This window comes from Lolium perenne, chromosome 3 (genome assembly GCF_019359855.2).
Source record: "Lolium perenne isolate Kyuss_39 chromosome 3, Kyuss_2.0, whole genome shotgun sequence".
NCBI classification, from domain to species: Eukaryota; Viridiplantae; Streptophyta; class Magnoliopsida; order Poales; family Poaceae; genus Lolium; species Lolium perenne.
The window spans coordinates 92,700,409-92,772,497 of NC_067246.2; the positions used below are offsets into that span (position 1 = coordinate 92,700,409).

General features: G+C 42.7%; 2 protein-coding genes across 5 annotated transcripts; both read right to left on the reverse strand.

The window, feature by feature from the left end:
- Window positions 1–28,816: 28,816 nt before the first annotated feature.
- On the reverse strand, window positions 28,817–32,937 carry LOC127341924 (uncharacterized). Of its 4 annotated transcripts, none has more exons than XM_051367863.2 (8): window positions 32,785–32,937; window positions 31,352–31,502; window positions 30,918–31,224; window positions 30,527–30,724; window positions 30,051–30,155; window positions 29,790–29,897; window positions 29,436–29,635; window positions 28,817–29,174 (listed from the first exon to the last, which is right to left on the reverse strand). In XM_051367863.2, exons 2-8 carry the CDS (start codon window positions 31,460–31,462, stop codon window positions 29,016–29,018), a joined length of 1,188 nt encoding a protein of 395 aa, XP_051223823.1. In that variant the 5' UTR covers window positions 31,463–31,502; window positions 32,785–32,937; the 3' UTR covers window positions 28,817–29,015. The 4 variants fall into 4 exon arrangements, with proteins under 4 accessions (XP_051223823.1, XP_051223824.1, XP_051223825.1 ...); XM_051367864.2 differs by having other exon boundaries at window positions 29,436–29,533; window positions 32,785–32,934; XM_051367865.2 differs by having other exon boundaries at window positions 29,436–29,518; window positions 32,785–32,933.
- Window positions 32,938–33,737: 800 nt separating this feature from the next.
- LOC127341923 (protein transport protein SEC13 homolog A) lies at window positions 33,738–34,949 on the reverse strand. The gene has a single exon (XM_051367861.2). The coding sequence runs from the start codon at window positions 34,867–34,869 to the stop codon at window positions 33,952–33,954; it is 918 nt and encodes a 305-aa protein (XP_051223821.1). The 5' UTR covers window positions 34,870–34,949; the 3' UTR covers window positions 33,738–33,951.
- Window positions 34,950–72,089: the final 37,140 nt, after the last annotated feature.

A 72,089-nucleotide genomic window follows, 5' to 3' on the forward strand; every position in this document is an offset into this window, starting at 1 on the left:
TGACGAGTGGTTGGACTCATCGCTAATGTTGTCATGGGTCAGGGGGTGAAGGGAGAGGGTGCGGTGACCCAGCATACCACTGCATGTTGTAGTATACAAGTCGTTGATATGATCTTTGTGAAGGGACTTCTTCACAAATTGCCATATCCCTCAGAGTGGTACAACAGAAACATTGCATGTCATAACACTCCATACATTATTACAAACATTGTCTTAACAAGTTGGTATTCTCACAGGTCCTATGAGAACACCCTAAGATACTACTTAAGTACGATTACAACTCATAACCAAATATAAAGAGAGCTCAACAACTTATTTAGGTAAGTTCTACGTTGCTCGGCTCTATGATGCTAGGGTAAGTCACTACTCCTCCACCTCCGTGTCATCTGGTCCGTAGACTATCCCATAGTCTACTCCTTCCACTCCGCCGGTAAGATCAGGTTCTTCGTAGACCAGCTCGTAACTTCCTTCTGGTGCTCCATCGTTGATGGCCTCCACTTCCGGATCACAGTCTAGCAAGGGTGTCGAAAGAAAGTGAGTACAGGGGTACTCAGCAAGTTCTAAAAGAGTAAAAAGGTGTTTGATGCACTAGCTACGACCATTGATCAGGAAATCTTAGGTCAATGCATGTTTTGAAATCATTTCTTCAAAAGGTTGCTTTTATTATGAAAACTATGCCCGTCAGTCTTCACAGGTTGACTAGAACTTCGTGGGGTACCTTTCCTGCCGCGTTCGCAGTTCCCTTCCCGGAACAAGGAGTGACAGCCACAATTTGATACACTCTTCAGAGGTGCTTTACTTTTCCCACAAGAGATCTCACCCTTTTTGCCATCCGCAGGGACTTGCCCCCATTCACACTTCCTTTGGTGTGAGGCCAGGTATAAAGATCCAAGCCCACACCGCCTTCTCCGCGACTGCAAACCCACCCTTTTGTCCAACCGTACACCCCCAGTAGACTTCCCCCGATAATACGGCTTTACTCACGGTGTACTCCGGACAATCCTTCATAGATCGTAGAGCCATCATCACTAATGGATGGGGATTTAAAAGGCTATCCCAACCTACGGCAGTGCCTCCAACACCCCGCCGGCTCTACCAATCCATTGGCGTGCAGAAGGGAAAAGATACGGCTGGCTTCCCCAGAGCCATTATAGATCTCATGGTCAACGCGGTTTGTATGGCGCTAGAATCACTGGACGGCATTGGTAATTAATCCTAGGGTGATATAACCCATGCAATGGAACCTCCACCATATCAACACATACCATGGTTCCATTGCTAACCACATAGTCATATTCATAGTTGGAAAGTAATATTTCATTTGCGATGCAGGAATGATAAGTATATAGCTTTGCATTAAAGTAGTAGAAAATAATCAAGTTGACATGAGCAAGGGTGAACTTGCCTGTGGACTGCGAGATAGTGCAGTTCAATGCAGTTGATGGAACCTGGACCTCGGGTTCTGTAAGAAGCATCATTGTCCGGTAAGGACAATGTTATAAAATCCAAATAATGCAATTATGGATGTATTATTTTATGTTGAATCCCTTTACCCCGTTGAGTTATAACAATTTTAGGGTTGAGTTTAAGATTTATGTCTTTGACGGTAATTTGCAATTGATTTAAAAGTATAAACCTTTTTAATTCACATAAAGTACATACTTCAAAGTAAAACTACTTTACTTGGTGATTCCCTTAATTATTCCAAAAATAATTTGAAATCATAGAGTTACCTCTATAGTTTTTAGAATAAAAGGAATATAGTATTTTTCTTGGAAAAATACCCTTTTTAATAGAAATGACTTGGAATAGTAGAATTTCATTTTGAAATGTTTGAAAATAAGTATTTGAACTTATTTGAGATTTTTCCTTGAATTTTAAATACAAGGAATTAATAGTTTAAAATTCCAAGTTATTATTTAAATTCTTAAAATTCATAATTTTGAATTTGTTTCATAAATTCAATTTTATATTTTATTCTTGTTAAGATTTATTTTTCATTCATTAATCCAATTTTTAATGGATTTTTAGAGTTGTATTTTATTTACTAAAAATTGGTAAAGTTATGGCCATTTCTTAATTGTTAAAAGACCAAAATGCCCCCCTGGCCCCTATTGGGCCAGCCCATTTACCTAAAGCCCAGAGACAGCCCATTAAGGCTTATCCCTCATGGGTCGGTGGCGCCGAACGTCCCACCTCACTCACTCACTCGGCCCTCTCTCACTCGTTCGTCTCTAACCCTAATCCTTCCGCGACGCCCGTGGCGATGGCGTCGCCGCCATGGCCGCCGCCGCGCTCCGGCCAGCTCCGTGCTCCCCCGCCGTAGCCACCTACCAAATCGGAACCGCCGCGTGCAGATCTATCGATCTGTCCGCGTGGTTTTCCCCTTCTCTTCCTCTCCTGGCGAATCGCCTCCGCTCTGGATCTCGTGGAGAATCGCCTCTGGCGATTGATGAACTCCGGCGAGCCCTTGTCCTCGCCGACGATATGTGCGCCTCTGAGGTTGACCTGGCGCGAGTGCTGCTCGCAGTACTCGTGCCGTCGCCTCAGGTGCTCTGCTATGGTGGTGTTCGTGTTTGCCGGCGTAACGTCGGCGCCTACCCTGGACTTGCAGCTGCTATGGCCGCGCGAGCACTTCCTCGCCATGCCCTAGCTTCTGCTTCCAGGCGCGTGTAAGTTGCTTCACTTCCTCCTCCTCTTCTCCATGTCTGTGCGCCTCCCTTGCTACTGTTCTTCTTCCTCCTCATGCTCTGTTGCTCTCTGGTGATCCTGTGATCACACAGAGCTATGCCATAGTTGCCTAATCTTCCAGTGCTTCTATCTACTGCAAGCTTATGGCCAAATCACCAGTTTCTGGTACTAGCCAATGTTGCTTTGCTTGCGATTCATGCTTTGCTTGCTTATCTGTTGCTCCTAGCATGCTCTGTTCTTGCTATGCTCTGTTGTGCTTGCTTAAGAGCTTGCTATCCCATGCTGTATTTGCTTATGGCTTGCTTGTGCTTACTGGCATGTCATACTTGCTTGTCTAGGTGTACTTCTGTGCATCAGTGACACTTGTGTGCGCCTGTGGTGCTTGTGAAATGCTTATGTGCTTCCTATGCAAGCTAATGATCCATTGGATTATCCATTGCTTGTTGGCTAGCTTCCCTGTGTAGCTTGACTTGATTCAATTGATCCATTTGATCAATTAAATGTCAGTGATGGCTTACTGATTAATTCTGTGGCTAAATGATCCACTTTCCTTGTTGATGCTAATGCTCAAGCATCACTATGCTGCTGCTTACTTGTGTTGTTGCTCATTCAAGCTATCTGGACTTGCTCCAGTGGCTATGATCTAGTGATTGGTGCTGTGTTGCTTAATAGTATGCTACTGTCAGTACTAAGCATGGATCTGTGATAAATTCATGCTTGAAGTAATTAAGTTATGATGAACTGCTTATGCAGTAATGATTTAAATGACTTGCTTGCAAATGATTTGGTTATTCATGATTGTTTAGCAAGCAAATGAATCTGAATCCATTCCTGGATAATGATGTCCTATATTTGGCTTTCTTTTAAATGGTGCTAAGTGTGATGTGACCTCAGTAGCCTTGCTACTGATTGGTTGCTCACCTATTTAGTTGGATCTTGTGGCTACTCAACCTTTGCTTGCATATTTGGGGATCATACTAGATATGAATGCCAATATGCTTGCCTGATGAAATCTAGGGTTTACTGATGGTTCATAGCTTAGGATTTACTGTGTAGTCTTTATTAGCTGCTAATCCTTGCAATTCATCTACTGGTGCTATCTTTGCATATGATCTGGCTAGTGTGTGCATCTGTGCATGTTTGCTAGCTTCTGTGTACAAGATCTGTATCTAGATGCTTTTCATATTTAGTGGCTTTTAGACTGGCAGTAATCCTTGGTGAAAACCAAGTGATGATCTACCCACTTGAGCATCTGCTCAATCCCATGATTATATCATGCATATTGTATGGATCAGATCCATTGGATCTGTCCAGGAACTTGGTATACCTTGTTCCAGCTCCTAGATTGAAATATTTGGTTGTTGCAGACTTGGGGTTTTTGTGCACAGCCCTTCACCTCCAGATTCTGGTTGAGCTTCTCAGGTCACCATGATTCCTGGGGCTAAGTGGTTGTGTGTTGGTTTCTGTTCTTGAGTATGAACTGGATGAACTTGGGTTAATTCTAGCTTCACCCTTACCTGGTGAATTCTCTATCTGGTCGACTTTCATGGTTCTAGGGTTTGTGTGCTATTTATATGGTCTCTACTTCTACCCTGGCCATGACACACAAGCCTGTTACTTTATGACTCACCCCTTGCATTGCCTTTCTGTTGCTTGGTTAGCAACAGCCCTCATATGCTGAAACTTGAGCCCCTGTGGCTTGTTCAGTTCTGGTCTGCCTATGCCTATCTTGTGCTGCCCAAGAATTTGGACAAGCACAAGTGTGCTGTGACAGTGTGCACTGTCCAAACTGAATCTCTGTGTTATTTTGCTAACTGTCCAAACTGAATTTCTAACACTTACATTCTGGCTAGTTCTTTGCTATTTGTTTTGCAGGTTTGAAGTGGAATATGACTAGAAGATCATCCTCAAGCCACTTAGTATAGATTTTAGTTTAGACAACTTGTAATTTTCCTTTTCTTTTATTTCTGATCATTAAGTCTCAATTCTTGTATCAAGAATATTGTAAAGACTTTGTAATTTGTGTTGTAAATCAATAAAGCTCAAGTTTTGGTTTATGAGCTTTTGTATGATGTAATGTTTATATTCTTGATTAAATATTGTATTTGATATTCACTTTGAAATTCAAAGTGATTTGAATTTATATCTTGTGTTTGAATTATGAATTCATTGTTTATATTGTGTGATGTTTATAGTTAAATGTTTAACACTTATCAAATGCAATCATTCCCCAAAGTAACAAGATACAAAAGAGATCATGTCGAAATTTCCCTAACTCACATTGCCTAACCCTAAGTGCAAAATGAGAGAGAACCTCGATCCCTCTTAGGTTTAGTTGCAATAAGGCGCGGAAATTTCCCCCGTTTTGCGATGAAATGCACATCCCATTTCTAAATCTACCCTTCGTTGTTCCTATGTTCTGGGTTATTACAGCCTCTCCCACTTAACAGAAACTTCATCCCGAAGTTAAGATTGGTACCTGAACATCTTGGGGTAAGACTTCCTTAATTCTTCTTCCGTCTCCCAAGTTGCTTCTCGCTCAGGATGATGTTGCCATTGAACTTTGCAGTATTTGATTGCTCTGTTTCTTAACTTCTTCCACTGTACTTCTAAGATCTTTTCCGGTCTTTCCACATAAGTTAGGTCAGATTGCAATTCTATTTCTTCATATGTGATAGGATCATCCGGTGCCTTCAAACACTTTCTGAGTTGTGAAACATGAAACACATTGTGAACTTGACTTAGTTGTGCTGGTAACTCCAACTCAAAAGTTGTTCCTCAATTCTGACTGAGTATCTTAAATGGTCCTATATATCGAGGACTTAACTTTCCTTTCACTCCGAACCTCTTAAGTCCTTTCATTGGGCTAACCTTTAAATAAACCATGTCTCCCACTTTCGGTTCCCAATCTCTTCTCTTCAGGTTGGCATAACTCTTCTGACGGCTCTGAGCTATTTTGAGTCTATCCCGAATCACCTCGATGACTTCTTGTCTCTCCTTGATGTAGTCCGGTGTAAACTCCTTGTTTTCTCCGGTTTCAAACCAACAAATTGGTGATCGACACTTCCTTCCATACAATGCTTCGTACGGTGCCATCTGGATGCTACTCTGATAACTATTGTTATATGAGAATTCCGCTAAAGGTAAATGGTCCTCCCATGAGCCTCCAAAGTTCAGAGCACAAGCTCTAAGCATGTCCTCTAGTATCTGATTGGTTCTTTCGGTTTGTCCTCCGGTTTGTGGATGATAAGCGGTACTGAAATCCAACTTGGATCCCAAAGCTTCTTGGAGTTGTTTCCAAAATGCTGATGTGAAAATTGAACCTCTATCTGAGACTATTTTCTTTGGTACTCCATGCTTACTCACAATCTCCTTCACGTATATATCCACAAGCTTTTCTGCAGTATCCTTTGTATTTACGGCTATGAAATGAGCACTCTTGGTAAGCCTGTCCACTATTACCCATATCATATCCTTCTTCTTACTAGTCATTGGTAGACCAGTAACAAAATCCATTCCGATTTCATCCCATTTCCACTCTGGTATCTCTAGTGGTTTGAGTAATCCCGCAGGACTCTGATGTTCTGCCTTCACTCGTTGACATGTATGACATTCCGAGACATATTGTGCTACCTCTCTTTTCATGTTGTTCCACCAGAACATCTCCTTCAAATCCATATACATCTTAGTACTTCCCGGATGTATTGAATAAGGGGTTTCATGTGCTTCCTTTAATATGATTGACTTCATACGGATCATCCGGTACACATATCCTTTTCTGGAAGTATAATGAATCAAAATCCCCTAGATGGAATTCCGATGGTCTTCCTTCTCCAATCCTCTTGATTTCTTCTTGGATGAACAAATCATCCGCTTGTTTTCGGATAATCTCATACTTCAAGTCTGAGTACATCTCATCCATCATCCTCATAGTTGCTATACTTCCCTTAACATCACCTTGAATAAATAAAATCTGAGCCTCCTCTAGCTCTTTCCGAAGTTCCTTTGGAATCTCCCATTCCGTAGGTTGATTCTCCGTACTCTTCCTACTTAAGGCATCTGCTACTACATTAGCCTTGCCTGGTGTATAGTTGATTGTAAGGTCATAATCCTTAATCAACTCTAACCATCTCTTCTGTCTCATATTTAATTCCTTCTGGGTGAAGAAATATTTCAAACTTTTGTGATCGGTGTATAACTCACACTTGGATCCATATAGAAATTGTCTCCAACTCTTCAAAGCATACACAACTGCCGCTAACTCTAAATCATGTACTGGGTAGTTGTGTTCATGTGGTTTCAACTGCCTTGATCCATAAGCTATTACCTTCCGATCTTGCATAAGAACACATCCAAGTCCATTCTTGGAAGCATCACAATACACCGTGTAATCCTTTCGAGAGTTCGAGAACTGCTAACACCGGTGCTGTGGTTAACTTATCTTTGAGTGTTTGGAAGCTGGCTTCACACTCATCAGTCCACTCAAATGGAGTATTCTTCTTGAGTAACTTGGTCATGGGTCCTGCAATCTTCGAGAATCCCTCTATGAATCTCCGATAATAGCCTACCATACCAAGAAATCCTCGTATCTCCTTAGCATTTTTAGGTGATTTCCATTCCAATACGGACTGAACCTTGCTTGAATTCACCGCTATGCCTTCTTTGGTTATGACATGTCCAAGAAATTCAACACTATCTAACCAAAATTTGCACTTGCTGAACTTTGCATATAGCTGATGTTCTCTCAAAATTTGTAGAACTATCTTCAAATGCTTGGCATGTTCTTCTTTATCTTTGGAATAGATTAGAATATCATCTATGAACACTATCACAAACTTGTCCAAGTACCTCATGAATATCTTGTTCATCAAATTCATCAAAATTGCTGGTGCATTTGTTAGTCCAAATGGTACAACCAAATATTCATGGTGTCCATACCTTGATACGAACGTTGTTTTTGGTACATCCTCCTTCTTGATCTTGATTTGATGGTATCCTGACCTTATATCTATCTTCGAGAAGACTCCAGCTCCTTGAACTTGATCAAAAAGGTCTTGGATTCTAGGTAAAGGATACTTGTTCTTGATAGTTACATTGTTCAAATTTCTGTAATCTCCACACATTCTCTTTCCTCCATCTCTTTTATCCACGAAAATAACTGGTGTACCCCATGGTGACACACTTTCTTGAATGAATCCCTTCTGTTCTAACTCATCAATCTGAGCTTTTAGTTCCACTAATTCCTTTGGCCCCATCTTATATGGTGGTTGAGCTATTGGTGCAGTGCCTGGAATCAGATCGATTGTGAATTCAATCTCCCTATCGGGTGGCATCCCCGGTAGTTCCTTAGGAATTACATCCTGAAACTCATTCACTACAGGAATATCTTCAATTCTCACCTCTTTCAGACTATTGAGTTCCAATCCGATCTCCAACTCACTGTACTTATCTCCTTGGAACACTATTCGACCTCCGATGGAGTTGCGAAGTGATACTGTTTTGTCTCCACAGTTAATCACCGCTCCATTCTTTGTCAACCAATCCATCCCTAGGATGACAGATATGTCCTTCATGGGTATGATGAATAGGTCCGCGAAATACACACAGTCACATAAGGTTAGGACTTGTGCTTCTTTCACGTGGGTTACTAAGATCGTTCCCCCCGCGGATAGAACAGTTATAGGAGTTTCTAACTTGGAACATCTAAGCCCGAATTTTTCCACAAACTCCAATGCAAGAAATGATGTGGTTGCTCCAGTATCAAATAATACTTTGCTAGGATGAGTAAGAATGCTTAGCGTACCTAAGACTATTTGATCCGACTCTTCCGCTTGTTCCAAAGATGTGCAATTCAGCTTTCCATAAGGCTTTCCCCTCTTGTTGTTGTTGTTGTAGTTGCGGTTGTTGTTGTTGTTGTTGCGGTTGTTGTTGTTGTTTCCACCTCGTCCTCCAGAGCTCTGTCCGCTCCAAGACGCCTTGTTTGGACAATCCGGCTTGATGTGTCCTTCCTTCCCACAACCATACCAGATGATTCTGGGTTTCTGACAATCCTTCTGCAAATGACCCTTTAGGCCACAATTGTTGCAGATGATTTGACTGATTGGATTCTGACTCTGACCTCCCCGGTTGTATTGACTACCAGTAGTAGGTCGGTATCGGGGTTTGAAACTCTGATCAGGTGTTGGTTTACTAATTGGGTACTTCCTTGGCTCGATACGAGCCCTCTTCCTCCTATCCTCCTGGACTTGCCGGTAATCATCCTCGAAAGTGATTGCCGAGTCAATCAGTTCCTGGAATTCGGCAGTCCGTGCCAACCTCAGTTGCATCTTCATGTATGGATTCATGCCTTTCATGAACCGCTTCTTCCTCTTCTCCTCCATATCTACATCCTCAGGTGCATACCTGGATAGCCTGTTGAAATCCCGAACATACTGCATGATGGGTGCAGTATTCTGTCGTAGTTCGTCAAACTCCCTCTTCTTCAGCTCCACCACGCTGTCCGGAACATGAGCATCCCGGAACTTCTTCTTGAACTCCTCCCAGGTGAACACCTTATCTGGAGGGTGTACTGCTACAAGATTCTCCCACCATGACGCTGCTGGTCCTGACAACAGATAAGTTGTGTATCTAATCTTCTCCTCATCGTTGCAACCAACGGTCTTCAGCTTCCGTTCCGTATCCATAAGCCAATCTTCAGCGTCCATTGGTTCTGGAGCTGATGTACACGGTAGTGGTCTTGCATTTTGGAAGTCTGATAGAGTTACTCCCTTGCCTTCACTACCCCTATCATTGATGACGTGGGTAAAGAAATCTTGCATGTTTTTGCTCTGGCTTTCCCGGTAACGCCTCCTATCTTCCTCCATTGCCCTCATATATTGTTGGAAGTCTGGGTGCATCATTGGGTGTGGTGGTGGTGGTGCATTCTCTGCTCTAGCTGCTGCATCTGCCTCCTCTTTTTCTCTTGCTTCCCGCTCTCTGCGAGCCTCTTCGGTTTCTACTAACGCCATTTCCCCCTAGTCCTGTAACAAAGAGCGATTACTCATAATTACACCATGCAAATGCTTTCTGAGCTTAACTCAATGCCCAGAACTAGTCACACAATGAAATCAAGAAGCAAATACAAAACAAACATTTATTATGCATATACTTTGTATAATACATAACACACACACAAACTTATATTACATGTGGTATATATAAACCACTTATTTGGCTCCAAGCCCAAGCCAATGGGAATTTAAAATACGCTCTATTACAATACCACCTAGATTACTTTATTCTTCCTTGGAGCTCTACTCCTCGTCATCATAACTCGCCTCCGCGTACATCCCTGGGGTCCATCCGGTACAGCGGTTTGTCTTCCGAACACCATCCGGAATGAAGGTCCTTCCCGTAGGTATGTAGTCTGAATCGGACAAAGTGCCGAGACAGAGATCTGTCATGCCAAAGTAGCTGGATAAAGACTCATATGTATCCCCAGTGGGATACAGCTCACCTTCTTCTGCCATCCATGGAGGATTCCTACTCACTTGACATCTCATCTTCTTCTTCTTCTTTTTCTTGGTTCCAGAACTCTCACCTACGACGTACTGGGACGTTTTGGGTAATCCCATCTCCAAATCTAAAGAAATGGAGTTGGTGTCTTTCTCTTCCTGCCCAAAGCTTTGGTTAACATTCTGGTTAACCGCGCCTCCTTCATCCTCTGATTCACAAGTGATGGGTTCTCCTTCATCTCCAAATGGTTCCCCGAAACGCCAACCAGTCGAATTCTCGATTGGTGACTCCGAGCAGTTTAGGTTCCTGGAATCATCTCCCCCATATCCAGACTCATATGATGCTGACTCATGTGGATAGTGTGGAACAAAGTTGGGTGTGAGTGGATCTTTATGGGACAACTGGTCACTCAATTCTACATAGCTGTCTAGGCTAAAGAAAGGTGTAGTATGTTGTGGTTGTGCCCTCAGATCACGCATCCGAGTTTGGACTTTATCAGGGTCCGTGAACTCAGCTAGCATGTGGTCAATCTCACCCCTCATCTTCATGTGTAAAAGGTACATCGTGGTCAATAAAGACTTACAGCTATCCATGTGTTGTGCTGCAGCTTCAGGACTTCTGTGTGCTAACACTAGATGATTCAGAGTGGGATCCTCATCTTCCTCGGCATGAGGTATATGAGAAAACTCTGAACATAGCAGTTCTACTGACTTGTGCTGCCTTATCTCAAGGATTGCCTTGAATAGGCCCATGTGGTAGGCTGTGGTGATAGTTTTGGCTTCTCCGTATGGCATTACACGACTCATCGGCAGTTTTGTCGGTAGTTGAACCGATACTCTACACTTGGCTAGGATTTCCCCATCATAGTAGGTATACTTGATAATAGGTATCCGTGGATCACAATGAAGTTCCTTCAGCATCCCACACAGGAGAGCTGTGATTGGTCCATCATAATCACCGAGCCATCCCTCAACCTTCCTCAAAGTCCTCTTAGGAAAAGTGTTCGCCATTATGGCTGTATACAAAAGCAGAATATTAGTAGTGATAATGCATCATAATAGCTATAATAAAGAATTATCGCACTAAAATATATGGTTTTGCTATTCTCATGTGAATAATCACCATATTTCTAGAGAATCCTTTACTATTTCTACTAGACTCCTACAGGTTTCTTCCCTATACTAGGTTTTTCCAACCTAAGGAAGCAACATTTGCTCTGATACCAGCTGCGGTGACCCAGCATACCACTGCATGTTGTAGTATACAAGTCGTTGATATGATCTTTGTGAAGGGACTTCTTCACAAATTGTCATATCCCTCAGAGTGGTACAACAGAAACATTGCAGGTCATAACACTCCATACATTATTACAAACATTGTCTCAACAAGTTGGTATTCTCACAGGTCCTATGAGAACACCCTAAGATACTACTTAAGTACGATTACAACTCATAACCAAATATAAAGAGAGCTCAACAACTTATTTAGGTAAGTTCTACGTTGCTCGGCTCTATGATGCTAGGGTATGTCACTACTCCTCCACCTCCGTGTCATCTGGTCCGTAGACTATCCCATAGTCTACTCCTTCCACTCCGCCGGTAAGATCAGGTTCTTCGTAGACCAGCTCGTAACTTCCTTCTGGTGCTCCATCGTTGATGGCCTCCACTTCCGGATCACAGTCTAGCAAGGGTGTCGAAAGAAAGTGAGTACAGGGGTACTCAGCAAGTTCTAAAAGAGTAAAAAGGTGTTTGATGCACTAGCTACGACCATTGATCAGGAAATCTCAGGTCAATGCATGTTTTGAAATCATTTCTTCAAAAGGTTGCTTTTATTATGAAAACTATGCCCGTCAGTCTTCACAGGTTGACTAGAACTTCGTGGAGTTCCTTTCCTGCCGCGTTCGCAGTTCCCTTCCCGGAACAAGGAGTGACAGCCACAATTTGATACACTCTTCAGAGGTGCGTTACTTTTCCCACAAGAGATCTCACCCTTTTTGCCATCCGCAGGGACTTGCCCCCGTTCACACTTCCTTTGGTGTGAGGCCAGGTATAAAGATCCAAGCCCACACCGCCTTCTCCACGACTGCAAACCCACCCTTTTGTCCAACCGTACACCCCCAGTAGACTTCCCCCGATAATACGGCTTTACTCACGGTGTACTCCGGACAATCCTTCATAGATCGTAGAGCCATCATCACTAATGGATGGGGATTTAAAAGGCTATCCCAACCTACGGCAATGCCTCCAACACCCTGATACGTCTCCGACGTATCGATAATTTCTTATGTTCCATGCCACATTATTGATGTTATCTACATGTTTTATGCACACTTTATGTCATATTCGTGCATTTTCTGGAACTAACCTATTAACAAGATGCCGAAGTGCCAGTTCCTGTTTTCTGCTGTTTTTGGTTTCAGAAATCCTAGTAACGAAATATTCTCGGAATCGGACGAAATCAACGCCAAAGATCTTAGAATCCCCGGAAGCATCCAGAACACACCAGAGAGGTCAGAGGGGGGCCATAGGCCCACCAAACTATAGGCTGGCGCGGCCAGAGGGGGGGCCGCGCCGCCCTATAGTTTGGCCCCCCTGTCAGCCCTCCTGCGCCGCCTCTTCGCCTATATAAAGCCCCTGGATCGAAAACCCTGATGCGTTCGACGAAAACCACAGAAACCTTCCAGAGCTGCCGCCATCGCGAAGCCAAGATCTGGGGGACAGGAGTCTCTGTCCCGGCACGCCGCTGGGACGGGGAAGTGCCCCCGGAAGGCTTCTCCATCGACACCGCTGCCATCTCCACCGCCATCTTCATCACCGCTGCTACTCCCATGAGGAGGGAGTAGTTCTCCATCGAGGCTCGGGGCTGTACCGGTAGCTATGTGGTTAATCTCTCTCCATGTACTTCAATACAATGATCTCATGAGCTGCTTTACATGATTGAGATTCATATGAGTTTTGTATCACAATTCATCTATGTGCTACTCTAGTGATGTTATTAAAGTAGTTCTATTCCTCCTGCACATGTGTAAAGGTGACTAGTGTGTGCACCGTGTGGTTCTTGTCGTAGGCTATGATCATGATCTCTTGTAGATTGTGGAGTTAATTATCATTATGATGGTATTGATGTGATCTATCTGGTTATGTTGATCTATCTTACACTATAAGGTTACTTAAATATGAACAAATTGTGGAGCTTGTTAACTCCGGCATTGAGGATTCGTGTAATCCTACGCAATGCGTTCATCATCCAACAAGAGTGTAGAGTATGCATTTATCTATTCTGTTATGTGATCAATGTTGAGAGTGTCCACTAGTGAAAGTATAATCCCTAGGCCTTGTTCCTAAATACTGCTGAGTTACTACTGCTTGTTTCTTGTTTTATGCGTTACTACTGCTGCAATACTACCACCATCAACTACACGCCAGCAAGCTATTTTCTCGGCACCGTTGCTCTTGCTCATATATATTCATACCACCCGTATTTCACTATCTCTTCGCCGAACTAGTGCACCTATTAGGTGTGTTGGGGACACAAGAGACTTCTTGCTTTGTGGTTGCAGGGTTGCATAAGAGGGATATCTTTGACCTCTTCCTCCCTGAGTTCGATAAACCTTGGGTGATCCACTTAAGGGAAAACTTGCTGCTGTTCTACAAACCTCTGCTCTTGGAGGCCCAACACTGTCTACAGGAAAAGGAGGGGGAAGTAGACATCAAGCACTTTTAAGGCGCCGTTGCGGGGAGGAAAGGTAAAAGGCACTCATACTCCGGTTCCGGGTAAAGTACTTTTAAGGCGCCATTGTGTTTGTGCTCGAAGCTATTTCCTTTAGATCCTGCAATTGCATCTTTTTGTTTCTTGTTTACACTAGTAAGGCATAATGGACAACATCTGTGAGCTTTTTATTCTATTTCTGAGTCAAGACATGAATGGTTTAATGCGAAAATTAAAAAACCCATGGAATCTTATTTGCATGCTAGTAGCAATGATATTAGTATGAACGCTTTGAACACCATTGTTGCTAATGATATGGAAAATTCTAAGCTTGGGGAAGCTGGCTTTGATGAGCATGATATTTTTAGTCCCCAAGCATTGAGGAGAAAATTTTCTTTGATGATACTTTGCCTCCTATTTATGATGATTATAATGATAGTGGTCTTTTGGTGCCACCTACTATGGAGAGTAAATTTTGTTGTGATTATACTATGCCTCCTACACTTGATGAGAATAATAATGATAGCTACTTTGTTGAATTTGCTCCCACTACAACTAATAAAATTGATTATGCCTATGTGGAGAGTAATAATTTTATGCATGAGACTCATGATAAGAATGCTTTATGTGATAGTTATATTGTTGAGTTTGCTAATGTTGCTACTGAAAGTTATTATGAGAGAGGAAAATATGGTTGTAGAAATTTTCATGTTACTAAAACACCTCTATATGTGCTGAAATTTTTGAAGCTACACTTGTTTTATCTTCCTATGCTTGTTACTTTGCTCTTCATGAACTTGTTTATTTACAAGATTCCTTTGCATAGGAAGCATGTTAGACTTAAATGTGTTTTGAATTTGCCTCTTGATGCTCTCTTTTGCTTCAAATACTATTTCTTATGAGTGCATCATTAAAACTGCTGAGCCCATCTTAATGGCTATAAAGAAAGAACTTCTTGGGAGATAACCCATGTGTTATTTTGCTACAGTACTTTGTTTTATATTTGTGTCTTGGAAGTTGTTTACTACTGTAGCAACCTCTCCTTATCTTAGTTTTGTGTTTTGTTGTGCCAAGTAAAGCCGTTGATAGAAAAGTAAGTACTAGATTTGGATTACTGCGCAGTTCCAGATTTCTTTGCTGTCACGAATCTGGGTCCACCTCCCTGTAGGTAGCTCAGAAAATTAAGCCAATTTACATGCATGATCCTCAGATATGTACGCAACTTTCATTCAATTTGAGCATTTTCATTTGAGCAAGTCTGGTGCCATTTTAAAATTCGTCAATACGAACTGTTCTGTTTTGACAGATTCTGCCTTTTATTTCGCATTGCCTCTTTTGCTATGTTGGATGAATTTCTTTGATCCACTAATGTCCAGTAGCATTATGCAATATCCAGAAGTGTTAAGAATGATTGTGTCACCTCTGAATATGTCAATTTATATTGTGCACTAACCCTCTAATGAGTTGTTTCGAGTTTGGTGTGGAGGAAGTTTTCAAGGATCAAGAGAGGAGTATGATGCAACATGATCAAGGAGAGTGAAAGCTCTAAGCTTGGGGATGCCCCGGTGGTTCACCCCTGCATATATCAAGAAGACTCAAGCGTCTAAGCTTGGGGATGCCCAAGGCATCCCCTTCTTCATCGACAAATTATCAGGTTCCTTCTCCTGAAACTATATTTTTATTCCATCACATCTTATGTGCTTTTCTTGGAGCGTCTGTTTGTTTGTTTCTATTTTTGTTTTTGTTTGAATAAATGCTTGTGTGGGAGAGAGACACGCTCCGCTGGTTCGTATGAACACATGTGTTCTTAGCTCATAATATTCATGGCGAAGGTTGAAACTGCTTCGTTAAATTATTATATGGTTGGAATTGGAAAATGCTACATCTAGAAATTGGTGTGATGTCTTGAATAATGTGATACTTGGCAATTGTTGTGCTCTTGTTTAAGCTCTTGCATCATATACCTTGCACCCATTAGTGAGGAAATACATAGAGCTTGTTAAAATTTGGGTTTGCATGAGTGGTTTCTCTAGAGTCTAGATATTTTCTAGTAAGATGTTTGAACAACAAGGAAGACGATGTATAGTTTTATAATGCTTGTAATATGTCTTTTATGTGAGTTTTGCTGTACTAGTTCGTGCTTGTGTTTGCTTCAAACAACCTTGCTAGCCTAAACCTTGTATCGAGAGGGAATACTTCTCATGCATCCAAATCCTTGAGCCAAACAACACTATGCCATTTGTGTCCACCATACCTACCTACTACATGGTATTTTCCGCCATTCCAAAGTAAATTGCTTGAGTGCTACCTTTAAAATTCCATCATTCACCTTTGCAATATATAGCTCATGGGACAAATAGCTTAAAAACTATTGTGGTATTGAATATGTAATTATGCACTTTATCTCTTATTAAGTTGCTTGTTGTGCGATAACCATGTTCACTGGGGACGCCATCAACTATTCATTGTTGAATTTCATGTGAGTTGCTATGCATGTCCGTCTTGTCTGAAGTAAGAGAGATCTACCACCCTATGGTTAAGCATGCATATTGTTAGAGAAGAACATTGGGCCGCTAACTAAAGCCATGATCCATGGTGGAAGTTTCAGTTTTGGACATATATCCTCAATCTCATATGAGAAAATTATTAATTGATTGTTACATGCTTATGCATAAAAGAGGAGTCCATTATCTGTTGTCTATGTTGTCTCGGTATGGATGTCTAAGTTGAGAATAATCAATAGCGAGAAATCCAATGCGAGCTTTCTCCTTAGACCTTTGTACAGGCGGCATAGAGGTACCCCTTTGTGACACTTGGTTAAAACATGTGCATTGTGATGATCCGGTAGTCCAAGCTAATTAGGACAAGGTGCGGGCACTATTAGTATACTATGCATGAGGCTTGCAACTTGTAAGATATAATTTACATGATACATATGCTTTATTACTACCGTTGACAAAATTGTTTCATGTTTTCAAAATAAAAGCTCTAGCACAAATATAGCAATCGATGCTTTCCTCTTTGAAGGACCATTCTTTTACTTTTATTGTTGAGTCAGTTCACCTATCTTTCTCCACCTCAAGAAGCAAACATTTGTGTGAACTGTGCATTGATTCTTATATACTTGCTTATTGCATTTGTTATATTGCTTTGCATTGACAACTATCCATGAGATATACATGTTACAAGTTGAAAGCAACCGCTGAAACTTAATCTTCCATTGTGTTGCTTCAATGTCTCTACTATGAATTTATTGCTTTATGAGTAACTCTTATGCAAGACTTAATTGATGCTTGTCTTGAAGTGCTATTCATGAAAAGTCTTTGCTATATGATTCACCTGTTTACTCATGTCATAAACATTGTTTTGATCGTTGCATTCACTACATATGCTTTACAAATAGTATGATCAAGGTTATGATGGCATGTCACTCCAGAAATTATCTGTGTTATCGTTTTACCTGCTCGGGACGAGCAGAACTAAGCTTGGGGATGCTGATACGTCTCCGACGTATCGATAATTTCTTATGTTCCATGCCACATTATTGATGTTATCTACATGTTTTATGCACACTTTATGTCATATTCGTGCATTTTCTGGAACTAACCTATTAACAAGATGCCGAAGTGCCAGTTGCTGTTTTCTGCTGTTTTTGGTTTCAGAAATCCTAGTAACGGAATATTCTCGGAATCGGACGAAATCAACGCCAAAGATCTTAGAATCCCCGGAAGCATCCAGAACACACCAGAGAGGTCAGAGGGGGGCCACAGGCCCACCAAACTACAGGCTGGCGCGGCCAGAGGGGGGGCCGCGCCGCCCTATAGTTTGGCCCCCCTGTCAGCCCTCCTGCGCCGCCTCTTCGCCTATATAAAGCCCCTGGATCGAAAACCCTGATGCGTTCGACGAAAACCACAGAAACCTTCCAGAGCCGCCGCCATCGCGAAGCCAAGATCTGGGGGACAGGAGTCTCTGTCCCGGCATGCCGCCGGGACGGGGAAGTGCCCCCGGAAGGCTTCTCCATCGACACCGCTGCCATCTCCACCGCCATCTTCATCACCGCTGCTACTCCCATGAGGAGGGAGTAGTTCTCCATCGAGGCTCGGGGCTGTACCGGTAGCTATGTGGTTAATCTCTCTCCATGTACTTCAATACAATGATCTCATGAGCTGCTTTACATGATTGAGATTCATATGAGTTTTGTATCACAATTCATCTATGTGCTACTCTAGTGATGTTATTAAAGTAGTTCTATTCCTCCTGCACGTGTGTAAAGGTGACTAGTGTGTGCACCGTGTGGTTCTTGTCGTAGGCTATGATCATGATCTCTTGTAGATTGTGGAGTTAATTATCATTATGATGGTATTGATGTGATCTATCTGGTTATGTTGATCTATCTTACACTATAAGGTTACTTAAATATGAACAAATTGTGGAGCTTGTTAACTCCGGCATTGAGGGTTCGTGTAATCCTACGCAATGCGTTCATCATCCAACAAGAGTGTAGAGTATGCATTTATCTATTCTGTTATGTGATCAATGTTGAGAGTGTCCACTAGTGAAAGTATAATCCCTAGGCCTTGTTCCTAAATACTGCTGAGTTACTACTGCTTGTTTACTGTTTTACTGCGTTACTCTTTCTTGCAATACTACCACCATCAACTACACGCCAGCAAGCTATTTTCTGGCACCGTTGCTACTGCTCATATATATTCATACCACCTGTATTTCACTATCTCTTCGCCGAACTAGTGCACCTATTAGGTGTGTTGGGGACACAAGAGACTTCTTGCTTTGTGGTTGCAGGGTTGCATAAGAGGGATATCTTTGACCTCTTCCTCCCTGAGTTCGATAAACCTTGGGTGATCCACTTAAGGGAAAACTTGCTGCTGTTCTACAAACCTCTGCTCTTGGAGGCCCAACACTGTCTACAGGAAAAGGAGGGGGAAGTAGACATCACACCCCGCCAGCTCTACCAATCCGTTGGCGTGCAGAAGGGAAAAGATACGGCTGGCTTCCCCAGAGCCATTATAGATCTCATGGTCAACGCGGTTTGTACGGCGCTAGAATCACTGGACGGCATTGGTAATTAATCCTAGGGTGATATAACCCATGCAATGGAACCTCCACCATATCAACACATACCATGGTTCCATTGCCAACCACATAGTCATATTCATAGTTGGAAAGTAACATTTCATTTGCGATGCAGGAATGATAAGTATATAGCTTTGCATTAAAGTAGTAGAAAATAATCAAGTTGACATGAGCAAGGGTGAACTTGCCTGTGGACTGCGAGATAGTGCAGTTCAATGCAGTTGATGGAACCTGGACCTCGGGTTCTGTAAGAAGCATCATTGTCCGGTAAGGACAATGTTATAAAATCCAAATAATACAATTATGGATGTATTATTTTATGTTGAATCCCTTTACCCCGCTGAGTTATAACAATTTTAGGGTTGAGTTTAAGATTTATGTCTTTGACGGTAATTTGCAATTGATTTAAAAGTATAAACCTTTTTAATTCACATAAAGTACATACTTCAAAGTAAAACTACTTTACTTGGTGATTCCCTTAATTATTCCAAAAATAATTTGAAATCATAGAGTTACCTCTATAGTTTTTGGAATAAAAGGAATATAGTATTTTTCTTGGAAAAATACCCTTTTTAATAGAAATGACTTGGAATAGTAGAATTTCATTTTGAAATGTTTGAAAATAAGTATTTGAACTTATTTGAGATTTTTCCTTGAATTTTAAATACAAAGAATTAATAGTTTAAAATTCCAAGTTATTATTTAAATTCTTAAAATTCATAATTTTGAATTTGTTTCATAAATTCAATTTTATATTTTATTCTTGTTAAGATTTATTTTTCATTCATTAATCCAATTTTTAATGGATTTTTAGAGTTGTATTTTATTTACTAAAAATTGGTAAAGTTCTGGCCATTTCTTAATTGTTAAAAGACCAAAATGCCCCCTGGCCCCTATTGGGCCAGCCCATTTACCTAAAGCCCAGGGACAGCCCATTAAGGCTTATCCCTCATGGGTCGGTGGCGCCGAACGGCCCACCTCACTCACTCACTCGGCCCTCTCTCACTCGTTCGTCTCTAACCCTAATCCTTCCGCGACGCCCGTGGCGATGGCATCGCCGCCATGGCCGCCGCCGCGCTCCGGCCAGCTCCGTGCTCCCCCGCCGTAGCCACCTACCAAATCGGAACCGCCGTGTGCAGATCTATGGATATGTCCGCGTGGTTTTCCCCTTCTCTTCCTCTCCTGGCGAATCGCCTCCGCTCTGGATCTCGTGGAGAATCGCCTCTGGCGATTGATGAACTCCGGCGAGCCCTCGTCCTCGCCGACGATATGTGCGCCTCTGAGGTTGACTTGGCGCAGGTGCTGCTCGCAGTACTCGTGCCGTCGCCTCAGGTGCTCTGCTACGGTGGTGTTCGTGTTCGCCGGCGTAACGTCGGCGCCTACCCTGGACTTGCAGCTGTTATGGCCGCGCGAGCACTTCCTCGCCATGCCCTAGCTTCTGCTTCCAGGCGCGTGTAAGTTGCTTCACTTCCTCCTCCTCTTCTCCATGTCTGTGCGCCTCCCTTGCTACTGTTCTTCTTCCTCCTCATGCTATGTTGCTCTCTGGTGATCCTGTGATCACACAGAGCTATGCCATAGTTGCCTAATCTTCCAGTGCTTCTATCTACTGCAAGCTTATGGCCAAATCACCAGTTTCTGGTACTGGCCAATGTTGCTTTGCTTGCGATTCATGCTTTGCTTGCTTATCTGTTGCTCCTAGCATGCTCTGTTCTTGCTATGCTCTGTTGTGCTTGCTTAAGAGCTTGCTATCCCATGCTGTATTTGCTTATGGCTTGCTTGTGCTTACTGGCATGTCATACTTGCTTGTCTAGGTGTACTTCTGTGCATCAGTGACACTTGTGTGCGCCTGTGGTGCTTGTGAAATGCTTCTGTGCTTCCTATGCAAGCTAATGATCCATTGGATTATCCATTGCTTGTTGGCTAGCTTCCCTGTGTAGCTTGACTTGATTCAATTGATCCATTTGATCAATTAAATGTCAGTGATGGCTTACTGATTAATTCTGTGGCTAAATGATCCACTTTCCTTGTTGATGCTAATGCTCAAGCATCACTATGCTGCTGCTTACTTGTGTTGTTGCTCATTCAAGCTATCTGGACTTGCTCCAGTGGCTATGATCTAGTGATTGGTGCTGTGTTGCTTAATAGTATGCTACTGTCAGTACTAAGCATGGATCTGTGATAAATTCATGCTTGAAGTAATTAAGTTATGATGAACTGCTTATGCAGTAATGATTTAAATGACTTGCTTGCAAATGATTTGGTTATTCATGATTGTTTAGCAAGCAAATGAATCTGAATCCATTCCTGGATAATGATGTGCTATATTTGGCTTTCTTTTAAATGGTGCTAAGTGTGATGTGACCTCAGTAGCCTTGCTACTGATTGGTTGCTCACCTATTTAGTTGGATCTTGTGGCTACTCAACCTTTGCTTGCATATTTGGGGATCATACTAGATATGAATGCCAATATGCTTGCCTGATGAAATCTAGGGTTTACTGATGGTTCATAGCTTAGGATTTACTGTGTAGTCTTTATTAGCTGCTAATCCTTGCAATTCATCTACTGGTGCTATCTTTGCATATGATCTGGCTAGTGTGTGCATCTGTGCATGTTTGCTAGCTTCTGTGTACAAGATCTGTATCTAGATGCTTTTCATATTTAGTGGCTTTTAGACTGGCAGTAATCCTTGGTGAAAACCAAGTGATGATCTACCCACTTGAGCATCTGCTCAATCCCATGATTATATCATGCATATTTTATGGATCAGATCCATTGGATCTGTCCAGGAACTTGGTATACCTTGTTCCAGCTCCTAGATTGAAATATTTGGTTGTTGCAAACTTGGGGTTTTTGTGCACAGCCCTTCACCTCCAGATTCTGGTTGAGCTTCTTAGGTCACCATGATTCCTGGGGCTAAGTGGTTGTGTGTTGGTTTCTGTTCTTAAGTATGAACTGGATGAACTTGGGTTAATTCTAGCTTCACCCTTACCTGGTGAATTCTCTATCTGGTCGACTGTCATGGTTTTAGGGTTTGTGTGCTATTTATATGGTGTCTACTTCTACCCTGGCCATGACACACAAGCCTGGTTACTTTATGACTCACCCCTTGCATTGCCTTGCTGTTGCTTGGTTAGCAACAGCCCTCATATGCTGAAACTTGAGCCCCTGTGGCTTGCTCAGTTCTGGTCTGCCTATGCCTATCTTGTGCTGTCCAAGAATTTGGACAAGCACAAGTGTGCTGTGACAGTGTGCACTGTCCAAACTGAATCTCTGTGTTATTTTGCTAACTGTCCAAACTGAATTTCTAACACTTACATTCTGGCTAGTTCTTTGCTATTTGTTTTGCAGGTTTGAAGTGGAATATGACTAGAAGATCATCCTCAAGCCACTTAGTATAGATTTTAGTTTAGACAACTTGTAATTTTCCTTTTCTTTTATTTCTGATCATTATGTCTCGATTCTTGTATCAAGAATATTGTAAAGACTTTGTAATTTGTGTTGTAAATCAATAAAGCTCAAGTTTTGGTTTATGAGCTTTTGTATGATGTAATGTTTATATTCTTGATTAAATATTATATTTGATATTCACTTTGAAATTCAAAGTGATTTGAATTTATATCTTGTGTTTGAATTATGAATTCATTGTTTATATTGTGTGATGTTTATAGTTAAATGTTTAACACTTATCAAATGCAATCATTCCCCAAAGTAACAAGATACAAAAGAGATCATGTCGAAATTTCCCTAACTCACATTGCCTAACCCTAAGTGCAAAATGAGAGAGAACCTCGATCCCTCTTAGGTTTAGTTGCAATAAGGCGCGAAAATTTCCCCCGTTTTGCGATGAAATGCACATCCCATTTCTAAATCTACCCTTCGTTGTTCCTATGTTCTGGATTATTACAGAGGGGCGGGCGGTTTTAATTAAGATCATGGACAATGGCATGTGGGGCCGAGAAATATATATACCCACTTGTCATTGACTTATCCATTCCCTTTCAAGGTTACCGTCGCTCAGCATAGTTTAGATCCAGCAAAGCCAACGAAAATGCATGCATGAACTAGAATGATGTATCGTTGCTCTCATCCTATTTATGTTGCCCACCTCCTGCTTGTTCTCCACACCCCCCCTCTCCAAATTCAAATCCTATCTCCAAATTCCCCGAACACCGTCCCTGGGTCGTTACAAGTAGGTGCATTCGCAGCGTGAAAGGATTTTGCAAGTTGCTGAGCCAACATGAAGTTGTCGTGGATGACTTGAAATCAAATGAAAGCACTTTGATTAGGAGATTCGATCGTGGGGAGCACAAGTGCGAGACGAAGCAATGGGTTTTAGCGACTAATTTCGATATGCAGTGGACAAAGCATATGGGCCTAGAGTCCTTGACTTTAGAGGCATCTTCTTTCTTTGGTGTAAGGTGAAAAGGGCCTTACTGAGCTTCGCAAAGCCATGTGCGCGCTCATGGTGAATGGCATTGAAAACACCAATGAAGTCATCCTTGATAACCGACTAACATGATTTAAGGAAAATTCCAGTGAACCCATCTTTTTTTCGAAATGGGGTGAGCCCCGGCCTCTGTATCAGTTGATGCACACAACCTTTTATTAATAAACTAAATATTTAAAGTTTACAATTCAGGGATCAACGAGGTTCGATACAAAAATCAACCACCAAAAAAAGAGGAGATTGCTAAGCAAACTAGGCATCATATAATCTCTTAATAGGCCGCCAAGTAGCCTGGTATAAAATATCCTGTGTAACTATTCGAAGACGGTTGCATCCAGAAACCATGCACTCCCGCTGGTCCTCCAGGAGCAAGAAGCGCCAAAGCTGGATCCAGTGAACCATAGTATGGATAACCTGCAAAAAATTAGTAGAGTGTTTTCTATTAAAAACAATATCATTCCTGCAGTTCCAAATTGACCAACATAAAGCCGACACACCAATGTGAATCCTAGCTTTATCAGTTTTGTCGATTCCATTAAGCCAATTCCCAAACATGTTTGTGACATTGGATGGAGGTGGAATATTATATGCAGCAAAAATCACTCGCCAAATAAGCCTAGCAAAAGGACAAGAAATAAACAAATGTTCAACTGATTCCTCAGCGTCACAGAAAGAGCATTTTGTATTTCCATTCCAATTTCTTTTTGCTAGATTATCGCGGGTTAAGAGGACTCTCTTGCTAAGAAACCACATAAAGATTTTAATTTTTAGTGAGATTTTTATTTTACAAAGATATTTACGAAGATATCTAGTATGCCCATTTAACATATCACCATACATAGATTTAACAGAGAATATCTCTGAAGATGTTAAGTCACAAACAAACTTATCTTGATCTTCATTTAAAGTTATCTAACCCGTGAACCCATCTAACCGGGAGCACTGTCACTCGGCATATCCTTGATTGTGCTGCAAACTTCATCGACAGTGAATGCAACATCTAAGTGGTGCACTGAAAGCTTCTTCTAAGTGTTGGTCGAACAATTTCTTCAATGTACTCTTGCTCAACTAGAACCCCCTCATTGTGTGTATCTAAGTAATGTAATTCTCGGAAGATACATGAGGCGGTCGTAAGGTGCCTCTAAAACCCATCTAGGGTTTGGCCCCTCTCATCGAAAATGATGCCGGTCCACTCCGTCTCCGGTGGCTTTGGGGCCTTGTAGGCATGGTGGACCACGGGCTCTTGCCAGCGGAAAGGTTTTAATTCTCCGTTTAGTTTGTTTTCATTGTCTTCTTCAGGCTGGTGAGGCGGCGACTAAATCCTGAAGTAAGAATAAGGTATTCCTTGCCATCTCCTCGCTCTGGTGGTACGTCTAGCGTTGGAGGAGGGCGTGTGTAGTCATGTGTCCAGCGCAGGGCCGGCCCTAACATATCAGGGGCCCGGTGCAAGACCAAAAAAGGGCCCTATACACAAGCAATAGAGAAAAATTCTTATATTTAATTTAATTAAAATTTAATCATTTAACATAACCTTGGACTCTACCCACGATCTTATTGCATTTCAGCTTAAATTTTAGCTCTCACTGACTGTTGCAAATTCGAGAGAAGTTTCTTGGGAATCAATGAATCATGATCTCCTCCGCCATTAATTCATTCAAAACCGCCCAATCGTCGGTGCCACAGCGGTGATTGGACTGGGAAACGGAAAAGTGAAGGAGGCCAGGGGAGAAGACGATGCGTATAGAGAAGTTTCCTCGCAAGACGCGACCCGGCCGGACCGAGTCAATTCCGTTTCGTTTTCTTTATCGATGTGTCCGTACAGGGAAGGAGACGTGAGCTGATTTTGGTTGGTTTTTTTCTTTCCAAACATGAGCTACACCGCACCTGTACTACACATGGCCCTGTACAACATACGTATTAACATACCTGGGTGAGGCCCCAAGCGATCGGGGGCCGGTGCGGTCGCACCGGTTGCACTGCCTCAGCGCCGGGCCTGGTCCAGCGGATCTCCTAGGATCCGGTCGTTTTCCTGTCCGCTGGTGTTGTTTCATGTCATTCTTTTTATATCTACGGTTTTCATTATTAGTGATGGTTGTTGCTCTGGTGTGCTGGTCCTTTGAAGTCTTAGCACGACGACTTCTCGTCTGTCTACTACAACAAGTTTTACTAAGACAAGCTCTGTCTTGCTCCGGTGATGGAGCGGCGAGAACGGCGGGGCGCTTTCGGCTCGCGCTAGCTAGTGTCTATAGTCATCGGCTCATCGTTGGGTGGTCCAATGATATATTTGTAATTTTTGTTACTTTTGTGCCTCTTTGTAATGTTGTTGAGGATTATTAATAGATCGGTAAAAAAATTATAAAAATGGAGTAACGTAATTCTTTCAACGATGATGATTAGTGTGCATATAAAAAAAGTTAGTGTTAGATTCTTCATCTTTCAACCAATTCATGTGTGATCACTGTCCAGCAATGGTCCTTTTGTAGAGAACGAAGACCGTGATACTTCTTCTTTAACTCTTTGTGAAACCATGCCTCGAGAGAGCTCAATTGGCGAGATTCCTGGGCAACGTCGAATCTGAAAATCAGTTCCTTAACACACTCAATTTGGACACTGATATTGCCCATGTTCTTGTCACTCCATGATTTGAGACAGCAACCAAGCATGCGAAGTTTGTGATCTAGAACAATGATTGGGTTGCCATGAGCTGGTTCAGCTAGCCCAAGCAGCTTGGACAACATCTTGAAGTCCTGGAATCTGGAATCTGAAATAATATGATTTGAAATGGAAGCCTGTGTTGATAGCTTGTGACTTCGGTGTGGAGAAGCAAGGGGCAATTACCGCTGATCAAAGTTGCTACACAGGCAAGGAGACGGTTTGGGCGGATAAGTTTAGAGGCAGCCATTGAAAGGCAGTTCCAGCAGCTCGGGATCATCAAGAGCGCTCGGCGAAAGCATCCCATCGCACGGAGACACATTGGGGTTATTCTTATCGCGGGCCTAATAAATCATGTTGAAATCACCTGTGACTAGACAACCACTATGGTTAAATGCCACTACATGGTCCTATCAAGCCAAACTTTTGAAACAGCTCATTTTAAAATAAGCAGTGTTGGGCGTCCCACGGGGGATCAAATCCCCAGGTTCGCACCCATCCGACTGTTTTAGACGAACGGTTAGGATTGACCGTTGAGTGTTCAGCCACATGCACCTTCACGGAAAAGGACAAAATCCACCGCAACTCAGCAGATCGCATCCCGTCCGCTGCTTGCTCCGATTGTGGGCGTCGTCGGTGGTCGAGCCGCTGCCGCCGTTTGCTTGCAGCTTCCGCTGCCATGGCAGTGGCCAGATGGGCACCAACTTGGCCCACTTTTGGCTTGCAGCACCGCACGTCGCTGAGAGCTCACAGTCTCGCAGCACCGCCTGGCAGCAGTACCACATGCTTGTTGCAGCACCGACGCCCACAGATGGTAGCATCACAGCCCGCTTGTTGCAGCAACGCCGCCCGCGGCCGGCAACACTCTAGTGCCACCATCCCACTCCTTGTTGCTTTGCCGACAGCATGTCACCTCCCGCCTGGCATGCGGACCACTCGTTGAAGCAATGCCCCCGACATATGGCAGCAGCATCGCTCGCTGGTTTGCAGCAAGGCAGAGCCGGTGAGAGATTGTAGCAGAATTGGCTGGAGACTGTAGAAGAGCTGGTGAATGCTTGCAGCAGAGCCATGGCTGCTGGTAGAAGTGGCCGTCCGGCCAACCTTTGTACCATCGACAATCCAATTTTGTAGCACCGAGCTGACATTGGTAGCAACAGCGGGCGCTCGCCGGGTTCACGAACGATAGCGATGGCCGGCGCAGATGGCTGCAACGACGGGTGGGACGACATCAAGCAACTACGGGCAGAGATGGTAGCCACTGCCGACCCGCGTAGCAGCACCGAGGTTCACTCGTAGCAACAACGGTAGTGGATGTTCAACGCCTCGCACGAGTGCCTCTCATGCATCCGCAGAGTGAGGCCATTCTGCAGAGGAAAGAGAAGCCTAGTGTGGCCGTGACGCCTTGCGTGGAAGCAGGTCAGCCTGCTGTCAGTTGCTGCGCCGCCTGCACACTCTCCGTCGATCGTCGCGCCACATGCGCGCACGCCGTCGGTCACAGGCTCGCACCGCCTCCTGCACGCTCGTCGTCGGTCGCAGGCTCGCACCGCCTCCTGCAAGCTCGCCGTCGGTCGCAGGCTTGCAACGCCGCTGCCCCGTAGTATCAGTAGGGTGACCTGCGCTTGCACCACCCCCAAAGCTCCGGCCATCAACCATCGGATGCCCCGCAGTAACTGCTCCCCGCCTCCAATTGCAAAAAAAAGTGAGTAAGGCCTTGTTTGGCTCTATAGCGGGGGGTAATCCCCACCAAAGTTCAAATCCCCATTTATACTAAATGCATGTTTGGTGCCGGAATTCCCGTTTATCCCCACTTTTTTCTTAAATGTTAGTGTATTTTTCTCAATCCCAAATACTCTATCCCTGCCTAGTGGATTGGGGATGGGATTTTGTGGCGATTGGGTGGCGGTAAGGCTTCATCTAATACTCTAAAGTATTATGTCTACTAATCTCCACAAACACTCTAGTGCCAAACAAAACCTAAGAGAAGGTGATAGACGTGCGGGGAAGAGGATGCTGCCAGGAAGAGATAAGGCAAGGGGGGTGATAGACTTTAGGTGGGCCCGCACCATTTCTCAGAAGACACGCGTCACACTAGGGAGCCGGCCCATAGCCAGACGTTAATCATCCGGGGGAAACGGAGTGTTTTCCTTCTAAAATCGGCAACAGTGTAATGCCTCCATGCATTCAAGGCTTCCACGTGGTTCGACAATTCCCCTATTTCCTAGTAAATCGAGCACCACATTCAAATTGGGCAACAAGTTTGTTGATTCTCTTAAATGCTTGAGTTTTTTTTTTTTTTTTTTGCATGATCTAAGGATTCTCTTGCTTTCGTATAACAATCTGCATCACTTCGTGTCCGCATCTTACTCAGTCCGTATCTATTTCAAACAATATTTGCTTCTGTTTTTGTTTCCGGATTTTTGTATTTGTTCTTTGTTTCCGTAAAAGAATCCCATGTGTTTGGTTTAGGCATTGCCATTTCATATCCACCAACTTCACCTGGTCTACTTTGATTAGCATGCGACACTCATATATTATGCCTGGATTACACATGACAAAACCTCCCCCGTTTGAACATGGCATGATACCGATTTTAGAAACAATCGAGCATGGAGCGCCAGCTGACGTGCGAAGAAACAGTTAATTCAAAACGTAATTTATTTTTATGAACAAGAGCAAATGTCAACTTTCTTATGATGGAACAAATGTTCGTAAATTTGAAAATAAGAAGCTAAAAAATAGGTGTAGATCAAGAAATGTTAGTATATTATCAGGTCATCAAGGAAAATTTTGAAGGGCATTACATAATTACACGAACTCAACGAGATTTACAGTTATGCCGGTACAGCGATAGATAGTGCCAAGATACAAACCCCACGTTTCCATCCTCTTGAGTTATACATTGTCCCTGTAGAGACATTTCTTGCATATTTACAAGAGTTCCCAATCATCCTCCAGATCATCTGATGAAGAAACTACTTCATAGCAAGCATTTACTCCTTTATGTGGTCTAATAGGGACCACTTGATGCACATTCATATCCGTCTTTGACCACCGGAGTTTATTCGACAAACTCTTCATCAATACTTTCTGCAAGGAATGAAAACATCAGTTGCGATTCTTTATGTAGAAAGAGAAAAATTTAAAAATTGTAACAAAATCAGCATACATGAGATAATTGCCTTGTAATGAAGCATTTTATCGCAAATTCTAAAAGATGGGTACGAAATAAATTTAGAGAGAATAATGCAGCGTAGTTATATTACACAGAAAGGACACAATGTTGTGATTGCATTAATCTACTACCAGCACAGATTCATCGCATTATTACCAAAAAACCACCATGTATACCTTGAATGATCTGTTTTTTGGCTGAGGAACCAAGGATGCCTCTGCTTTGTCATATTTCATCAACACCTGGCCACCCCGGAGGTCTATATCAACAAAATCTGTGATCTCGTCAGCTAACATATTAGGATCTTCAGCACCACTGAACACATCTGCGCTCAAGTAATGTGAACTAGTCTCACCAGAAAAAATCATTATGTTACCTATTTAGCACACAGAAGCATTATATTATTCTCTGTATAAGTTATTAGATTCAGAATAATTTAATTATTTGCATTCTGCTGGAAGCGGATTTAAATACTGCAAAAGCAAATTAGAGTCTTGTGCACACATTTCAAGAGTAAATAATGTACAAACCGTGCTTTGCTGATTCTTCATGGCCGTTGGTACTGTATAATCCTGATTGCTCTTCACCATTTGCTGTAATAATTGTGAACAGAACTGCACCATCACAAGCAGAAGATTCTGGTGGAACCAATGTGAGTTCAATATTATTATAAGTGGAATTATTTGTTAACATGAAATTTAAGTGTGTGCCGTTTAGAAAGGGATTTTTTCACCCCTGCTTACACTCTGAAGGATAAAGGTGAGAAAATTTACAAGTTCTCAATTATTTACCTGTATCTGTATTTCCTGAAGTTGAACCATAAACTCCAACTTGCTTGATGACTCTCTCTGTATTCGCTTCTTGAGATGCATAATCTTGGACTATGGTGGCTTGTTCTGTTGGGATATATCGATTGAATGAATCAACTGAGTGTATAAGTAAATTGAAATATTGATGGCAGCAGGAAATATGGATGTTAAGTACTCAATACATTCACTATTATAAGCTGTTTTAGATATTTCAATGTGGACTAGGTATGGACTGAAATGAGTGAACCCATACATTTAAACACGTCAAGATAGATGCATTTAAAAAAAAAACTGAAAACATCTTATAATAGTGAACGGAGGGATTGACATTTAACTATATAATTTTGATAATTCCTATTTTGAGATAGCTAGCCACTCTTGCCGCGTCACAAGTAGTTATTGTTACTGAAATGCCCCTATGATCTGAAGAAATTAGATAAAGAAAGATAAATGTGTACCAGGTGGTTGTGGTGGTTTTAAAGATTTCCCTGGGTTCCATAAAATAATTTCATCCTCGCTGCTCACAGTTCTCACTAGAGAATTGCAATTTTCAGGAGTGCAGCTATCTGGGAGATTTTCTGAACTGCATAAGATAATTTTCTCCTTGGTGCCAGCAGTTCTCTCAAGTGAAATGGTGTCTTCAGATGTGCAGCAGTCTGCAGGCAAAAGAGTAAACAATATGGTTCTGTTAGAACAATGATGTCTTCAAGGGAACTTAAGTGCCCGTTGGAAGAAAAGATCACTTTCATATGAAGCATTTTCTGTGCAATCAATACGAAAGCTAAATGACAAGGATGAATAACTGGATTAGAAATCTAAGCAATCGGGTGTGTTTCATCAGGGACAAACCTGGACTTTTAGATGTAACCGATTCAGTTTCATGAGCATCAGTATCAGTTGAACAGAGAGAACTATCTTCCGCTGTAAGGAGAGATGAAGGAGAACTGGAGACTTCTTCGTCGGGGTTAGCTTGCTCCATTTCAGCAAATGTGGGGTTAGATCCAGTTATGGGGTTGCTACTAGATGGATCCATCAATGTCCTCTGGCCTTTGTTTGATAATTCATTGTCAGGATAGGGTGCATAAATCAACGCATGGATATCTTCAACTAGCCCAACAGCTTTATCGTGAGCAGAATCAAGATACTTAATCGGTAACTGTGCAAAGATAAGACACGTCACTACCAAAGCATTACCAAACATCCTATATCATGCTAATTATCAGCTTGTAAGAATAGAATCAAGGTAATCGTCCTAAAGTGTGTAGTTATGAAAAGGCCACTACCTCCATGAACTTCTTCATATTTTCTCCAAACCCATCAAAGTTGATACTCATATCAAATCCATCCATGAGTGAAAGAGAACCGATATAATCTGAATCCAGTCCTCTCGCCATTGGCTCTTTGTGTCAACAAAAGGACATAAATACCCTGTTTCTGTGTTGAACGGTAAAATATTCAATGCTAGTTACCAAAAAACACTAAATTACAACAAATGATTGTATATTCTCTTATACACCAAATGGTTAAGAACCAACTCTTGACTGACTAAGGGGCTAAGGAACTTACTAACCATGGAAAAAACTATTAGCAGTTTGGCACAATTATCGCCAACTAATGGTATGGATCCAAATAACCCAATTTGAAAAAATAAAAACAATTTCTCAGCTAAAGCAAACTGAAGGATGCTTACTGAGCAACAGGGCTGAGAACATCCTTCTTGTAGTTGGATTTGGGAATCTAACATTCACTGATTCCTCAAGATGTACAAAGCATCATACATTCATTGACGTAAATAAAGATAATTAGCCTTTCCCAAGTGGAGCTTAGAAGTAATCAGTAATTGTATCAATGTACGATAGGTGGAGCAAATTCAACATAACAAACCAGCTTCCCAAAATCCTAAGGCTATATCGGCAATCATCTGAGGAACGACTAAAAAATGACATAAATGGCAGGCTATACCTAATCAGTTCAAATGTCAACACAATCAAACAACAGTTGAGAGGATTGACCATAAAAGGTAATTATGCGTTCTGGGTAAAGGCATACGGATTTGTCATTCCCCGCATGTTTTCACAAGACTGAGCATGCAAATTCCGGCACCGCCTGGTGCTCGCAGCCCCAACAAAATATATAGCACAGTTCCTAGCCAAAGTTCTCCAGAATGCAGTGTTCGGCATTACGATTTCACATAACCTACTAGCAGCAAAGTATCTTGCAGCAAATTCTTCTGCTCGAGTTATACATAGGCTACCTCAGAGGGAGACTGAACCGAAACAAAGAGGCGTGCTTCTTGTTTAATCCTTCATAACCCCTTGATCATGTTACGCAGGGTAACATTTGTCGGGTTTTAATTCGAGAAGCAGAATTTTTGCTGTTCCTCGCCTCCCCAAAACCACCAAGCCATGTAGATATCATCAGACATCAAGGAAAGCGGAAAAAAAAACCAAGAACCTAAAAGTGAACTCTCACAAAATCCCAACAGAAACCCCAGTATGCGGCCGCCGAAAGAGTGATTACTAATTTAGCAACAACAGATGGCCCGATTCAACGGCACGGCACATCAGCAGTAGCAGAGAAACAGCAGGCCGCAAACAAATTTCCAACGGAATCGAACGGAAAGACGATGTCGCCGCATCAAACTAATTACGAACCTAATCGGTTGCCAGAGCGATACACGGACTGAGAAAATACGCGAGAAAAGAAAAGCTCTCACCTGTTTTTTCCGCGGCCGGCGAGCGGGACGGCGGCGCCGGGAGGGAGAGCTGCGGCTTCTAGGTTCTGGCCTCCGCCGCGGGACAGAGAATAAAGAACCCAAGAGATCGAAAAGCTAGGGAATACTGCTAGTAAATAATAATAAAAAATGAAAAGAGCTCGGCAGCGAATCTTTGGGAGCACGAACTCCTCCCCGTGCCAGGGGTTTACTTGCGGCCCGAGTTCGTACAGCCAAACGAACTTCCGAATCGTGTCGAACTCTCTTCTTCCGATTACACCGTACGGTTCTGATCAACTTGATCGTCCTTGGGATCAATCTGGGCCGTTGAATACAACTGTACTGGTCTGCCTTACATGGAACGGAGTTCCTGACGGAGTACAGAACGAATTACGAGTTACACACAGATACAGCATGTGGTATCTCAAAAAGAAAAACGATACAGCATGTGGTTGCAAAACCAGCGGGGTAGCGCTTTATCGCCAAGTCATGTTCTTTCTCCCTTTTTTTCTTGTTCTGATTTTTCTTGGTCGAAATAGTAGCAAAAACTTCCAGGAAATATTGACGAAAATGACACAACTTTTGGGGGATAAAAAGGTAGGCGACCGAGGGCCAGGAAAGAAGAGGTGACACAAGAGCACTACGGGAGCTTTCTTTTTAGCCCTTCGTTGACACGAAACATTGTCTCACTCATCAGTAGCTCGATGCTGGAACAAACGAACACACGACCTATCGGAAGTAAAGCAAAAGAATAACAAGACAACAAAGCAACTACTGATGGAACAATTGATCCCATGATGAATTCTGGAAGTTGTTTTGCACAACATAGGCCGCCAAACAGTCAGAAACGTGATTTTGCTAAATGGAAATTATGCAAGCATCAATCACCTGCTTCAGGACGGAAAAATAGGCCACAACCATAACATGTAGCTGCATCCATCCCTATAACAAACATGGGGAAAAAGAGGATCGATCCGCATAACTTAGCCAAAATAAAAAAGTATGGTTATGCCACAGCACTGGATACAGGAGTCCATTTGGGATAGAAGTTCTATTTATCTACTTCAGTTCTAGACAACAGCATGTCGCACGCCATAGAATTGACATAAAGATGAAGCTACATTTGTTATGATGATGGATTAACGCGGCTACATGTAGAACGCGGTCCATCTACGGCTCGACAGTAGTCACTTGCTGCCATTCACCATCCACAGCCTCTTTCCACAGGGTCACGTTGTTGTTGCCATCGGAGACCGCCAGTATGTTCCCTGTCAGTGACCACGACAGCCTCCAGACAGGGGTTCTGAAATCATTCAGAACTCTGCCTTCCCACTGCTCACCTTCTTTCGGTGCGGTCCAGATCACGACGGTTCCATCCTGAGAGGCGCTGGCGATCGTGGACTTTGGGAGACCTAGGTTTGGAGCCCAGGCAACGTCTCTAACCCAGTCCCTGTGCATCTGAAGGGCAGGAAAGCAGTCCATCCTCCAGCTCCCATTGGTCAGCTTCCACACCTTCACTGTGTTGTCACAGCCACCAGAGGCAAGTTTCTGAACATACTCAAACTGCCCAGAAGGCCCTGGGCTGATTAAAGCACCAGGTGCCATTGCGGGAGCCCAGGAAACAGAGGTCACGCCCACTGGATGAGCCTGGTCAATGCGCGTCGTCTCCCACCCTCCATCAGAACGGGCTGTGAAGACTGAAATGTTCCCATCAGATGAACCACAAGCCAAGCATAGGCCAAGCTCATGAGGCGCCCAAGCAATGGAGTTTACAGAGGACTTGTGCTCGACGAAAGTGTGTGCCTGTGCCCACTCATCGGGCTTACTCCCTTCTTTCCATATAATAACCCGACCATCGTAGCTGCAGGTTGCAAGCATGGAGCCATACTTAGGATGAGCCCAAGCGACTTGCCAAACTGGACCCTGGTGTCCGCTTAAAGTAGCAAGTTGCTGGTGCGAAGTGCCACTTACGCCAATGATCTTTATTGTGTTATCAGAGGATGCAGTAGCAATGCGCTTCCCATAGTAATCCATGGCGATGTCATGCACCACATCTTGGTGCCCAGTCTCTATCTTATGAGGAGGCATTGTTCCAGGTATGCAGCTTTAAAGTATTAACCAACTGTTCTGTGTTGACCACCTCAGGATCCTACTTGACAGTAACAGAAACACAACGTTTAGAGAACATCAAGTCAAGTTAAAGAGTACGTCAAAGTAAGATGTATGCAGCTATAATTCACTGAAACAATTAACGTAGTAGCATTGCACAACATAAGAAGCTGAGTGTCTTTCATGTTACAGTTATAGGTCATAACAACTTTGATTTTACAGTTACAAGTCATATCAGTTATGGTACACAATAGAACACTAATATGCTAACAGGATGCCTTTGTTTTGAGATTGCTACCAGCATGCTAATACAACAGTTTTTCCTAAAATGACAAAATGCATCATCTTTCTGCTTATGAGACTAAAATTGTGAGTATACAGACAACTGTGGGACTATAACTTAGATATCCCATAAGAAAAATCAGCCTAGTATAGACACCGAGTTCTTGGAAATAACATACCAACACAGTACTGGGAAATTCTTAAAAAAGGTTTAGACACCCCAGAAGATAGAAATCTCCTCTAAATGCTTAACTTTTTTATCTCTTGTAGTTTCACATGCATGGATTCAGTCACATGATCGGGAGATTTGTGATCCGGGAGAAGACAATGTTCAACTAGTTGAGGATAAGAGATTACTAAACGGTGTTCACTTCTAACATCTTATAAATAAAGGGCAAGAGAGCAATATGGCAATATGGCAATGGCACTAGATTATGAAACCTTTTGCTCCACAGAAATTGACACTTCATAGTAATTAAGAATATAGAAGACAATCTCAAAAAAAGAATATGTAAAACAATATCCTCAATTTCATGACTTTTTAAAACAACAGACATGTATGGCATGCAGAAGGTGTCCAAGTATCTTGCAAACACGAAACAACCACTGCTTATTAGATTTAAATTAAAGACTACCACAAAAGACCAAAGTAGATGATAGATAAGAACTCTATTAGCACTAACTTCGGCAGAAAACTCACAAAAAAAAAGGATGTCCCGGGTGTAAAATTTGAAGAACCATAATCAGCTGAACCAAACATACAAGCATAATGGTGCTACTGAAAGTTGTAAACTCAAATGACAGAACCAAAATAACATCCTGGTGGAATTAATAGTGTCATATAGACTATTTGTGTAGGCTTGTATTTGTCGATTTTCTCGTTGGCTTTTTAGTGGTCTAAACAAGCAAAATCAAATAGCATCTCCAACATGTAGCTGCTCTCCTTTGGATTTTGAAGGTTATGTTATGGCACCAACAACATGAGTCCACGCTACTTCCAAACTTCAGTTGGTACCTCTGAACCAAACGTCGACCTAGAGAATTAAAACACTAGCCATCTCGGAGAGCGAATTTGCAGCAGAAGATCTAGTACCCAGAAAAGGAAAACATGAAAGCTTTCTCTGGAGAAGGCCCTCTGGATTAGATGCAAGATCCGTTAATCAGTACTAGTAGCATTGGGTTACGGGAGAGTGGACGGCGATGTACGGCCTATACCAAGACAGCCCAAAGACTAAATATAGCAGCAGTCGTGTTGTATTCTACCAAACCAAATTCACAGGCACAATCGGAGAACCCTCGACACCTCGAATTAAGCATCTCATCCCCGAACCTGCCGGCGCCAGCCAAAAATTTCAACCCAACAACAGACTACGTCTTGCTCCTGATCTCGGTTAGCCTAACTTCAGATCGAGATATGAAATCAGAAACCTGGATCTCTCTGACGCTGGCGAGAACAGGGTATTGACGCGGCTAACAACACGATCCGGATCAAGAATAAACAAGCTAAATGGTACAGCAGAGGGGGGAGAAAGGCTAAGACGAATCGTGTTTACCGGAGATCGCCGTGCGCGTGCGGAGCGGACGAGGACGACGACGACGACGATGGAGATCGCCGGCTGGAAGTTGGTGTTTTTTTCCCTTTCTCATGAGCGAAGCTGGGTCTCGGCGTCTCCGTCCGGCTCATGGACCTGCGACACTCAGCTGTTGGGCCCGTTCCAGTAATGCAGCCCAATTCAATTTCCAGGCCACCCAGAGATGGATTGCTCAGATTTAGACCCAACGGACGGCTGGGCCTGGGCTAGGGATCCGTATTTTGTCAAATTAATGAAGGAGCCCAGACCGAGGCCTGGTGGCCCGACCGACTTTTGCATACTCGGGCCAGGCTTCGGTCACAGATTTAGACCCGATAGTTAGGCTGGGCCAGGCTCGGACCTAAATATTTAGCATCAGGCTTTTTCTGGTCCGGTCCGAAAAATGTTTATAATCCCTCATTGTGAGGAATAGCGCCCATCGCCCTGAAAGGTTAAACATGTAGCTTGTAAAGAACCATCATTCTCGTTGTCTATAAATACCATGATTTTTGCAAGCAGCTCATGAGCACCTTCATCAAGTACATACTCTAATACCTCACTAGCGGCATCACCATTTTCAGGACACTACATATTCGTTATAGGTATGAGAACATTGAAAACCAAAATACCCGGCAGACATACAATAAGGACATATTATTGTATATGAAGAACATAAGTTGTGGGAAAATGAATTAAAGGGCAATACATCTCTCTTACCTCCATATCATCATCATTCATTAGTTCTTTGAAATGTGCCTCCTCCTCTAGAGTAGGAGCTTCATTATCTTCCATTGGAAACTCATGCATATTGTTAGCATCATGAGATTCATAGAATTATTCTATTTCTAGTTCCTCACCAAAATACCCAAAATCTATGGCTAGGCACGAGAACTCCTCGGAACAATTATAAATCATTTAGGAATTATAAGAACTAGTAGTAGCTTCTCCCAATTTTGTCTGGTAAAAGAATAGGGTGGCTTGATTTGGCATTGGATCCCTTCGGACCTGGAGCACACTGGTTCGGGGTTTGGTGAACCATGGAGAGACATCATCTAAAAAGTTGTTATTTATAGCATACCTCTCTTTGTCAACCTTACCTTCATATGATCCTCTTTGTCATCTTGTGGCTTCGAAAACTGCAAACAACTTTAGCACAACAATGATAAATAAATAGATAACTACAAACAAAGACCAATAGTGCTTAGCTCTCCGGCAACGGTGCCAAAAAATAGCTTGATGACTGCAAGTGCACAGGTAGATGTAGTTAGTTTCGAAATAATATTATTGATCCCACATAGTGTTGGAGATATGCCTAAGAGGCAATAATAAAAGTTTTTATTGTTATATCTTAGTGTTCATGATAAATGTTTACATCTCATGCTATAATTGTATTAACCAGAAATATTAATACTTGTGTTTTTTGTAAACATAAAAGAGTCCCTAGTAAGCCTCTTGTTAAACTAGCTTGTTGATTAATATATGATCATGGTTTCCTGATCATGAACATTGGATGCTATTAATAACAAGATCAGATCATTAGGTGAATGATGTGATGGACATACACCCATAGTAAGCGTAGCATATGATCAAGTCATTAAGTTCGTTGTGCTTCAAGCTTTAAGATAGATAGTAACATAATCATTCGACCATGAGATCATGTTAATCACCTACACCAGATGGATGTTTTCATGACACCAAACACTGCTTCGTAAATGGATAGTTATAAAGGTGGCATTAAGTGTTCGGAAAGTATGGGTTGAAGCACGTGGATCAATAGTGGGATTTGTCAATCCAAATGACGGATAGATATACTCTGGATTCTCTCGGTGGAATGTCATCCAATTAGCTTGCAAGCATGTGACTAGCTCACAAGGGATGCCATTTAATGGTACGAGTAAAGAGTACTTATCGGTAACGAGGTTGAACTAGGCATGGAGATACCGACGATCAAACTTTGGATAAGTAAAATATCGCGCAACAAAGAGAATCGGTATCGTATGTAAATGGTTCTTTCGATCACGAAGTCAGCGTTGAATATGTGGGAGCTATTATGGATCTCCAAGTCCCGCTATTATTTATTGATCGAAGAAGAGTCTCGATCATGCCCGCATAGTTCTCGAACCGTAGGGTGACACACTTAAGGTTTGACGTCGTTTTAAGTAGATATGGAATATGGAATGGAGTTCGAATATTGTTCAGAGTCTCGGATGGAATCCAGGACATCACGAGGAGTTCCAAAATGGTCCGGAGAATAAGATTCATATATGGGAAGTCACATTTCAAATTTGGGAGTGGTCCGGTGAATTTATGGAAGGTTGTAGAAGGTTCTAGAATCATCTGGAATAAATCACTATGAAAGGTGGAGTCCCGGAGGGACTCCACCAGCCCTAACCAACCCACCAAGTGGGAAGGTGGAGTCCATGGTGGACTCCACCAAGGTGGCCGGCCACACGACAAGGAAGGGGAGGAATCTCACCTTGTCTAGGTTTCCCAATTTTGGTAAGTTTTGGAGTTGGACTCCAGTGTCGTTTTAGGGTATACCATAGGGATTTCCACCTATTTAAAGGGGAGGAGAGGGAAGGGGCTGGTCACCACTTGGCCGCACCACCAAGGGGCTCACAGGCCGGCGCCCCAAGCCCCCTCTCTCCCAAACCCTAGCTACTCCCTCCTCCTATTTCTCTCGTGGTGCTTATGGCGAAGCCTTGCCGGAGATCTCCACCACCATCGTCACCATGCCGTCGTGCTGCCGGGATTTCGAGGAGGATCTACTACATCCGCTGCCCGCTGGAACAGGGAGAAGGACATCATCATCAACACCGTACGTGTGACCGAGTGCGGAGGTGCTGCCCGATTGTGGCATCGTCAACTTCTTCTACACGCTTTTGAAAGAGGCAAGTGATCGAGTACATCAGCCACGAGATTTATCTCGTTAACGCTTAGCGATCTTCGAGGGTATGTTGATCTTCACCTCGTTGCTACCATCTACTACATTAGATCTTGGCTTATTATTCGTTCTTGCGGTAGGAAATTTTTATTTTCTATGCTACGAATCCCTACATATAGTACCTATGGCTATGGTCTTTATGCCCCTCGTTACCACCAAAGAATGCATGTAAGATTTACTTGATTCCAAGCAAGAGTGTACTAACGTTTGTAGATAAAGTAATAATAAACTAGAATAATAAGAGTAACTAAACTACTAGACAAGAACAAAAGCATGCGAGTGTGATTGTGGAGTGTACCAATATGGAGGAGCTCTCAGGGAGTGTTGGTTTCACCATTAGCATTTAGACTATGATTTTAACAAGATGATATCGGCCTTTTATTTATGCATACATAGATAGGAGCTCCTAAATGGGTGATTGCAAACTTCGACCGTGCTTTAACCTCCTTGGATTTTTCTCTCTCCCGACGGGTCCTACACTTGTGTATTCGTCGATTTATTGTTGATTGGCCTCAAAAAAATTGCCACCACAGTTGCAGGCCCACGTCTCACTTAGTCAATGGGAGAACGAGTTCAGGCATGTGCAAATGCCGCCCGATTCATCTTAGACTTTCCCCTTCCTCCACTCCTAAACCCAGAGAGAGATGAAGGTCTTCGTGGAGAGGGAAAAGGTGACGATGAAAACACATGGCTCTAGGGTGTAGGCGTCACCAGATGGCCTGTTCGAAACAACATACATAGCAGGATATGCGTTATGGATGTGTTCAAACTGCCTAATTTCTACGACACACCATGGTGTACCAATGAGAAGACAATTTGTTTGTCTTCATGGCGTAATCTTTTTTCTCCGGTTGCAAAGCATGGGCATTCTTTCTAGTATATAAGGATTTTTGTTCGTCCATTTTTATTGCCCCTCATTGTCGAACAAAATTACTGCTATTGTCACCGTTAAGTGAAATAACTGTTCCGTTGAGCCAGAAAAAAAGCCATCCTTGCACCTTATCCATCCCCGCCTTGCTGCCCCGCGACGGTGGCAACAACCCTCACACCACCTCCTCCTCCTAGCACCAGCAGCAGTTTCCCCTAGCGTCGCCTGCTCCCCTCACAACCTTGTCTCCTTCTAGACCTTCCAGGACGCTGCCGAATACAAGACTCCGGCGCCCCCATCTCGAGCCATGGGATGAGTCGCAACCACCAGCCGCAGTGCTCGTTCCCGACCATGTACTGGAATGGGCGCCTGTCCGGGACGTGGGCGAGCCACAAGGACTCCAGCTCGTAGAGTGGCGCGCGGAGGAGGTGGAGCGACGGGTCGGGATTGGAAGGGGTTGGATGCATGTAATAATAGAGCGCCATCTCTTAAGATATTGATGTTGGTCCCGATCGTTGTACAGTTGATAATTCAACATGGACTCGAGAGAGGGACTCGAGAGAGCAGGCTTTTTAATCACACTAGATGACCCGTTGCGCTATCGCGCAAATGGCAGAATCAAGACATAATTTAAATCATAAATTTTAGTTTATTTTAGTATTAAGAATTAACCTGCAATTTAATTGCTTTAGTATTTTGCGGACACACCATTTCATCAAGGTTTTGCGCCAAGATATAATAATTTAGTACAATTTTACACTTTTTCAGCTTTTTAGCTTTGTATAAGCACCCCACCAAATTATGGTTATTGTACCGAAATAAGTATCATTATAAAAGAAAAATAAAAAGACAATTACTATTTTCAAGAATAATGTTTCTACGTATTGTGAGTAGACTATTACAAATGTTTGCCCCACGTAAATAATTTCCACGATTTGCGTTAATCTCATAACTCTGTATAGAAGCAAGCGATGTAGCCATGCTGTACAAGGCTTCCAATGTCGATTCCTAATATTTCGTATACATGTGCTACACCAATATTTACTCCATGTAAGACAAATGTCCTCGTTCTCCTTATAAGCTTGACTACTCTCGTATGGCAAGTGAATGGAGCATGACTAATATTGATTTATTGACTCTTGCAATGTGAAACTGAAGACACCTAGAACGAAGCAGCGGAAGGATGACCAAAATTTCTTCTAGCCACAAGAAACTCGAGGACTTCTCCCGATAAGATTGTAATCAGTGAGAGAATCAATATGAAATCTGGCAAAAGCTCCTAACAGTGATACACACATCATGCCAGATAGATCCAGTAATCACACCATGTCCCAGCAAAGCAAATACAGCAGATGCCATACTAACAGAACCACTAAGTGCAATGTGTCTTATACAGCTTAGCTGATGCCTCTTAGCTGGGTCCTTCTTCACTCCTCTCGCACGTAAGCATTCAGAAAACAAACTACAATGAAATTACAGTATAGAGGCAAAAATCAAATGGAAATACAGCGAGGCAGCACCTGTACTCCATGTAGACCATTCCACACCCTCTCCGGGAGGCGCTCATTTATCCAGCAGAATGCCGAGCCTTCAGTCTCGCCTTGCCATCAGAATCCTCTTCCAAGTGCTCAACACCAACCATGTTATCCCATGTATTCAAAACCTGTTTGAAGTAGCACAGACAGAAATTGCAGTAAGAAACAAGCACTAAGAAACTAACAAATAACAGGTACAGAAAACACCTACTTTATCTAACAGGTCAAATTGTTCATCAAGCGCGTGAAAGCTCAGGTTAGGTCCTTCATGCGGTGGCAAGCTAGTGATCACCTAGAGAATATAATTTTTTATTAGTAAACGCAAAGTGTGAAAAAGATATCCATATATCTACAAATAAATGCTAAAAAATAAACCTTGAAGCTATAAGGAATTGTTGTCTTTTTGTTGTGCATCAGTGCAAAAGATGTCGTGCTAAAGTTAATCAACATTCCCACTCGTGTGTCGGTTGATACAAGAGGGTAGAAAAAAGTATTGCATTCTTCTTTTCTACCTTCCATCCTATGTCGATGCGTGCCATTTGAAAAGAGAAAACAGATGTTTGAAAACTGATTGTTGTACTTTGAGATCTTAAGTATATATTGCAAACTACTTGTAGATCACTTCCATGTGATGGGTCCCATCAATGATATTCTAGAAATAAATTGCAACATACAAACAGTCACTCATTTAAATAAAGCATCGAAGGAAATTTGAAAACATTTCTATAGTATTCATTTCTAGAACGGGATTGAAGGAAACGTAAGTTATATAGGACATAGAGTTGTTTCGTTTGCCATAAACCATTTTTGAGTTTTTTTGTTTAACATCAACTCAGTTTGAGCAATTTATATAGGATTATCAAGAACATAAAAATCCATGCTAAATTCTGAATATCAAGACAAGCGATATAGCAATAACTGAGACAGATTTGAATATGCAGCAACCAAAATCTCTAGTACACATTGCCTTTGCCCTGAGAATACATTTAGCATGTGATGTATGAAATAATAAATTGGGTGAGAATAGAATAATGTTCTTTCTGTCTGAGGAAAAAATGCAATATGAGTGGTAAGTGGTATAATTTCAAACACACCAAAATCATGTTACAAACACAACATATTTAGTTAGTTTTCCTTTAGGACAATTACCATGGCACACCAACAGCTAAAGAAAAGGAACCCAATAGTAACATCAGTTAAAAAGTAGACATGTTGTCAAGACTAATATATATTTTGATTTAGAAAATATTGGCTGAAATGACCGGGGACAAACTAAAATTGATAAACATGGTAGTAAATGTACCTACATCAGATCAGCAGAAGAAGTCAATTTAAATTTCACAACCAGATTACTTGCCTACAACACGTACCGTCTATGAACATGCAGTTTAGAAAATAATTTTGAATGTGGCACAATATACACATCAATAATCCTCATCGTTGGCATCTACAACATTATCATCCTAAATCCTGACAAAGCACACACATCAATAATCAGTAATATTTGACAATGGGGGAAAGCAATTAAAACTCTATCCTCTAGAATTCCTTGAACCTAGAAGCATATAACAACGCCCACCTTGCTCTGCTTATAAACTAATGCTCTTCCTTCCGCACAAAAACAAAGTGATGCTCTACCTTGATGCACTTGATGTGGAGGGAGGCATAGTGATGCGCAACACTTCGCACAAAGAATAAACTCTGTTGTTGTGGTAATCAAGCTGAACATCAATGATCATGTGTTTCCTGCCTGTTCTGTTCCACCAAATAGAAAGAGCCATTCCTCAGGGGAGACGAAGAAAACCAATAGAAAATGAATTGAGAGGCATTAAGACATGGTAAAAAAAATTAAACAATCACCTCCACCCATGAAAAAATATAAGAAAGAGGGAATAATGCTAGTGTGTATGGACGATGGAGGAGAAGAGAGGTCAGTAGGATAATCATACCTGCAGATGGCCGTTGTCACTGTCTCTGAATCTTCTGGACAGCCGAATCCTAGCAGCAAAATCAAAATAAATTACAGGGGGGATCAGAGAGGGGCAGCCATAAGGAAGAAGGGAGAAGAGCACGCACATGAACCGTACCTAGTTGGGGGTGTTTGTTGCCGGCGTCGCTTGAGGTTGTATTATCTAGGTTAACTGCAGCCATCTTGAGGAGACGAGGTTCTGCATACATACAGTATGCTGCAAGTGCAAATCAGTCTAAAGTGACAATCAAGAGACAATAGGACACCGGTGCCATAATTTAGGCCAAGACTACTGAATGTACAATAGGCATACACTAAAAATAATGAAATAACTGAAATAAAATAGCACAATCAAATGGTAGATATTTTACAGCTCCTCCAAAACTGCAGGACTTGTACCTGTTCAGGTCAGTTCCGTCCGACTAAGTAGGTACTGCCTCTCCCAAAACTGTCAATTCAAAACACATTATCAATGCTCCATAATAAATATTACATGCAAATGAGACACGGTATACTTTAAAAATGAAAGAGCATGGGGTCAAAACCTGTTATCCTTGGAGCTTATTGCATCTGTAGTGCTTTAAAAGGTACATGAGGAAGCTCAATGACATCATTGCCGTCTTCAGCTGGAGCTTCAGTGCTGGAACATTCGTTTTCTCTTCAGGTCGTACTTCAGTAAGCATCTGTCCGAGACTCAAGGGAAAGCTGCAAAAAACAGCGACAATTAAGATTTAGAAGAGAAACAAGTGTTCATTTAAGTTCAGAACTCGAAGTCTATCATGTTGGTAATTTTCCGAAAATGAACAACCAATGAAAATTGTTGAAGCTTTTGGGGCAAAACCTCAGCTTCCGAATTCAGCCATGAAAGGCTCCTTATCTTATCAATATTAGTTAAGAGGTAAAGTAAGAAGGTAAGCAGATCCATGTAATTGTGGCAGCGGTATCTTATAAACTGGATCTAAATGTCCTATTGCTATCACCATTCATCTCATATCTTTTGCAGGCCATTATCTGAAATAAGCACATGCAGGCCTACATGAACAATTAGTATATGACATCTAATAAATGTAGATTAAGCTGGCCCACATACAATTTTCTTTTTTTAATAATCTCTAAATCCTAGGCTCATGTACTCTTCCATACTTTACAAATTTTAGGTGGGCTCATGTACATAAAAAAGAAGGCCATCGCTAGGCATCAACCGGCTAATACAATATGTAAACAGTCTGATAACCTGCTAATTTGCTAGCACCTACCATCCGGTTACAAGCTTAGACTCTGGCGCTGCATTGCTGAAGGGAAGAGAAAGGAGGTACTCAACTATATGATATCATTAAAATGACACCTGAGCATATTAAAATCCGGAAAAATAACATGAGAGATGGGTTAAAACAATTGGTATAATCAGATGCAGATCTGAGACTACCTTCCAACTGAGAACAATTCTTTGTTGCCTCCATCCTAGCATCCATGTACCCCTGCTTCCCTCATCAGCTAGTGATTTGAGGAGCTCAATGACAGTCTCTGAAATATTATAATAGCAGCCATATTGAACAGCTAGCCCAAAAAAATTGGCAAGAATTAATAAAAATCTGGAAATAATATATTGGCTCGAGCATACTGGAGACTGACATTTAGTTCGCTACTCAATTATTATTGCTGTTTAAGTAGAATTTTAGACACCGAAGAGCATAACAATATAGTCATGTTAAGGTTCCCTTATCAAACTTCATTCACATGCGGGAGGCATTATTACCTGGGCATGGCACGTATGTGGCAATTGTATGCGAGTGTTAAGCATACAATCTGCAGAACTAATTCTCTTCAGACCATATAGCTCCAAGCCTGCAACATTCCCCATGACCAACCACCAAGCTTCTTGTTTCACCTACAGAAAACATCATGGAAAGGCTTAATGCAAATTCATGTATCCACTCTTTCGTACCAAATACCAACTCTCTAGGCTATATTTTTGTACCTGGTGCTTAGGGCCACGATGGCTAACAGCTTGCAGCAAATGTCCAAACTTCCTAATTGATTGTCATTTGCAGTTCATCTGTGCACACGTGATCTTAGCTGAACATGCATCATCAGAACAGATAACCTGAGCCAAAATGAACAGGGCAAATCATGATAAAATTTGGAGGTGGATCATAGATTACCTATCAAGTATCCCCAAGCTATCATCCGTTGCTCCTCTCCATCGCTTCAGAAGCGGCAACACCTGCAGCAGGACACATGGACACCAACGTTGCCGTCTCCTGGGCACCCAAACTCAACTGTAAAACAATAACAAAATTAGGAAATAGTATATCGCCCTTTATATGTAGTAATGCTGCTGGGATATTGTTAGAATGTTAGCGTACCGTATGCCTCTTCGATCGCCGATAGTGCTGAAAACAATGTCGAGGTTGGCTTATTATGTACGTGAGCGCGTTCAAGCGATAGGACTACTCATTAGGAAATTATATATCGCAAAGAATATGATATGCATTTAAAACTATAAAGAATATGCTTAAGGAAAAGCAAATATCTCCCAAGTTAAGCATAGCTATCAATGAAACCAGGGGTATTATAAAAAGAAATGGCCATTCCTAATAAGGAGCTCCTTCCCAAGCAAAAAAAGAGTCCATGCAACACAATTGTGAGTACATGGTAACAAGGATCACCTGTGACGCAAGCTCGTATAGGTTTAGCAAATTCTTATCTTCCCATACCTTTTTGCTGTTAAACCCCGTCCAGGGTGGCCAAAGGACAGCACAGTACGACCAGAGAATAAGCCTAAACTGATTCGTTCCAGGGAAGCACAGCCAGCACAGTACAACCAACGAATAAGCCTCTTTCCAGGGAATACGTCTTAATTTCCCAATCCAACGACTGGAAAAATCATTTACTTCATAAGTCTAAACATCCAGAGATAACTAAATCTGAAAGCACCCTCCTTTGTTGCCGCTGAACAAAACACTTGAGAACCATGGACTTGCCAGGGAGGCGCATATGGTGTCAAGGCATGAGCCTGCAAACCGTCGAGTGTTGCTATGTTTTTCTTTAAAACACTGCTATTTTCAGAATGCTATTTCTCTCACATGAAAAAGCTAAATATTCAGAATTTAGTTCTAATAGTCTCACTAATTCTTGCATCGCTAAGAATTACAGACGTTGTAATAAAGTAGAAAACTGAAATAATTGGCAAGCTCAGGAAAAAATTTAAACAAGTAAGCACACACCACTTGTAAATTGACAGCAAAATGTGATCCATTGTGGGGAGACAATATGCATAGGAAAAAAAAGGTGAGGAAATCCACTTCGATCATAGACACACAAAATACTAAATCCAGAGAGTTTTAATAGACTTCGAGAAACCTTCTACTTTGCTGCTATTAACATTAGAGCAGACATCCTGGCTCCTAAAACCACTATAGAATCTCATTGTAATACTCATTACAGCAGATATCCGTAGAACTTTAATACTCATTATAAATTCTTTCTACCAGGAAACATCCACATGAAGTTAATAACTTTTTATGAACATTACCTAACTGGAACGGCTAGAGTAATTTCAAAGACTAATTACCAGCCCAAACAAACATATACGATTCACTGAATTTCACCAGACATTCACTGAATTCAATAATATAGACACGTGGAGACAATTATGTTGAATAAAACAAACATGAGAGGAGGATCTATGACTCACGATGCAGAAAATGATCTTATTGGCAATGAATGTGGCTCCATGTCCAAAACGTATATGTAATCTGCACAGTGCACTTGCTTCATATAAGAGGATTCAGCCAAATAACTTTATGGTCTGGCATAATCTTGATCTTTCCATGCAAGTCAATAATAAGCATGTAAAGGAAATAGTATGTGTCAGAGGTTGAAAGGCACCATTACTGAGCCAACAATAGCACTATAAAGTAGTGCTTTTTCTAATTAAAATAAATTCTTAGATCTATAAGACTACATGTAGCTATGGTAAACATGTCAGAGTTACTGACCAAAAAGACAGAGAGAACCTGCAGATCCTTTACGGGAAAAGAGGCCAAGGAGGGCCAAGGAGGTAATGTGGCATCTCTTGTCCTCCTATTGTCATCCAATCAATAGTCTTTTACGCCTGACATCTATAGAAATAATTAGTGTGCACATCTTCAGCCTCAAACCAGGAAACAATTTGACAAAACAAACTGCATATAATATTATAATTGGAGCTAGCTCTGCATTGCGCCGGCAATTTAATGAAGCGAGAATGGAGGCTAGAGTCTGTCTCCTGCAGCGGACAACAACTTGCAATCTTTAGCTAAAGCAAGAATAGCATATGATCAATTGGAGAAAGCCCACCATTTCAGAGAAGGAGACGATTCATGGCCTGAACATGCAGAAATAACCTAGGGTTTGGGGATTTTTGGTACAGAGCCATGGATGTGAACGAATCCCAGCAGCCACCCCATCTCCCCATCTCTTGAACACCAACACCTTCTTCCCTCCCAAGCAGTTGAGAGAGAGAGATATATAAAGGGGAATGGGATGACCAGGCCATGGACGGACAAAACTGGGAGGAGGGTGGCGGATCTTTCGCGTACCATAGCAGCTGAAAGAGAGGCGAAGACAGCTCCTCGCGACGATGCGAGGCGGCGAGACGAGTGGCGGCCCTTCCGCTCGTCCGGGCCATGGACGATTCGAGGCAGCGAGAGAAGTAGCTCCGTGGATCCGCCCCGCGCGAGCCCGTCACCTCCGGTGGTCGCCGGAGCAGATCCACCCTGCACTGGCCCGTCTCCGCCGTACCCGGCGCCTCCAGTCGCCGCCGTAGATCCGCCCCCCGCGATCCTATCTCCGGCCGCTCCCGCCTCACCTCCACCCGCCACCACCGACGCCACCACCCGAATCGGCTGCCCAAGCCGTGGTGACCCCCTGCATGCACCTCCATCACTCGGGCTGACCCCGGCGGCGCGGGTTGGGGGAGGAGAACTCGGCGGCGGCGGCGACTCGGCGGCTGGCGGAGTCGAGGGGCGGGAGCGAGGAGGAAGAGGTGAGATGAGGCGGGGATTGGGGGAGGACGGGAGGCACGGGATTGGGGAGAGGAGGAGGATTTTGGTTGGCTAGGGTTTCTACCGTCTTCGATTTTCTGAGCGACGCGAGCCCCAACTTTGGTTGTCTCAAACAAACGGCCCCACGCATGCATGGTCCCAGCCGTCATGCACCCAGAACAGACAGCATCCGGTAGGAAAAACATTACTGCATCCGACGGCTGAGATGAAAAGTGGGTTTCAGAATTTACTGTGTATCGCAAAACGAACGATCCAGATCAATGTGCCCCTTTGGATGGCCTGGTTGAGAGGGTAGTCTAGCATCATTTATAGGAGAAATTGTAGATGTAGATGCTCTATTGTTTACTGTTAATGTGCAGCTTAATTTGGCTTTGTAATACTCGGTCAATCTGTATCGGTCGAACTTCAAATAGTTCACTTCTAAATTGCTAATAGTGGCCTTCTCCTCTTTTGGGTGCTTGATCTTTATTTGCGTTGGCCCTACAGCTTTTATTCGGTTTTTCTTATGCAGACATATACTTCACTATTTGTGTCTCCTAGGTCGTGGATCTAAATGTTGCTACTTTTGATGATACTCCCACCATGCAAAAATATAGCGCCTATAAGATTTTCTGCAAGTTAAACTGTGTGAATTTTGATTAAGTTTGTACCAAAAAATATTAACATTTAAAATATCAAATCAATGGGTGACCCTATTTGGCTGTTGATCGTCCAGTCAATTTCTGGCGGTCACATCCCGACCAGCCTGTTCGATCATAAATGGAAGTGGTCCCTATTCCCGACTGCCGCACAATCAGGTTCGCCCATTCGCGCTTTAGGGCATCTCAAACGGGGCGACGCATTTCGGACCTAAATGTCCGGTTGTGTCCGTATGCATCGGCCCGCGGACGCCATGCGGCCCAGGGCGACTGGTTGCATCGGGGTACATCTAGCGGTGCGGACGTATTTTTTTAGCGGAGACAACGTCAAGGTCGTTAATGGCGTTTTACGTCCCGTCGAGGCCTGCCGCCGGCGATTACCGGTTCCCGCGCGACGACGGTCGTTCCCGCACTTGCCCAATACATTGGCAAGTTTCGTTGGCGTTTCGCGCTCACGGGAAACGACCTACGCAGCAGCGCCGTTTCCCGCCCCGCCGTGGCTATATATGCTGGACACCGGTGGGGGCGATGGGCACACCTCAAGCTAAACCCTAGCATCCATACATGGCCGAGCACAACCTTAGCTGGGATCAGGTTGTTCATATGTGCCGCCACGCCCACCCGGAGGAGGACGACCAGGTAGTCTCCGCCGTAGTTCAGGCCGAGCAGCTGGACCTGGAGGCGGCGGAGGCAGAAGAGGAGGTTGCGGAGGCGGCAAAGCGCGCGCAAGGGCGCCTCGCGATGAACAGGGCGGAAATCGCCGACGCCAGGGCGGCGCTCGCGGAGGCGCGGGCGGTGATGGCGGCCCCACCAGCGGACGCCGTCATCCACAACATCGCCGACAACGACGACGCCGTGCCTAGCCGCTTCAAGTGCGCGACAACCAGCGGGTTCTGCTCGCGTCCTTCGAGACCCTGGCTGGGGATGCCCTGTGCCGTCAGGCTTGGGCAGCGGAGGAGGAAGCCCACAGTGTTGGAGATATGCCCAAGAGGCAATAATAAAGTGGTTATTATATATCTTTGTGTTTGTGATAAATGTTTATATACCATGCTATAATTGTATTGACTGAAACATTGATACATGTGTGTTATGTAAACAACAAGGAGTCCCTATTAAGCCTCTTGTATAACTAGCTTGTTGATTAATAGATGATCATAGTTTCATGATCATGAACATTGGATGTTATTAATAACAAGGTTATGTCATTATGTGAATGATGTAATGGACACACCCATTTAAACGTAGCATAAGATCACGTCATTAAGCTATTTGCTATAAGCTTTCGATACATAGTTACCTAGTCCTTCGATCATGAGATCATGTAAATCACTTATACCGGAAGGGTACTTTGATTACATCAAACGCCACTGCGTAAATGGGTGGTTATAAAGGTGGGATTAAGTATCTGGAAAAAGTATGAGTTGAGGCATATGGATCAACAGTGAGATTTGTCCATCCCGATGACGGATAGATATACTCTGGGCCCTCTCGGTGGAATGTCGTCTAATTAGCTTGCAAGCATATGAATGGTTCATAAGAGACCACATACCACGGTACGAGTAAAGAGTACTTGTCAGGAGACGAGGTTGAACAAGGTATAGAGATACCGATGATCAAACCTCGGACAAGTAAAATATCGCGTGACAAATGGAATCGGTATCGTATGTGAATGGTTCATTCGATCACTAAGTCATCGTTGAATATGTGGGAGCCATTATGGATCTCCAGATTCCGCTATTGGTTATTGGTCGGAGAGAGGTCTCAACCATGTCTACATAGTTCGCGAACCGTAGGGTGACACACTTAAGGTTTGATGTCGTATTAGTAGATACGGAATATGGAATGGAGTTCAAAGTTTTGTTCGGAGTCTCGGATGGGATCCAGGACATCACGAGGAGTTCCGGAATGGTCTGGAGAATAAGATTCATATATAGGAAGTCATTTTATAAGTTTGAAAATGATCTGGTGCATTTATGGAAGGTTCTAGAAGGTTCTAGAAAAGTCCGAAAGAAATCACTATGGAAGGCGGAGTCCCGGAGGGACTCCACCTAGCATGGCCGGCCAACCCTAAGGGGGTGGAGTCCCAGGTGGACTCCACCAAGGTGGCCAGCCACCCCCCTCCAAGGAAAGGTGGGAATCCCACCTTGAGTGGGAATCCCACCTTGGGTAGGTTTCCCTACACATGGAAAGTTTTGGGTTGGGATCTTATTCGAAGACTTGTAGACCAACTCTTGGGGGTTCCACCTATATAATGAGGAGCATGGGGAGGGGGCCGGCCACACCAAGCCCTAGTTGGCCGCACCCCTATAGTGGCCGGCGCCCCCCTCTCCCAAATCCTAGCCGCCCTTCCTCCACCACCTCTCCCGCATACGCTTAGCAAAGCTCCGTCGGAGATCTCCATCGACACCGCCACCACGCCGTCGTGCTGCCGGGATTCCAAGGAGGATCTACTACTTCCGCTGCCCGCTGGAACGGGGAGAAGGATGTCGTCTTCATCAACACCGAACGTGTGACCGAGTACGGAGGTGCTGCCCGATTGTGGCACCGTCAAGATCTTCTACGCGCTTTTGAAAGCGGCAAGTGATCATCTTCTGCAACAATGAGATCTAATCTCGTAGGCTTTGGAAATCTTCAAGGGTTAGTCTCGTTCATCCCCTCGTTGCTACCATCTTCTAGATTGCATCTTGGCTTGGATTGCGTTCTCGCGGTAGGAAATTTTTTGTTTTCTATGCTACGAATCCCTACAGTGGTATCAGAGCCGTGTCTATGCATAGATTGGTTGCACGAGTAGAGCACAATTGTTTTATGGGCATTGATGCTTTGTTGTCTTTAGTTTGAGTACTTTGCATCTTTGTGGCATAGTGGGATGAAGTGGCTCGGGCTAACTTTACATGACCGCGTTCATGAGATTTGCTCCACGCTCGACATGCAACTTGTATTGCATAAGTGGCTTTGCGGGTGTCTGTCTCTCCTACTATAGTGAAGATTCAATTTACTCTTGTATTGACAACACTAGTATCACCTTTGTGGTTCATGTTCGTAGGTAGATTAGATCTTACTCGAAAACCCTAAACCACGTAAAATATGCAAACCAAATTAGAGACGTCTAACTTGTTTTTGCAGGGTTTGGTGATGTGATATGGCCATAATGTGATGATGAATATGTATGAGATGATCATTATTGTATTGTGGCAACCGGCAGGAGCCTTATGGTTGTCTTTAAATTTCATGTTGAGTAGTATTTCAAAGAAGTTGTAATAGTTGCTACATGGGAGAACAATCATGAAGACGGCGCCATTGACCTTGACGCTACGCCGACGATGATGGAGATCATGCCCGTTGATGATGGTGATCATGTCCGTGATTTGGAGATGAAGATCAAAGGCGCAAAGACAAAGGGGTCATATCATATCACATATGAATTGCATGTGATGTTAATCCTTTTATGCATCTTATTTTGCTTAGATCGCGACGGTAGCATTATCAGATGATCCCTCTCACTAAAATATCAAGATAATAAAGTGTCCATCCTTAGTAGCACCGTTGCCAAGACTTGATGTTTCGAAGCATCACGTGATGATCGGGTGTGATAGATTCAACATGTGCATACAACGGGTGCAAGCCAGATTTGCACACGCGGATACTAAGTTTGCCTTGACGAGCCTAGCATGTACAGACATGGTCTCGGAACACGGGATACCGAAAGGTAGAGCATGAATCATATGATTGATATGATGAACACTTTGAGTGTTTGATGTCTATGCACGCTTCTATTCCTATAGACAGTGTTGGGCCTCAAAGATCAGAGGTTTGTAGAACAGCAGCAAGTTTCCCTTAAGTGAATCACCCAAGGTTTATCGAACTCAGGGAGGTAGAGGTCAAAGATATCCCTCTCGAGCAACCCTGCAATTACGATACAAGAAGTCTCTTGTGTCCCCAACACACCTAATACACTTGTCAGATGTATAGGTGCACTAGTTCGGCGAAGAGATAGTAAGATGCAAGTGATATGGATGAATGTAAGTAGTAATTGCAATCTGAAATAAAGATGGCAGCAAGCAAACATGTAACAGAACTTGTTGGAAACGGTGTTTCAATGCTTAGAAACAAGGCCTAGGGATCATACTTTCACTAGTGGACACTCTCAACAATGATCACATAACTGAATAAATAAATGCTACTTTCTACACTCTCTTGTTGGATAACAAACACCATTCATTGTGTAGGGCTACAAAAGCACACCTCAAGCCGGAGTAAACAAGCTCCACAACATCCGGAGTTCATATTAAAGTAACCTCTAGAGTGCATAATAGACCGTTGCAATTTAAACCGAGTACTAACATAGCATACACACTGTCAACAATAGCTATGAAAGGGGGAATAGATCGCATCAATACTATCATAGTAATAGTTAACTTCATAATCTACAAGAGATTACAATCATAACCTACGCCAAGTACTACATGATGCACACATTGTCAACATTACATCATGGAGGAGGAATAGAATACTTTAATAACATCACTAGAGTAGCACATAGATTAATAGTGATACAAAGCTCATGATCACATAAAGATCACATGGGAGAGAGAGATGAACCACATAGCTACCGGTAGAGCCCTCAGCCTCGGGGGAGAACTACTCCCTCCTCATCATAGGAGACAGCAACGGCGATGAAGATGGCGGTGGTGTCGATGGAGATGACTCCGGGGGCAATTCCCCGTCCCGGCGGCGTGCCGGAACAGAGACTTCTGTCCCCCGAAACGGAGTTTCGCGATGGTGGCGGCGTCCCTGGAGTCTTTATGGAGTTTCGTCAATTGGTGTAGGGTTTTTACGTCACGAGAGATTATATAGGCGAAGAGGCGCGCAAGAGGGTGCCTGGGGGGCCCACCCCATAGGGCGGCGCGCCCCCCCTCTAGGTCGCGCCAGCCTATGGTGTGGAGGCCCTGGGCCTCCTCTCCGGCTCCCCTTCGGTGTTCTAGTCCGTCTCGGTGAAATAAGATGTTGTTTCGTCGAATTCCAAGAATATTTCCCGAACAGCCTTTCTGGAACCAAAAACAGCAGAAAACAGGAACTGGCACTTCGGCATCTTGTTAATAGGTTAGTTCCGGAAAATGCATAATAATGACATAAAGTGTATATAAAACATGTGAGTATTGTCATAAAACTAGCATGGAACATAAGAAATTATAGATACGTTTGAGACGTATCAAGCATCCCCAAGCTTAGTTCCTACTCGCCCTCGAGTAGGTAAACGATAACAAGGATTCTGAAGTGACATGCTGCTATCATAATCTTGATCAATACTATTGTAAAGCATATGAGATGAATGAAGTGATTCGAAGCAATGGTAAAGACAATGACTAAACAACTGAATCATATAGCAAAGACTTTTCATGAATAGTACTTTCAAGACAAGCATCAATAAGACTTGCATAGGAGTTAACTCATAAAGAAATAAATTCTTAGTAGGCATTGAAGCAACACAAAGGATGATTAAGTTTCAGCAATTGCTTTCAACTTTCAAGATGCATATCTCATGGATAATTGTCAACACAAAGTAGAATAATAAGTGCAATAAGAAAGTATGTAAGAATCAATGCACAGTTGACACAAGTGTTTTCTTCTAAGATAGAAGAAAGTAGGTAAACTGACTCAACATAAAGTAAAAGAAAGGCCCTTCGCAAAGGGAAGCATGGATTGCTATTTTTGTGCTAGAGCTTTTATTTTGAAATCATAGAAACAATTTTGTCAACGGTAGTAATAATTCATATGTGTTATGCATAAGACATCCTATAAGTTGCAAGCCTCATGCATAGAATACCAATAGTGCTCGCACCTTGTCCTAATTAGCTTGGATTTCCATGGATTATCATTGCATTACATATGTTTCAACCAAGTGTCACAAAGGGGTACCTCTATGCCGCCTGTGCAAAGGTCCAAGGAGATAGATCGCATTTGATTTCTCGTTTTTGATAGATCTCAACTTGAGGACATCCATACCGGGACAACACAGAAAACTGATAATGGACTCCTCTTTAATGCATAAGCATTCAACAACAGATAATATTCTCATAAGAAATTGAGGATTAATGTCCAAACTGAAACTGCCACCATGATTCATGGCTTTGGTTGGCGGCCCAATGTTCTTCTCTAACAATATGCATACTCAAACCATTTAATCATGACAAATCTCCCTTACTTCAGACAAGACGAACATGCATAGCAACTCACATGATATTCAACAAAAGTGTAATAGTTGATGGCGTCCCCAAAAACATGGTTACCGCTCAACAAGCAACTTATAAGAAATAAGATACATAAGCTACATATTCTTTCCCACAATAGTTTTTAAGGCTATTTTCCCATGAGCTATGTATTGCAAAGACAAGGAATGAAATTTTAAAGGTAGCACTCAAGCAATTTAATTTGGAATGGCAGAGAAATACCACATAGTAGGTAGGTATGGTGGACACAAATGTCATAGTTTAATTTGGCTCAAGGTTTTGGATGCACGAGAAGAATTCCCTCTCAGTACGAGGCTTTGGGCTAGCAAAGTTGTTTGAAGCAAACACAAGTATGAACCGGTACAACAAAACTTACATAAGAACATATTGCAAGCATTATAAGACTCTACACTGTCTTCCTTGTTGTTCAAACACTTTACCAGAAAATATCTAGACTTTAGAGAGACCAATCATGCAAACCAAATTTTAACAAGCTCTATGGTAGTTCTTCATTAATAGGTGCAAAGTACATGATGCAAGAGCTTAAACATGATCTATTTGAGTAAAACAATTGCCAAGTATCAAATTATTCAAGACAATACACCAATTACCACATGAAGCATTTTCTGTTTCCAACTAAATAGCAATAAACGAAGCAGTTTTCAACCTTCGCCATGAACATTAAAAGTAAAGCTAAGAACACCAGTGTTCATATGAACGAGCGGAGCATGTCTCTCTCCCACACAAAGAATGCTAGGATCCGATTTTATTCAAACACAAACAAAAATAAAAACATACATACGCTCCAAGTAAAGCACATAAGATGTGACGGAATAAAAATATAGTTTCACTAGAGGTGACCTGATAAGTTGTCGATGAAGAAGGGGATGCCTTGGGCATCCCCAAGCTTAGATGCTTGAGTCTTCTTGAAATATGCAGGGATGAACCTCGGGGGCATCCCCAATCTTAGACTTTTCACTCTTCTTGATCATATTGTATCATCCTCCTCTCTTGACCCTTGAAAACTTCCTCCACAACAAACTCAAAACAAACTCATTAGAGGGTTAGTGCATAATCAAAAATACACATATTCAGAGGTGACACAATCATTCTTAACACTTCTGGACATTGCCCAAAGCTACTGAAAGTTAATGGAACAAAGAAATCCATTAAACATAGCAAAAAAAGCAATGTGAAATAAAAGGCAGAATCTGTCAAAACAGAACAGTCCGTAAAGACAAATTTTTTAGAGGCACTTAACGTGCTCAGATGAAGAAGCTCAAATTATATGAAAGTTGCGTACATATCTGAGGATCACTCATGAAAATTGACATATTTTTCTGAGTTACCTACAGGGAGACCTACTCAAATTCGTGACAGCTAGAAATCTGTTTCTGCGCAGAAATCCAAATCTAGTATCAATCTTACTATCAAAGATTTTACTTGGCACAACAATGCAATAAAATAAAGATAAGGAGAGGTTGCTACAGTAGTAACAACTTCCAATACACAACAAAATAGTAGCAAAATAAAAACATGGGTTATCTCCCAAGAAGTGCCTTCTTTATAGCCATTAAGATGGGCTCAGTAATTTTAATGATGCTCTCACAAATAATAAGAGTTGAAGCAAAACGGAGCATCAAAAGCAAATAAGAAACAAATTTAAGTCTAACCCACTTCCTATGAAAAGGAATCTTGTAAATAAATAAGTTATGTAAGCATAAGGCATCAAGCATAGAAAGGCAACACAAGCGCAACTTCAAGATTCTCAACATAAAGAGGGGAAACTTAATATTATTAAGATGCATATAATCATGTTTCCCTCTCTTATAATAACTTTCAGTAGCATCATGAACAAACTCAACAATATAACCATCACTTAAAACATTCTTATCATGGTTCATATGCATAAAAGTATCATTAATTTTGGCATAAGAAGAATTCTTCTCATTAATAGTAACTAGCAAGGTGGCCATCGCAAATGCGAGGGCATCATCTTTATTTGGTATAATGTTGAGCATTTTATTTATTGTACCATAGAAATTACATTAATTTATTTTAGACATATAATCTTTATTTTTCCCTCAGTTATGTCACTTCCGCGACATTTTAAGAATTTTAAAAATACATGTTGAAAAATGTGTTACTCGTTCCATCCTTAAATAAGTGTAACTCTATACTTTATCCACAAAAGAGTGTACTCTTATCTTCCTAATGTAATTTAATTGCTTCTCTTTCATCGCACGAAAATCAAATCCAATAATATTAAGCACATATTTTTCTTGTTTTCTACATGCATTTAGCTGATTGGAGGTGAAAGAGTTAAAGAAGAAAGATGCATGTTTCCAGTATATTTTCACTCAAATTCATAATTTATCTTGAAAAATCTGCATGTACACTTGCTTGTGGACGGAAGGAGTATATTTTAGTGTTAAATTCTTCTATCAACGCCAGTATCTTAACTTAACAAAATAATCATCTAGAACAAAGTTCTAGAATATCGAGGCCCGATCTTGCCTTCAGTCCATAATTAATGTAAGCTTTTATTAGTCACTCGGATGCACAAGATCGAATATGGCTAAAGTAGTTTATTCATATGTAATGTATTCTTCCTATGAAAGGGTGTGTTTTTTAAATTTTAACGTTCAAATATATAATCATGTGGTTTACTCTTATTTTTGTGGTATAGGTAGTATGCTTATATTTTCTAGGGACTATTTCTTTCATACCATTTTCGTTATTGTTTTTTTTGGAGGATTGGAGTAGGTTTATGCCTACCGATTTATTCGCCATAGTTTTAAAAATTAATTTTTCATCACACTCAAATATATTGAAAAGAATATTTTATTTGTATAAATTAATTTTGGGAAGAATCGAGTATGCATAACCCTAAAATGTCGTATACGTTATAATTTCAAAGATTTAGTAATTAACTGACAAAATAAGTGTGTTAGATGAAGTAAATCCTATATATAGATTTATCTCAGACCAGCTAATATATTGTACATGGAGTTCTTTGAAGCTACCTAGCTAGCTCGACTGACATGGCATGTAGCAAAACGATTTTTAAGAAGTGAGCTTGCCTAATTTTACACACGACGTAACATCTGGACTTCTTAATTCGAATACAAAGAGTCGATGAGCGACTGCTTAGAAGTTAAGATTAAAATTGCCGGTTTATTTTGTTTAGCATATCTAGATTAACCTGATGCCTCGGAAAAAAAACTTTATATTGTTTTTAGTAAATAATACTTTCTCTGTAAACAAATGATGTCTCAACTTGCCTAAATTTAGATCTACCTATAAACTAAGCCACATCTAAGTCACATCTAGATATATTTAAAATCTGGATCTACCTTTACACTAAATCACGTCTAGATATGTCTAATATAGACAAAGCTGAGGTTTTTTGTTGAATGGAGGGAGTAATACACATAACCAAGTACATGGGGAACATAGATCTATACACTCTCATACATTTATACTTCATTATATTTTAAGGTAACTAAGTTAGTACATGTACATCATTTTTTTGCATGATCCTAGATATCTCTAATGGGGAGCTAGCTAAGTAGCTTTCTTTTTTAGCGCGAACGTTTCTAATTGAAATTTGCTATCCGGCAAATTAACTGACAAAATATAAGTGTGTTAGACGAAGTAAATTTTATATAGATTTATCTCAGCCCGGCTAATGTATTCTACATGGAGTTCTTTTAAGCTACCTGCTAGCTCAACTGACACGGCATGTAGCAATTTAAAAAAAAAACTGAGCTGGCCTAATTTCACATACGTGTAACATACGGGCTTCTTAATTCGTATACTCTTCAACCAAAGAATCGATGATCGACTGGGACTCTATCGCGTGAGCTGATTTCTTTGTGCATGTATAATCTTAGAAATTAAGATTAAAACTAGCACAAAACCCGTGCGTTGCTCCGGCGCCATAATTTGCACATGTTACATTTAAATTTATGTATTTATACAAATTATGTGCCCACTTAATGACACTATCGCTTCCAAAAATCGATCATGTTTTCTATTTTTAGAGAAATATGTTTCAAACATACCACTTTTTGACTATTGGATTAGGCGATTGGGACAGGAAGGAAGAAATATGTATAAAACACGCCACTTTGCTACTTGCTGGATTAAATAAAGAGTGAATGTGTAAAAGCTGACATCTTTGTGACTCCTAGCAGACTAACAAATGATGCTGCATATGAATGATTTTCACGTTAATTTTCCAAACACTCGTACATTAATAGAGTTTACAATTGCGAAGTCTTTTACACTCAGGTTCATCCATCGGCAGTTGCAAAAAGTTTGGCTAGCTAGGCTAGCTTGTGAGCCTTCACCTTCAGAATCACTATCGAGTAGTCAAAGTTTACATGGCAGATATTCAGACAGTAAGCCCTCGCCGGTTCTAACCACCACTGTCTCCTCCCTTCCCTTGCCATCTATCGCACATTCCTTCTCCCGCGAGCTGCACAGCGCAAGGACAACAATCTTTTGTCACCCGGGCATTTTCACGAACACTTCACATGCATGCTCAAACAACCGCACCGGACAGATAGAGCGGGAGCAGCGCTGCCCTCTTCATGCTCGAGAGCCTCACCGACGCAAGAAACCTACCAGGGACTCGCCCAAGCCGCGGATTGGCGCCCACCTACAAGCCGGGGGACACGGCGCCCCCGTTTCTATACTGGGAAAGTGACGTCCTCCGGTGGCCTCCCGACATGGCCGAGCTCCCTAGCTCGCGGGAGACGCGGATCGCGCTCCCCTGACGGCTGTAAACCTTCCACGAGCGCGAAGTGTACCACGGACTTGCGACGTACTCGCATGGACGCCCGCCATGGCCTTGCTTCCCCAGCTCGTGTGCGACGGGGACCATGCTCCGTTACCGCCTGGACCACATCGCTCGACCTTGGCGTTTTCCACGACCTCTCCCTGGTCGGTGCAGACCCCGGTCGGGCAGTGGAGCATCACCGACGACAGTGGCCGCACCTCTCCCGTATGGCGCCGGGAGGAAGAAGGGTTCGGTTGGATTTTTTACTCACGAATCGTTATTTTCACTAAACGGTGGCATTCTCGGGTAATTTTGTAGAACTTTCAGGGTAAATCAAAAAACGGACGAAAAAATAGGGAAGAAACCTTCCTTCCTAATAACTTTATTAGTAGGTATAGGTATAGATATAGATTAATGGTTTATTTCTTTGGCATATGCAGATTAACATGATGCCTCGGAAAAAAAACTGTATATTATTTTGAGTAAATAATACTTTTCTATTAAGCAAATATCTCTTAAGAAAAAAAACTTTATGTTGTCTAAATTTAGATCTACATTTACACTAAGTCACGTCTAGATATATATCTAAAATCTGGATCTACCTTTACACTAAATCACATTTAGATATATCTAATATAGATACAGTTGAGTTTTTTTTTGTTGGATGGAAGGAGTAATACACATGACCATGCACATGGGCAACATAGATCTATACATTCACATACATTTATACTTTGTTATATTTTAAGCTAACTAAGCTAGTACATGTACGTTTTTTTCCATGGCCATAGATATCTCTGATGGGGAGCTAGCTCTATAGCTTTTTAGCGTGAACGTTCTAATTGGAATTTGCTACCGGCATGGCCCGGCCGAATAATCGATTAGTATGGTTAATTAATTAGAAGGGTCCACTTCATTTACAACAGATCTATGCACCAACCAAAAAAGAATACGGAGACTGGTCTTTCCATATATTAAACATGTCAAATAGACTGCAAACTGTTACGTACGTAATAGTCTTTCATTAAATCATAGCCACTTAATTTACATCTAACCGTTGAAATACTTTAGAGGATGTGGCTTAATATAGTGGCTTTATTAGACATTCTTAATATTTTTCTATTAAGCAAATATCTCTTAAGAAAAAAAAATTATGTTGTCTAAATATAGATCTACATTTACACTAAGTCACGTCTAGATATATATCTAAAATCTGGATCTACCTTTTGTAATATCCTAGGTATTGGGGTTACAAAAATAGAGGAAACAGATGTGTGCATTGCATTCATGTATAGAAAATCTGGGGAATTTTCGCGCTTTAATGTAAAACAGTCACAGTAACTGAAGTTTCACTTGACCTTGGTGGAACTGAAGTAACTCATCAAGTCAAGTGCTATAAACCTCAATGTGACCTTTGATAAAACCTTGTTTTGGGTAGAGATGATTTGATCTAAAGGGGTGAGATCAAATGGAATTAAATCTAACACAATAACACTTTACTCAATGATCAATTGCTTGATCTTATAAAAGATTATAATATGGTAATCCTTGTCATAACATATGAACACCAATTCAATTGTAAATCAAGTAACAATAAAGTGGAGAAATCATTCTTCACATATCTTTTCCATGTCTTAAACTAATCCTTGATCCTATCATGAACCTCATGGTATTCATTCTATTTCCATCTTGAAAACAAGACAAGGAGATCAACTCTAGAAGCATATATCCTTCTCTATTACATATTATTATACATCAAACCTAAAGAGGTGAGAGTCCTATTTTATTTAGGGAAGCAATGACAAACTTTGGACTAAACCTTGGATATGCATCCATGTATTCAGATCATCATCCTTAAGAGAAACCCCAGGGTATTATTCAAGACAACCATAGAGAGAGAGATAGCCATTTATCTTAAACATAGAGATTGATGATCACATCAACCTCTATGGAGCCTAACCTTAGGTTAGTATTAAAGACCTTTCCAAATGAGAGAGACCAATCATACAAATCATAGCTTTATCTATTTAAGAATAAGGACAACCTTTGAATTAAAGTATTAGCTGGTAAACCATTTCACCTTGGAGTAGTGAGATAACCTAATAACACATGGAATAAGATTATATCCATGAATTGATAAAGAAAGGAGGAGACTAATCCAACCAAGATAGCCAAGTGGAGTCTTAGCCTAGATACCTAATAAGATATTAGGAATACACCATAAATCCTAGAATAACTATTTCTATGGGAGAGAACTATCCATATGTCCTGATGATTAAATCATAATTGTTTAAGTAGAACCCTAACAGAATATCTCGAGCATTCTTCTGGGATATAATCCATTGAGACAACCATAGCCATGTCCCTTCTAGGAATTAAAATAGGAGTGTTATACCCTAGTTGATCAAGACCATGCTTGAGCCTAGAAATAAGAAACCATTCCATGAGAGATAACCTAGGAATCCAAATCTTGATCATTATAAATTGTGTAGTGATCATAAACCCTAAGAACTTGAAGTAAAGATATTAAGAACAAGTGATCATGCCTAATCCGTGATCATGCTCTTGAGGTATGTGAGGATAAGTTAAACCCTAATAGGATAAGTAGATGCTATTCACCACATGAAATCATAGGGAGGGAACTTGTAAGCAACCCTAGGCTTATATCCCAACCTTAACTTGTGAGTCACTTAGGATCATAAGTAGAATCCTACCATATCTATGTTTCATAAATTATAGTTACTAAGAAAACCTTAGAGTAAAACTCCTTACTTAATATGGTGAGAAACCATCCATCCATATGACCAAAGTTAACTATAAAAAGAACTATAACAACTTTAGTTACTATAACAAAAGATTAAGGATAAAATAGAAATCTATTTGTATAATATAAAACCAACTCTCAAGTCCTTAGTAATTAAAGGAGAACAGAAACAACTAAGCAAGTAACCATATTACCTTGGTTAGGGAAGAATAAACCCTAGCCAATGCAATATGATGTCATCCCAATTCCATAAACTAGAACTATATCTCAACCCTAGTTTATGTATCACTATGATGATCCTAATATAAACCCAGGCCATAATTGAGATTCAAACCAATTGCCATTAGGTAAACATAATTAGAACCCCAGAATTGCACTCTAGTTAAAACCTATACTTAATTTTGGAGCATAAGATAAACCTAGTTTAAACCCTTTAGTTACACCATGTGTGGTGATCAACCACTTACCTTTGTAACCAAGACCAAGCCATTATGGGGACAATATCTACTTTAGACATTTTCAAAGATAAAAGAGTGTTAACCTTGAAAGGGAGTTATAAGAGAATTTACAAAACTATAATAAATAGGTGATCACATAAAATAATATGCAAGTAAAACCAACTCTAAAATAAGAAACCAAGACCTCATAATAATCTTTAAAATGCTTTGGGAAGCAATTCTCCACTCTAAATAATTCAAAAAAGAGTTGTATTGCAGGGAAGAAAAAAAAGGAATTTCATATAACACATGGAGTCATTGCTAAATTGAAACTTAAAGGGAAATCACAAGGATACAAATAAAATCAAGCATTACACAATTGTCTTGGGCAATAAAATAATTCACTGACCATTGTTATCAAATTCTAAATCAAATAATCATAAACCTGCAAGAGTAATACAGTTCAACTTTGAAGTCAATTGAACAAAACCAGAAATGGAAATTTAAAACAGAATTGAATTCAAATTTGAATTCAACAAATAAGAATACAAAACAGAAAATAAAGAAGAAAAAGAAAAGAGGAGAAAAACCACCTGGACCTTACTTGGCCGCAGAAGCCCAGCAAATCAGTCCAGCAACGCAGCCCAGTAGCAGCCTGGACCAACCCACCATAACCCTTCGCCAAAAATATCAGAGGAGAGGGTCGTCCTCATCCTCTTCTCCCGCATGGTCGACAGCACGAAGCCGTGCTCGGCTTCGTCGCGTCGCTGGCAGCCTCTCCTCGACCGTCGGCGCGACGAGGCGCGTTTTGGCTCCGTATAAAGACCGCGACGAACCCTAGTCCCCGAATTTCTTCCTCCTCTGGCTAAATTTCTTCCCAGACGAAACCCTAACCGGCCCGGTCATCGACCATCGCCGCCGATGTAGACCTCCTCGAGCCACGCCGTGGACACCATCGTGATCGCCGTGTTCGACATGCCCAGCCTACAAAAGGAATCAAACGGAGGCATCCCGTAGCACCGCCGTCGAGCTCGTCTTCTCCGACGACGGGGGCAGGCAATTCCGGCAAACCAGACGTTCTCTTGCCCCACTGTCAAGCTCTGCGTGCTCCTGGTGAGCTCCTGATCCTCCTGGCATGCCTAGCCCGCCCGATTGCGTTCCCTAGTTACGTCGCACCATGCACCTGCGAGCTCGACCGCTCGACCTCGTCACCGGCCAAGCTCCGGCGAACATTTGGAGGCGGCGTCACCACCAGTAGGTTCCTCTCGTCGCCCTCGTTCGATTAAGCACGCGCACAGCCCCACGGGAGCACCCTATCGCCGGCGTCAACCACCACTGGCCGCCGGTGAGGCACAAGATTGCCACATCAACGCCTGCGTGGCAGCCACCGTGGCAATGGCCCACTGGCCAGTGGCTAATCCTGTCCCGGGTAGATTTAGTATTTTCAGTTTAAATTCAAATTCAATAACATCTGCAACTTCAAAAGAATTTAGAAAATTCAGTTTAAGTCAGAAAAATATAAATGAGATATCAAAATTCTTAGAAAAGAAAACTCTATCCAATAAAAATATAATATGAAATTTTTATTTGTAATAAAATTTTAAGTATTTAATAATTATTATTTAATCATTTTCTATTATTCATAATTGAATTAAAAATTCAATAATTAGGAAAAGAATATAAAATAAATAAAAACCAGTAAAGTAAATAAAGAAAACATTAAAACTAATTTTCTTTATCTGGAACTTATTAAATCTTTATTATTGGAATTTAAACCCTAAATAACAATTACCTTAATTATTAAATTCATTAAAAATAATAAAATGCCAAGTCCAACATTATTTTATTTCAAAGTTATTAATAACTTCAATTTTCTTAATGAAGTTATTAATCCAAGAATTATAGGGCAATTAGGAAACCCTAGTTCCATTATAAACAAAGTGATAACCTCATAATTTTATGTGGAACCCTAAAACCCTAATTCAATTATGCACCAAACCCTAGCTCCATTAATTCATATGAATCTTAATTTGCTTCTAACCTAAACCCTAGGTTAGAACATGTGATCATGGTACTATCTTTCAAATCATAGAACCATAGTTGCAACTAAATACTCGTCATGTCCACATAAAATGTAGTAGACCTATCACTAATAGGTGGGTATTCCATGTGTTCATCTTATCAGACCTAGATAATCAAGTAGGGTTAACCAAGTGAAAACCCTAGATCCTATTACCAAAACAATCATCCTTAATTATCCATGCTTAGCATCACACAATTGTGATGAACCCAAATAGCAACCATGCCCATTCTCTTGCATTACCTAACCATACTCCACTAAACCCTATTAGTATGAGATAATTATTAAAACATCCTATTTAGGAAACCACCATTCCTTACTTAGTGAATCCAATAGCAAAACCTAGACAACCTCAAACATAATTGCACTACTTCTTATTCCTTAAGAAGTATGTTCTTCAAAAGTTATTCTTTTGAAGAAAATAAGGAATCATCATCAAACCTGCTTCATAGGATCTATAAACCCTAGCCAACTATCACCAATAAGATATACCACCTTGATAGCAACTGTTGGTAATTAAGATGTTTAGGCTTAATTCAACCCTACAAGCCCTAGTAGCTGATGAATCCAACTAGGTTGTGATCCATCTACTACTTACTCCAGAAAACAATTAGAACCATGGAAAACCATAGAATCCCACAAACCTAATTATCATACTTGTTCTTTATTAAAGAACATGTTCTTCAAAAGTTATTCTTTTGAATTATATAATAAGTAATCATCAACCATGCATTATAGGACTTAAAATTGACAAATGCTCTTTACTTATTATACAACTACTATTCCTTGGTGTGTATGATTGTTACTATGCATGTTACCACTTGCTTATGATTCTAATACAACAAGACCCTAATAAGAACCTTGTTTGTGAATCACTCTAAAAGTGCAACACACCCTGAACTGATCATTACCACTCACTAATCCTAAATCATCGGGGTAGGTCACGCTTAGAGCGATTGCATCTCATACTTATGCATTATTGCATCCTTGCCAATCTTTTAAACATCGTCCTTACCGGACGATGATGCTATTTCAGAATTTGGAGTTATTGCGTATCGAAGACCTTGCCTGCATAATCTTGCAGTCAAGAAAGGCAAGTTCATCGCTTGCTCATTCCATTTGTGTTGGGGGGATGACCCCCGGTATGCCAAAGGCATGCCAAACCGGATGGTTTAGGCCATCAAAGTACCGGTTTAAAGTTTGTTCCGGATAGCGGAAGTTGATTCAGAGAATCATACCGGTATCCCAAGGAGGGGATACCAGAACTTGCTGAGAGCGTACCGGAATAGCCGGAATAGGCTACACTATAGCACGTCGGCAGAGACCAGTCAAAGATGCTCTCTAGAGCTAGAAGACAAAGATGAGTGAAGCACTTCAGCTTTAATCGAAGCCATGACGCCAAAGGCAGAGGATGACGTAAAAGGTGCCGGAGGACGTCACGGCTTCTGATTAAAGGCAAACCGGCATCACCGGTAGCCAAAGTAGCTTTGTAAAGTAGTTTGTCTAGTCAAAGATCCCATTAGGGTTTCTGGGGTTCCTTATATAAGGAGAGGGGGCATAGCCCTTCGCAGGCACGACCAGAGATATTATGAAGTTTGTACTCAGAAACTTGTAAGCACTTGTTATGAAGAAATAGAGAGATCTAGTGTTGTTCTTGTTCTTGTGTTCATCATCTTCTTCCTTCGGCCAAGGCCAAGTTCTTGAGGAATCCATCCGGAAACCTCTCCATTCATAACACAAACCCTCCCCCGAATCCTCTAGCGTCCATTCGGCCCCAACTTAAGCCATCTCATGGCATCTGTCTATTCACCACGATGACAGTTGGCGCCCACCGTGGGGCCAGCAGCGGCGCTTGCTGGAGTTCATATTCGGGCGGGCCTCCTCATCGTCGGCGGCGAGCGTGTCGTCACCGCGCTCGTCAACCACATCAGCGACATGCGCTTCATCAACGACAACACGGGCTGCTTCTCCAATGGAGGTAAGTTCCCCTAGAACGGCCGCGTCATCGAGTTCGGGAGCATCCCCGTCTACTAAGGCACCGTCCCCGAGCGCCAGTGCCTCTCGCCGGTGCTGGTGGCTCCGGACCCACCAAGGTCTGCGCTTCGCAGCGACCGCGCCGCCGGCAGCTGATACGTCTCCGACGTATCGATAATTTCTTATGTTCCATGCCACATTATTGATGATATCTACATGTTTTATGCATACTTTATGTCATATTTATGCATTTTCCGGAACTAACCTATTGACGAGATGCCGAAGGGCCAGTTGTTGTTTTCTGTTGTTTTTGGTTTCAGAAATCCTAGTAAGGAAATATTCTTGGAATCGGACGAAATCAACGCCCAGCATCTTAGAATCACACGAAGCTTCCAGAACACCCGAGAGCCGCCAGAGGAGAGCCACAGGGGGTCCACACATGGGGCCGGCGCGGCCAGGGCCTGGGCCGCACCCCCCTATTGTGTGGTGGCTCCGTGCCCCCTCCGACTCCACCTCTTCGCCTATTTAAGCCTCCTCGACCTAAATCTTCGAGACGGAAAAGCCACGGTACGAGAAACCATCCAGAGCCGCCGCCATCGCAAAGCCAAGATCTGGGGGACAGGACTGTCTGTTCCGGCACGCCGCCGGGACGGGGAAGTGCCCCCGGAAGGCTCCTCCATCGACACCACCGCCATCTTCATCACCGCTGCTGTCTCCCATGAGGAGGGAGTAGTTCTCCATCGAGGCTCGGGGCTGTACCGGTAGCTATGTGGTTAATCTCTCTCCTATGTACTTCAATACAATGATCTCATGAGCTGCTTTACATGATTGAGATTCATATGAGTTTTGTATCACTATTCATCTATGTGCTACTCTAGTGATGTTATTAAAGTAGTCTATTCCTCCTGCACGGTGTAATGGTGACAGTGTGTGCATCGTGTAGTACTTGGGGTAGGTTATGATTGTGATCTCTTGTAGATTATGAAGTTAACTATTGTTATGATAGTATTGATGTGATCTATGCCTCCTTTCGTAGCGTGAAGGTGACAGTGTGCATGCTATGTTAGTACTTGGTTTGGTTATTGTTGTGGGTATACTTCATGGGTGTACCATCGACAGTGCCTAGATCCGGCAAGCCCGGGTGGCCCACAGATGGTGGTGAGGCATGTGGCCCATCGGGCGGCCCAGTTGCTGTTGATCCTGACGGAAGATGTCCAGCCCAGGAGCAGGGAGCCGGATCCAACCGACATTGAGGAGGAACCCGGATCCACGGAGGCCCATTAAGGGACCCGGATCCGGTACGACATAGATGGAAGGGCGGATCCTTGGCGTACACGGCAAGACATTGTACCGTAGTTAGGTAACCTATATCCGGGTAGGACTCTCCATGTAAACCCTAGATCCGTGCGCCTTTATAAGCCGGATCCCGGGAGCCCTAGAGGCAAGACCTCAACTCATTGTAACATCGCGAAAGCGCCCAGATAATTCCAGACAAGCAGCAGTAGGCCCTGTCATCGTGCAGGTGTTCCGAAGCTGGGTAAATCGCGTACCACCGTCCCGTGTGCACTCCGCCCTATGGCCCCTACTTCTTCTCCCCCTCGTAAGGATCCCTCCTCCGGGGTATCGTCGATTAGGCAACGACAGTTGGCGCCCACCGTGGGGCCTGCGGCGTCTGGAGGCCGGAACCGGGAGGGTTCCGCCATGGGAAGCTACGACGACACCATCGCTGTGGGGCGCGTCCTCTACGCCGGAAATCTGCCGATCGTCCCTCCGGACGAGTGTTGGATTCCGGCTAGGACAAACCCTGTCAAGCTCTCCATCGTCCCAGTTGGCGGCATACACATCTTCATCGGGGAAACCATCGATTCCAACGGAAACCCACTGGTAAGTAACGCAGACGCGACCGCCGCAGAGCTGGACGCAGTCGCGAAGATCCGATCTGAGATGCAGGAGCTTCCCAAGGAAGATTCCGCCTCGGATCTGGAAATTCCAAAGCCCACCCAATCCGCCCCTGAGCAGGAAATAACGGTGGAAGACCAATGCAGATCCGCCTGGGTCTCCCAGGTGTTAGAAAAGCAGAGGTGCCACTTCGTACACTTCTTGGCCCATACCGCCGGAACCGCCCCTCAAGAAAATGGAGCTGGTCCTGAGCAGGTAGAGGCACCGGAAAACGACGCGGATCCGGATCAGGCTGAGCCTATCGGAGAAAGCGAAACTCCGGTTGAAGAGTCGATTTTGGGCAATCTGAGCCCAATTTCCGGAGATACCCCCTCCATGGATACTGACGAGTTCAACCGCAAGCTAGGGGAGTACGGTTTCGGTGATCAGCCTGAAGTCGACTCCGCCCAGCCTAAGCAAGTACTTGCAACCGTAGCGGCGCTGGGACAACCTGGATCAGAAGGGGCAACCAACCAATCCGACCCTCAGCCATCCCGCCAAGGATCTCCAATGTCACGGGAGCGACCCCGCAGGGATTCTTCCTCGGAGGAACTCCTGTCACCTGAAGAGATGGTTGCGCAAGCAGGCATAGATGCAGTTTATCGCTCGGATATTCTCAATAAGCCAATAACCCCTGGCGACGCCGCAGATCCAGAGGCTTTAGAGGCCACTAGAAAGGAGATGTTGGCCACAGCCAAGAAGATTGCCAATACCGCAGCTGCTATATTGGATGAGAGGGAAGAAGCTGCGCATCTCATGGATCGCTCTGAAAGACAGGATCGCGAAATCACCACAACACTCGAGCAAGTCAAGAGTATGAAAAAAGAGTGGGAGGTGAAAATGACCTACGCTCAGGCGGAGGCTGATAGAATCATCAGAGAAGCAATCCCTCCCCGCAGGATAAATTTCGCAACCCCTGTCGAACAGCAGCCGCTCGCAACCCCAAAGGACAATATGACGAAGGCTGCAGAGATCTTGAAGAAAAAGAACGAGGAGATCGACATCGACTACGTTCGCACGCTCGTCGCTTCAGCAATGAGGCAGCAGAGCAAGGCAGACACTTCGCGCAGATTGGAATCTAACCTGGAGCATTGCGTCTCCACTGCGCACGATGGTCGCCATCGAGATGACGAATCGCGATCCCGATCTTCGGAGCGCAGAAGGATAGCCAGAGAGCACCCAAATCCAATCCCCGTCCCATCAAGGACGCCTCCATCAGATCCAGGAAAGGGAAAGGATGCAATGTACTCTGGACGAGACAAGTACCGCAACCCCTCTCCTCCGCCTAATGGTTACCCGCGACCCCCTCGCCGCCGTAGTCCAGCCGGAAACACCAGGCCCCCAGGGCATGGTGGGATTGTTATCCGCGACAACGTGCTGCCAAGAAACAGAAACAGGGAGCGCTCGCCGGAACCTCGCCGGAACCAGAACAACGATCGTGAGCCCGAGCCCAGGAGGAGTCGGAATGAGGAGCGCGACCCGGAGCCTCGCCGGAGCCGCGACCCGGAGCCTCGCCGGAGCCGGAACGACCAGGGCAGCCATCGCCATGGCGAATGCAGCCACAGAAGCCGGAGCCAGCACCGGGAAGGCCGAGGAGAATCGGAAGGCGGAAGCAAGAAATCGGATCGACCACCTCGCAGGTCACCCTCACCACCACCTAGCGGTGGCGGCGGAGGTGGAGGCAGAGGCGACGGCCGGAGATCTCGCTCTCGCTCACAATCTCCTCGCCACGGCTCGCACGACGCGCGGGAGCGCCTTAACGAATACAGAACCGACTACATCGGTCCCAAGTGCTTTGGCAGGATGATTCGAGAGGAACCAAAGCCAAGGATGAACCTCAAGCTACCCGGAAACCTGAAGCATTATGATGGCACCGAAAGGCCGGATACCTGGATTGAGGATTACTATAATGCAGTAACCTTCGCCGGAGGAACCCCTAACATCGCCTGCCGCATGCTCCAGTTGTACCTTGTAGGTCCAGCCCGGATCTGGCTCAGTGACCTCGAGAAGAATTCCATCTTTTGCTGGTTTGACCTGAAGACCGCTTTCGAGAAACACTTCAGAGGCACCTACAAAAGACCTGCCACGGCAAGCGACTTGCAAGCCTGCATCCAGAAGAAGGGAGAAACCTCAAGACA

Bases quoted from the DNA above. Each gene is read 5' to 3' on its own strand.
- LOC127341923 (XM_051367861.2), bottom strand. From the start codon at position 34,869: ATGCCTCCTCATAAGATAGAGACTGGGCACCAAGATGTGGTGCATGAC.
- LOC127341924 (XM_051367863.2), bottom strand. From the start codon at position 31,462: ATGGCGAGAGGACTGGATTCAGATTATATCGGTTCTCTTTCACTCATG. The intron at 29,636-29,789 runs GTTTGTACATTA...TGTGCTAAATAG, and splicing joins TGAAGAATCAGCAAAGCACG to GTAACATAATGATTTTTTCT. The intron at 29,175-29,435 runs GTATACATGGTG...CATTCCTTGCAG, and splicing joins CAAAAAACAGATCATTCAAG to AAAGTATTGATGAAGAGTTT.